Source organism: Panicum virgatum, chromosome 5K (genome assembly GCF_016808335.1).
Source record: "Panicum virgatum strain AP13 chromosome 5K, P.virgatum_v5, whole genome shotgun sequence".
In the NCBI taxonomy this organism is placed as follows: Eukaryota; Viridiplantae; Streptophyta; class Magnoliopsida; order Poales; family Poaceae; genus Panicum; species Panicum virgatum.
In genome coordinates this window covers 47,512,569-47,573,516 of record NC_053140.1, presented here as the reverse complement: position 1 = coordinate 47,573,516, position 60,948 = coordinate 47,512,569, and the positions used below count along the sequence as shown (strand labels likewise).

The following is a 60,948-nucleotide window of genomic DNA, read 5'->3' as shown; positions in this document are numbered from 1 at the left end:
CGGTTAAACCGACGTCTAGAAAAATCTATATGCCGGTCAAACGATCAAAAACTGCATGCTGGAAACATGCACCGGTTAAACCAATGCTTATGTAGAGCTATAACACCGGTACAAAAAGTGAACAACAGAAAACCCTAACGCAGGAAAAATCCACTCACCGGTTGAACCGACGCCAATGAGCACAAGCGTCGGTTTAACCGGTGCTCTGAAGAACTCTGTTCAGAAATATTTTTCAGCCCCCGTTCTTCCAAGAACTCGATGATCGTGTGGCCAAATCAAGTCCAAATCTCACCAAAATTTGCAGGCATGATCACAAGGGACTTGTGAACACATCCACGGAAGGAATCGATGAATTACTCCATGGTTTAGGAGAAATCGACGAAATCCTAAGCAAGATTGGGGTTTTCTCTAGAAACGCGAAAAGCACAAGAACTCCGATCCTAAAGAGCTCGTGATTCCTAGAAGTTTTGCACTAGGCAAGAGGGATTAGAATCACGTCAAAGAGCTCAAAGAACCACACCAATCTCGTGCTTCATGATCAAACAAACAAAATCAAAAATCATCACAAACAAAGGCACAAAATCAAAAATCATCACAAACAAAGGCATGAAACGTATGAGATTGAACACAAATTCAAAGCCCGGAGGGCACAAAGAGGGAAGGGCCTCCTTTCCCACGCAATCTCAATACAAGAGTCTCACAAATCCATCCCTCTAATCTACCCCTAGAGAAGAGAAGGGAGGAGGAAGAGAGGAGAGGGAGGAGGCGCCTGGCAGGGAGGGTGGCGTGCTGTCCAGGCAAAAGGAGAGAAAATAAAGGAGAAGGGGTGAGGGGGTTTTTAACCCCAACAACTCTCAACCCAAAAGACTAAACTACCCCTAGACTCAATTACACACTAGAAAGCCCGTAGGGGCAAAACCGGAAAAAGATACAATGACTCATCCGACGGTCGAGGTTCTTTCTTCGAGTCGAAGTCTTCTCCGCGATGCCGCCGTGTGGATGAAGATCCGGTTCGCGGTTTTGGGGGGGTCCACGAAACTCGGGTAGATGGTCGGTTTTGAGAAAACCGCCAAAACTCCACGCGTGGGAAGATTCCCGCCTCCACGCCGTGGCCCTAGACGCCGTTCCCGCCTCGGCCTTCTGACGGCCCTAGACGCCGCCCGACGCCCGTCACCTCCTCGCCCGCAGCGAGGCCCTAAACGTCGTCGACGCCCGTCGCCTCCGTCAGTCCCGAGACCGACGCCCGTGCCTCCACGACTTGGCGTCTTCTACCGCCGTCCGCCTGCTTGGTTTTGTGGCGCAAACCAAGAAACCTGCCTTCCGTCGTCGCTTGCGCCCTCGATCCAGGAGTGGACGCCACAGCTACCACCCGGCATGAGCTCCGGTCCCGGCTGCCCTTCACCGCCGTCCACCGCACGGTCCATCGGCCACAGCACCTCCACGGCAGCTCTCCGTCGACACTTTACGCTCGTGTACCTGCAATCCGAAGACCAAGCGCACGATCACACCGCACGGTTGACAATTCACTCATCACAAGGAGGATATAGTACTCAACATTCCTCAATATAATTTTCCTGGACCGGACAGTTAAAAATCCACCATCCAAATAGGTCAATAAAAGCCTGGTATTTTATCTTTCACTAGTTTTTTAAAAAACTTTTGTTTGTTTTCTATAATCCCTAATATTACTTTGTGTTCTTATATCGTGTCTTGTACAAAAGCCAAAACACTTTGAAAACACATCCTTCCAGTGAAATCCATCAACATGCAGGCAACCGTTACTCACCAGAACGTCGCTCCTGCCCAATAAAAAAGAAGCCTGTGTTTAGGAGCCTGGTCAAAGGTAGAGAAACAGTAAATTTGATTAACTTAGTCAGACAAATCATAACATCTCTCTTATCCTTCGGAACCGTTTTCTTTCCTTGTGTATGTGCTTCCGTATTGGAGTCCGTACGAAGCAGGGATCGCACATACGGTTCCCAAGGAACCGCGAACCGCGATTCCTCGCCGGATTATACTTGTCTAATTTATTTCCTTTGATTAAGTGGAACGATTTGGGTGGACCACGCTAATTTGCGGTCGCCTGTAAGCAACGCTTCTTACAGTCGATCTCGGACACCCCGCTCCCCACACAATAAATCTAAAAAAATTATGCACCAAATAAGAAAACTTTTAGAAGCAAATTTTTTGGAAAAAGAAATTGAAATAAAGATTGGAAAAAAAAATGTTCCTGGACAAAAAGTTTACAAGAAAAAGTTATGAACGGAAATTTTAAAACAAAACGTTGTAGGCAAAAAGTTTGCAGAAAAAAGTGAGAATAAAGTAAGAAAAAAATTTGAAGATCAGAAACAAAGTTTTTAAAAGAAAAATGATGAACAAAAAGTTGGCACAAATTTTTTTCTGAAAGAACAATATTGGGAGCAAAAGTTATCCTCGTATAACGAAAAATTCAAAAAAAAATATTGGCGCAGCGCGCTGCCACCCACCGTCGCTCCTGCGAGGGGCTGCTAATAGTTTGTAATTCAGACTAAATTCAAAACGTACCATTTTCTTTAATCACATCAACTCAAACCGCCTTGGACCAACCCATCGCATGCCAAAACCAAACTGAACCGAGCTGCCTGCCAACTGTGGCGAGCTTTCTATCGTGGAAGCTCAAAACATCATTAAATGAATCAGCAACCACCAGCACACGCACTAAACCATGGTCTGCAATCGTATGCACCAAACCCAACCAAATCATATAGCTACTACCCCAAACTAGACCAGCCCATTAGACCTTCCAATCTGTTCTCACCTAAACCATGTAGGCCCAAATAACAAAATCGAACTACAAAACCCGGTTTTAGAGCAGGGCAATGATACAGCTCGCTGGTCGGCGGATAAACTCTAGCGTGGCTTTCAATAAATACAGCACCAGCTTTGCAACAGCTTTACAATAACGCAAACAACTACAAATAATATGAAGGGAGCGCAATAGCAGAGCAGCGAATGGGAGCGCAGCACGCGCGTATTCACCCGCTTCAAGCCTCGCGAGACGCTCGCTCCACACTTTGTCTCTTTTTCTTCCTTCACCGGTAATGATTTAGCCGGCTTACAGCCAGCCGTAATACTTGCTCTTACACCAAACCATTACCAAATTGACGGTGGCGCTCCAGGTGGCGCCCTCCCACGGGCTCCATCTTCCACCACTCCGCCGAGATCCGTTTTCCTGCCTGCGAACTCACCTTCTCGCCATACTCTCGCGTGGTAGAAAAAAAAAAGGAGGGAGGAAAGAGGAAGGGAAAGGAAAAGGGAGGAAAGGTGAAGGAGGCGCCGCCTAAATGCTGGGCCAGTGGGACCGGCCCACTTGTGCTCCACCCCAACAACAGTCGACGTGAGTTGAGTTCCATCTGGACAAGTGTAGAATTAGCATTGGGGATTTGGGTGGATTTCTAACTGAACGGATGCTAAGGCCAGTCTCAGTCCTAGGATTATAAGAGTATCATGACATTAAATTTACTAACATGTACTAATAGTATGAGGAGAGAAAAAAGATAAATGTTATAAAATATGAGAGGAGTGTCATGGTGATGACCCTTCACTGGCACAATTTTTAAAATTTTAATTTAGATAACTATATCGATGATATTTTCACTGGAACTGGTGTAAACGGTTTGCTCTTCAGTCGGTCTGAGTGCAGTGGGTGGGAACTAACTACTCCCTTTCACTCCCATGCCGCCAAACAAATCCACCATCGCACGACTCAAGACACGAGACAAATACGCAAACCGTCACCAAACGTTCCAGCGTCTTCCAACGACCACCTCTCTCACACACGCACGCGCAACTCGAGAAGCTAGGCCGTTCGGCGATGGACAAGACCGTCGTTCTGTACCCGGGTCTCGGCGGCGTCGGCCACCTCACGCCGATGATCCAGCTGGCCCAGCTGTTCGTCCAGCACGGAAGCCGCAGCGCTTCTCCGCCGCGGTCGCCCGCGCCGCCGCCGCCAACCCGTCCGTCACCTTCCACGTGCTGCCGCCGCCGCCGCCCTGCCCGGGCGAAGAGGAAGCCCCGCCGCGCGACATGTTCGACCGCCACCGCCTCATGGACGCGCCGCTCCGCGACTTCCTCCGCTCGCTCCCGGCGGTCCGCGAGCTCGTGCTCGACATGTTCTGCGCCGCGTCGCTGGACGTCGCCGCCGAGCTCGGCATACCTGCCTACTTCTTCTTCGCCTCCAGCGCCAGTATCCTTGCAATCTACCTCAACCTCCCCAGCGTGGTCGCCAACATGGGCAGGAGCTTCGCGGAGCTCGGAGACTCGCCGTTCAGCCTCCCCGGCGCCCCTCCATTTAGAGCTGCGGATCTCCCAAAAATTGTGCTCGACGACGACGACGCCACCCGGGCCTTTCTTCGCCTGCTCGAGAGGATGCCAGAGTCCAATGGGATTCTTGTTAACACGTACGAGTCGCTGGAAGCGCGCGCAGTGCACGCCCTCAGGGACGGGGCGTGCGTCCCCGGCCGCCCGACACCACCGGTCTACTGTGTCGGGCCGTTGGTCACGGGGGGCGGGGACGACAAGCACGAGTGCCTCGAGTGGCTGGACGCGCAGCCGGACAGCAGCGTCGTGTTCCTCTCCTTCGGGAGCAGGGGCACGCTCCCCAAGAAGCAGCTCCAGGAGATCGCCGTCGGCCTGGAGAAGTCGGGGCAGAGGTTCCTCTGGGTCGTGCGGAGCCCGCGCAGCGACGAGCGGAAATTTGGCGACCCGCTCCCTGACGCCGAGCCCGACCTCGACGCGCTCCTCCCCGAAGGATTCCTGGAAAGGACGAAGCGCCAGGGGCTCGTCGTCAGGTCATGGGCGCCGCAGGTGGAGGTGCTCCGCCACAGGGCGACAGGTGCGTTCGTGACCCACTGCGGGTGGAACTCGACGCTGGAAGGGATCACGGCGGGGCTGCCGCTGCTGTGCTGGCCGTTGTACGCGGAGCAGAGGTTGAACAGGGTGCTCATCGTGGAAGAGATGGAGCTCGGAGTGGCGCTGAGGGGCTACGACGAGGAGGTGGTGAAGGCAGAGGAGGTGGAGGCCAAGGTCAGGTGGGTGATGGAGTCCGAGGGAGGAAGGGCCCTCCGGGAGCGCGCCACGGCAGAGAAGTGCAGAGCGGTCGAAGCTTTGAACGAAGGAGGCTCATCTCATGCTGCTTTTGTTGAATTCCTGAATAGTTTGTAGAACTTGATACACGTTATGGTAGTAACGCATATGATTTTGTTTGCTTGGCCTATCCTTAGGCAAAAAATGAAACTAGTACAAATTCACCCCGTTCGGCAGGCTGGAGCTGGAGGCTGGAGCTGGAGTTGTGTGAGAGAAAAACACTGTTGCCTGGCTGGTGGCTGGAGGCTGGAGGCTGGAGCTGGAGTTGTGTGAGAGGAAAATACTGTAGAGGCTGGAGGCTGTCCACCAGCCGAACGGGGTGATTGTGTGAATGTTAATTATCGATATTTGAATTCTGCACATGTTTATCTGTTCGAACTTTAGGAACGGTTCGAATAGTATTGTTATGTAGAGAGTCCAATTGTGATAGAAAGCTATCAGCTCAACAGTGATAAGGTGCGGACATCATGTACGCCGCGGCACTATTTATTGGTTAGATACTCATCGTGGGACCCAGCCGTCATTGGCAGAACTACACCTACGAGATTCTCTGTGGCTGTAACTTCGAGCTATTCGGAGAAGCAGACCGTTTGGTCAGGGTCGACCTACACACGTGCACAAATTAGCCTCCATAGAGGATCAGATGGACCCCCTGGGTTGACATAACCAGCGACGTTGCAGGGCTTAGGCGGCCCAAGAGCTGACTGGCCCAGAAGGAGAGTGGATTTGGTGCCGCTCCGTGAATCTGGAAGGCCATGATTCAGGAAGCAGCCGAGATTGGTGAACACCTATATCTTTTTTATACCCCTAAAAAAACCTATATCTTTTTTATTAACAAAACGTGCGCAAATCCTACTGTGTAATCTTAAAAAATATGTATCTTTTTTACTAGAAAACATTTCAACATCGTATATTTACTTGTGGATAGATAAAATAAAAGTAACGAGAACAGATGGTACGAGATTTTTTTGAGAAAAGCTACAAGCCCAGGGAGTCGTGTTGCTCTTCCAATCCCCAATGGTGGCAATGGACCTTGTGGATGCACATACACATTAATATCCTTTTGGCGTCAATTCTCTTTTGTGAATTATGAAATTATTCTAGATGATGCAACGTATTAGTGCACATAAGACTTTAACATTTTTCGGTGCATGATGGCACACACATTTTTATGCCTAAGAAACATTCCAACTATTAATGTTAGGCTAACATTTATATTTCCAACCTTTTGTTTCATGTGTGGTTTACATTCCAACAATTAATTTTACAGACATCCAAAACTACATGAATTAGCGAACTTTAAAGAAGAAAATCTAATCAAAAAAAGAACATGTACTCAGAAGGCTTTGTTTCCCAAGCTACAATGCAAAAATTTACTATAAATAATCATGCTCTCAGTCAAGTGCTCAACCTAGTTTTCAATCAGCATTGTTGATTGTACACTCATGGATCAGCATTCGGCTACTTATTTATGAGTTGAGGTGGTTGGATTTATTCCAAGAGTCCAGAATACCGTTTTAAAGATAATTTGGTTTATTGATCCGTTCAAAAATAGTTAAACTCTTTTACTGTTTGGGCTAACTTTTAGTAACTCCTTTTATTTTTTACATATCATATTAGATTTGCTCTGATTCATATTTATCCACCTTTGATCAAGTTTATAGAAAAATAGCAATATTTATTCTACCAACTATATGCACTATCAAAATATATTTATAATAAATTCAATAAAACAAATTTGATATTATATATTATTATATTATTATATAAATTAAAGTTGGATAAATTTGAGTTGGGGTGGCGGAATGCAGGAAGGGGGGAGGGAGGGGTTGGCAGGGGCCATGACCCCCCTCAACAAAAAGAAAACTATTGCATAATATATATAATTTCTTAATAAAATTGGATCAAATTTCTATTAAAAATTAATGTAAAACTAAAAGAAAATCTGATTTTTCTTTGGCAGAATAGTTTATTTTGTCTCTAAACTTTTTAGTCGAGGGTTAAGTTCATCCCTAAACATACAAAATAACTATGTTTTAGTCCTCAATCTTTTTTCATGCAGTCCAATTTAGTCCTTCATTCTATGTGTCTCGCCACATTAGCATGCCATGCCAGCATAGTGTCCATATTTTTTAGCAACAATATATATTGGTTTGCACATACTTAAAGATATACACAACAAAACTTTAACTTGTGTGTACATGAATTTTTTTCACAAAAGGAACCTTTTGTGTGTGTATAATAAATATATTCGGATCAACTCACTTCTTTAAAAGCTATACATTATTTTAATTTCATCAAGATGAAACTTTTATAATGATCAAATTTATATAAATGTTACTTTTTTCTATGAACCATAGCTGACTAGATGTGACAAGGTGTGCCAACATGGCATGTCACGTAGGATGAAGGATTAAATTGAGCCGGATGGAGAAGTTTGAAGACTAAAATGGTTGTTTTGAAAGTTTAGGGATGAAGTTGAGTTTCAGCTAAAAATTTGAGGATGAAATTGAATATTCCATATCTTTGTCTGGTCCCCTTTAGTTTTTTTTTCCTCCAGTTCCGCCACTAGGACAAACCTTTTACAACACGTAAAAAAGGAACATAGGCCCTGTTTGGATACTCTAACTTGGTTAGAAGTTAGAATTAATTTCTAGCTTTAGACTAACCCTGAACTAACTCTAACCAAAGTAGTATTTGGATGCAAGGGTTAGAGTTAGATTAAAGGCACTTTTTCAATTATTTGCCTCCTTTAAACCTTCTTTGCAGTCGGATCTGTTGTGGCTAGTTTTTGTGGTGGCTGACTCGGGGGCCGCGACGCTTGTAGGCCAGTTCTCGGAGGAGCGCGCCGCTTGGACAGCTTTGCTCGGAGGAGTAGCACTTGGACGGGCGGACGACCAACACGGGACGAACGCTTGGAGCCGGCGCGACGTGGGGGGCTCGCCGTCGCCCGCCGTGGCGAGGAGGCGCCCGATGACCGCCTGGCGGCCGCGCGGAGGGGCGGCGAGGGGGGAGGGTAGGGCGGCGCTCAGAAGGAGGGGCAGAGAGGGGGGCGGAGGCCGCCACGCCCCTAGATTGGGATCAGGCTCGGAGGGGGCGTCGCTGTAGGCCTCCGCCGGCGGCTCGGCGACAGCGAGCACCACCACCTGCCGCCCGCGGCGCCCCGGCTACAAGGGCTGCCTCATCCGGGGAGGAGGGACTGCGAGGGTGGCGCGGCGAGGGGCGAACGGACTGGAGGGGACGCTAGGAGGGGCGTCGAGGGGGGGGGGGGGGCGCTGGCGGCGCGAACAGAGGAGGGCTGCCGCAGAATGATCTGAAGAGAGGAGAGAAAGAGGGGAAAATGTGGGGCCCACTCCAATCTAACTCAAATAAGCACCCCTTGGATGGGATAGTTTTTTAGGGTGGGTTAGATGCATCTAACCCAATCCAAACGACCATGTTTGGATACTTTTGGGTTAGATGACCCAATCTAACCCAATCTAACTCTAACCCATGGATCCAAACAGGGCCATAGATTACCGAGCAACAATTAATGGCAGCTTTGGCTTCTTGCATTGGATTATTCTGTTTTGGCGGTTGGCTGGAAGAGAACTGCCGTATTGTGTAGCTCCATCAGCTTCAGTCCACCCGCTAGTAGAGACGTCCGCTGCTCACACTTGCAGCACAGCCACAGGTGGTGCACGCTGCCCAGATCTCGTATCGATCCGATCCATCTCCGACTCTCCTTCCCATCCTCTCCACCACCACACAAGCAGCACAGCCACGCACGGCGCCACCAGCAGGTACCAGCCATTTCCACGTCTCTGTGTGTGACTGATGTTCACGGGGCGCTGCCGCCGAGCAACGCCGCGGCCTCGGCAACCATACACGGCTCTCTCGTCCATGACTTCACCCTAGAGCTAGAGGCCACTAGTTCATCACTACCCAGCCAATGAGCCAAGCATCGCCACCCAGACTTGACTCCCAATGGATGCACAGCTTGGATCGGTTTTATAGGCCATGGTCTGCGTCGTCGTGTCGATTCTAGAACCAAATAGCTAGACGCCATAACATTTTCGATCCAGAGCTAGCTCTCGACTTGTCGAGCTCGTACGCCCGAGTACCGGCACCAAGGGGGCTCTGAATTCTGACCGAGCCGTACGTCGAGAGATGGTGAAGAGGAGCGTGGTTCTGTACCCGGGCCTCGGCGTCGGCCACCTGACGCCGATGGTCGAGCTGGCCAAGGCGTTCCTCCACCACGGCGCCGCCGTCACCGTCGCGCTCGTCGAGCCGCCCACCAAGTCCCCCGACTTCTCCGCGGCGGTCGCCCGCGCCGCGGCCTCCAACCCGTCCGTCACCTTCCACGTCCTGCCGCCGCCGCCGCCTGCCCCGGCTGGCCCTTCCGGCTCCGGCGGCGGCACGTCACCAGCGCACCACGTCGTCGTCATGCTCTACCACCTCAAGGCCATGGTCGCGCCGCTCCGCGACTTCCTCCGCTCGCTGCCCGCCGTCGACGCGCTCGTCCTCGACATGTTCTGCGGCGACGCCCTCGACGTCGCCGCCGAGCTCAAGCTGCCCGTCTTCTACTTCTACGCCTCGGGCGCCGGCGACCTGGCCGTCTTCCTCAACGTGGGTCGCACGTCCACGAGCACGGCTTTCGCGGAGCTCGGCGACTCCCTCGTCTCGTTCCCCGGCGCGCCTCCGTTCAAAGCTTCGGATTTGCCCAAAGAGTTCTCGGAGGGCAGCCCTGGAGCGAAGCCCATCCTCGGCGCGCTCCACCGGCTGCCGGAGGCCGACGGGATCCTCGTCAACACCTTCGAGTCGCTGGAGGCGCGGGCGGTGCGCGCTCTGAGGGAGGGTCTGTGTGTTCCCGACCGTTCCACGCCGCCGGTCTACTGCATTGGGCCGTTGGTGTCGGGAAGCGGAGAGAAGGAGCACGAGTGCCTCCGGTGGCTGGACAAGCAGCCAGAGAGCAGCGTCGTGTTCCTCTCCTTCGGGAGCTTGGGCACGTTCCCCAAGAAGCAGCTCGAGGAGATCGCCATTGGATTGGAGAAGTCAGGGCAGAGGTTTCTATGGGTGGTGCGGAGCCCGCGAGACCTCGAGGACATGTCAAGCCAGCCACTCCCGGAGCCGGACCTCGACGCCCTTCTTCCGGAGGGATTCTTGGGGAGGACCAAGGACACTGGGCTCGTGCTCAAGTCTTGGGCGCCACAGGGGGATGTGCTACGTCACAGAGCCACCGGTGCGTTCGTTACACACTGCGGATGGAACTCGACACTGGAAGGCATCACAGCGGGGCTGCCCTTGCTGTGCTGGCCGTTGTATGCAGAGCAAAGAATGAACAAGGTGTTCATCGTGGAGGTGATGAAGCTTGGGGTGGAGATGAAGGGCTACGACGAGGAGTTGGTGAAGGCGGAGGAGGTGGAGACGAAGGTCAGGTGGGTGATGGAGTCTCAAGGTGGGCAAGCGCTCAGAGATAGGGTGGCAGAGGTGAAAGGTAGAGCGATCGAAGCAATCGAAGAAGAGGGCTCATCTCATGCTGCTTTTGTTGAATTCTTGAAGGATCTCGATACCATGAACTTGCCTTAGCATTAGCACACAACGCACTTAATTATTCAAAGGTTTCGAGTCCCACGTACGTAGGCATCGTTAATAATTCTTGCTTTTGAGTACTCAAGTGGTCAACATGACTGTGCATTTTCTACTCATGTTGATATTAAATATATTTTGAGCTTCTTTATGTGCTTCGCCGTTGTTCCAAGAACATCAATTCTTCGTATTCTTCTGCTTAGTTATGATAATATAAGGAATGGTAATGGTGTGCCACAAGAAAATGGAATTGCCTCAGCGGGAAGGAAAACCGCCAAGATAATTGTACTTAGCAACAAACTGCCAAGGAAAATCTGCTAAGAGTAGAGATCTAATGAAACTCAACTTGCTTGGTAGTCGACTACCAAGAATTATTTCCTTGACTGTTTGACCGCCAAGGTATTAAAAATGTGCTAAGAAAATATATATAGATTTCTTTGATGGTTCTATATATCCCACAAACTTAAATTGTTTTCTTGGCATCCAGTAACAGCCAAGGCAATATATATTCTTGGTAGCCAGTAACTGCCAAGGCAATAGATATTTTTGGCAGCCAGTAACAGATAAGGCAATAGATATTCTTGGCAACCACGAATAGCCAAGGAAACAGATTTAAACTTGGCGATTGCACCGCCATTGTAATTCTAACTTCCTTGGCAGCATCTGCCGCCAACTAAATTTTAATTCCCTAGCCCAATTGCACCGTCAAGTTAATTATAATTTTGTTGGCAGCAGTGTACTGCCAAGTTAATTATAATTTCTTTGGCAATGTGTACGGCCAATGTAATTCACTTTCAAGAAGAAGGGTTATTAGCCAAGAAAATGTAGATCAAAATATTGATTGGGCAGCCACCATACAAAAGCAGTATATAGACCATATATCCAACATTCATGTGTTCAATACAATAAGTCCATCTTGCATATGTAAGGCAAACATGTCATCATCACATGCATCATGCTTAAATTTAATCAACTTAGATGGCAATATTGTCTCATGCCATATACCGATACGCCTACATGCATGTCATGTCCCAAAAGTACCACTCAGATTAGCAAAAGCTCAGCTACACATCATATACTCCATCCGTTCCAAATTATAAGACATTCCAACAATCTTGGAGAGTCAAAAATTTTATATTTGACCAAATTTATATAATAGAATAATAACATTTATTATATAAACTAAGTACCATTAGATTTTTTATTAGTTATATTTTCATAGTACATCAATTTGATATCATAAATCTTTATATTTCTCTCTATAATTTTGGTCAAACTTAAGATTGCTTTGACTCTCCAAGATTCTTGGGATGTCTTATAATTTGGAACGGAGGGAGTATATGTTAGCCTCTGCCAAAAATATACCGAAAGAAGTCAGCATACATCTAGGACATCCAACCCGTCGTTGTCAGTTCCGCGATGTACCGGATGAGAGAGAGAGGCCCAAAACATTGGATCGGAGGTGCTAGACTAGCACCACCTGGTACCTGTGGCAATTTTGGACACCAAGAGCATAGATTATTTTATTCATTTTAGCTGAAGCAGTTGGGTCACGGGATGGGGAAAAGTACAGAAGAAGAAGAAGAGATATTTCTATCTGAGTAAAATTCATGGCGGGTCCCTAAACTTGCGCATTTGTGACATCGCGGTTCCCGTACTTCCAAAACTACATTTCTGAGTCCCCAATCTTGGGTCGGCTATCATCCACATCCAAACGGCCACAAACCCGACCCGTTCGCTGACGTGGCGCCTCCACGCTGGCGGCGACGTGGCAGTGGGCACGGCTAAAAAATGCGGGGCCCCCTTTCCGCTCGCCCTCTCCCCATTCGTCGCCGACCCAACTCCGGCGGCCAGTGAAGGGCGGCGGGGATTCGGCGCCCGCCTGCAGCAAAGAGGAGAGCCGGCGCCTTGACCCCCCCCCCCCCCGCGCTGCTGCAGGAGGCGCCGACCCAGGACGGCGGATAGGTACGTTAGGTTGCGGGAGAAGACGGACCCAGTTTGCAGCCCATTCATCATATCGATTCGTTGGTTAGGGTGGGGGAGGAGTCTGAAAGGTTGGACTTTTGTGCTAGGGTTGTTTGATTTGGAGACTAAACCTAGGTTGAATTTTGCCTTGTAATGTAGGTGTCAGTGACAATCTTTTCACAATCCAGTTGCATCATGGTGGGTTTTTTGTTGGGGCTGGTCAGTTGAGGACATATGTTGATGAGAATTAGTTGGTTTGATTATTGCGAGGGTAATTTTCTGTATCCGCAATGGTGGGAGGATTTACTGGAAGTTGTAGGATACAGTAATATGAGTGACAGTTTGAGGAGTACTTTGAAAGTATATTGGTTATTACCAGGGAAGGATTTGTCAGATGGATTGAGATTAATCAAAGATCGTGCAGACAATGATGCTATGATATCAGTAGTGGGTAGAGTAAAAACTCTAGTAGTGTACATTGATCATGGAGACATACTTTGTGGTGGAATTTGGGATGATGTGGTTGTGAACCCCTCAGCTGATCTTCCCAAGGTTTTTAGCCCAGCTAAGATAGTACATGTTAAAAAGAAGGAATGTGAAGTACTGCCAGATTTTTATAAGAACTTGAGAAGCAGTTTTGATGAAGAACAGAAGAGTGAACAAGGAAAAAATGACAGTGGCAGTGATGACAGTGATGATTCAGACTTTGTGGACAGTGACAATGAGGTTGAGCATGGAGATGATGATTTGTTTGTGGATTATATTGATCAGGATGTGGTTGATGAGGGAGTAGCTAAAGGGAAGACAATTGGGAGAAAGTCTACTACAGTAAAGTATGAGGAAGAAAATAATGAATCCAGTGATGATGAAGATCTGCAAGTACCAGATGATGATGTGGAGGGTCACATTAATCTCAAATTCAAGAATTTCACTAGAGAGGATTTGAGTAACCCTACATTAAAGGTTGGCATGGTGTTTGAGTCAGTAGAGATCTTGAGGAAGGCAATAACTGAGTATAGCCTGAAGAATAAGGTTGATATTAAGATGCCAAGAAATGATCAGAGGAGAATTAGAGCACATTGTGCTGTTGGCTGTCCTTGGACATTGTATGCTTCCAAAAATAGTAGAGTGAAGGCTTTATGATCAAGACATATTTTGGAGAACACAATTGCCAAAGGGAGTGGGAGTTGAAGAAGTGCACCTCTAATTGGCTGACTGAGAAGTACCTAGACAGTTTCAGAGCTGATGACAAGATGAATCTCACCAACTTTGCTAGAACTGTGCAGAAGGAATATAATCTTACTCCTTCTAGAAGCAAGTTGGCCAGAGCAAGGAGGCTGGCTCTCAAGAAGATATATGGAGATGAGAGTGAGCAATACAACCAACTATGGGATTATGAGCAGGAATTAAGGAGGAGTAATCCAGGCAGCACATTTTTTCTTAACATTGTTAACAGTCACTTCTCCAATTGTTACATGTCTTTGGATGCCTGCAAAAGAGGTTTTCTAGCTGGGTGTAGACATGTCATATGTTTGGATGGCTGCCACATCAAGACCAAATTTGGTGGCCAGATACTCGCAGCAGTTGGCATTGATCCCAATGATTGCATTTACCCAATAGCAATGGGTGTGGTTGAAGTGGAGTCATTGGCAACATGGGTTTTTGTAAAGTCTTAAAGATGATTTGGGCATTGATAATATCTATCCCTGGACTATCATTACTGATAAACAAAAGGAACAAAAGGTACGCTTGTGCATATAATTGTTGACTCTAATTGTTAACTTACATATTTGTTGTTAACTTCCTAAAATCTTAAACATAATTGTTAACTTACATATTTGTTGTTATATTATTTGCAGGATCTGATTCTAGCAGTGGAGCAAATATTTCCAGACTCAGAGCACCGTTTTTGTATGAGGCATCTTTGGGCCAATTTTGGAGATGTAGGTTTCAAAAGAGACATTTTGAAGAACCAACTGTGGACTTGTGCAAGATCAAGTACAGTGCTCAGGTGGAATCATAATATGGATTTAATGAAAGGACTTGATCAGAAAGCCTTTGAGTGGTTAGAGAAGATGCCACCTAATACTTGGGTGAGGGCCTTTTTTGCTGAATTTCCTAAGTGTGATCTTTTGTTGAACAACAATTGTGAGGTCTTCAACAAATACATTCTTGAGGCCAGAGAGATGCCTATCCTTAGTATGCTGCAGAGAGTGAAACAATAATTGATGACTAGGTACTTCAGCAAGCAGAAAGAATATGAAGGTTTTGTAGGCACCATTTGTCCTAAGATAAGGAAAAAGGTTGCAAAAAATGCAGAGTTTGCTAATGTGTGTTATGCACTACCAGCTGGACAAGGAATCTTTCAAGTTCATGAGAGAGATAAGCAGTACATCGTGGATATCAGATCCAAGGAGTGTGAGTGCAGGAGGTGGCAACTAACAGGGATCCCCTGTCAACATGCCATCTCATGTCTTAGACATGAAAGGATCCCCCAAGAGAGTGTTGTTCATGAATGTTACTCAGTCCAGGCTTTTCAGAGAGCATATGAAAATATTATCCTACCATGTAAAGATATGGAAACTTGGGAGAGAGTGAATGGCCCTCAGGTGCTGCCACCTATATATGAGAAGAAAGTGGGAAGGCCACCTAAATCTAGGAGGAAGCAACCACATGAAGTTCAGGGAGGTCATGGTCCAAAAATGTCCAAGCACGGCGTTATCATTAAATGTGGCTATTGTAAGGGAGAAAACCACAATGCAAAAGGTTGTAAATCGAAGAAAATGAAAATAAGGCCTGAAAACTACATGAGAGATGTCCCTCTAGTTCAAGATGAGATCCAAACTAACCAGTTCCATGAAGAAATCAGCATGAATGTCTTTGCAAGTCAGCCTGCTGTATTGACACAAGATGACATGCAAGGTTCAAGCCAAACTGCTATGTATACAGAAAGTACACAAGGTTCAAGTCAGCCAACTATGCTACTTTCACAGATGAGTTCCACCATGCTGATGAGGATGATGGAAGAGGTAAAGATGGTAACTTCTATATGTTGCATGTCTTTTTCATGCCCATCAGTCACTAACATTCTTTTTTTTGCAGGGTGCTCAATCAGCCTACTCCAATCAGGCTATTGGGCCTCTGCCAGACTCACACTTCATTAGTTCAAACCAACTACTACCAAGGCCACAAGCGATAACTACTGCCACCAAGGAAGGGAAGGCAGCAACAACCAAGAGAAAGGCTACCAAGGACGGCAAGGCTACTGCAACTGCAAAAAAAAAACCAAGAAGCGTGTTTGATGTCAAGGGATCTATTAAATGTTAGGGACAAACATAGTTATATCCTTGTACATATCATTATTTTTGAGTACTCCATATCTTTTGTCCACCTGGAGATGATATCATACAGATGGTGTTTAGTTATGTCCTTTTAACAATATTTGGAGATGATATTTATGGTCTGAAAAAATCCTCTCAGAACAATCCTTTCTTCTGGGACATTGATATTCATGCAAAATGAATGACACAGTTTGAGTTCAAAAGGAATTTGCCATTGATTCTGACTTCAACCATTACATATTGTCAAGCAATCCTACATAAGCCACAAATGATGGCAATCACAACAAACACACTTGCCAAAAGTACAAGTTTTAGCAACAGAACAATTTCCCTGCCTATTTTTTTCCAACTTGTTCATCTTCTGAAGGATTTGATCCTGCACAGCTTGCACTGCCTTGGGGCTTCTTGGACCTTCATTTGCCTCATGCTCTGGGATGACTTGGCTCTGCACCAGCTTCATATTGCTAGCGAAAATGGGCTGGTAACTAGCATCCACATGTCCATGGGTAATCAAATACTCCTGGTACTCATCCTCCCAGCACCAAAATTGACATCCACTTCCATCCCTCTGCACGGCAATAAAGCAGCAAAGTCCACTCAGACCAAAGACAGAACACACAACGGCAAACAAGAATAGCCGACTAACCTGATGAGTAGGGCAAACAAAGAAGAAGTGGCCAAAGTTCTTCTTTGTCCGTGCCTTCAGGCCTTTCAGCTTCTGACATTGGCAATTCGGGCAATCAATCAGAGGTAGGTCCAGCATGCCGTCATGGAGTCTTCCCCCCGTGGCACTAGAGCTCGAATCCATGTCAGATAGGTGGAGCGACGGGTGGAGAAACCAGCCCAAATCGCTCGAGGTGGGGGGGGGGTAGAAGGGCGCGTACCTCACACCAGAGCTCAGGCCGGCGAAGGGCGGAACGCCGGAGGCTCTAGGGTTCGGAGGAAGGGGAACGGGAGGGAGTTGGGTCGGCGCCTCCTGCAGCAGTGCGGGGGGGGGGGGGGGTTCAAGGCGCCGACTCTCCTCCTCTTTGCCGCGGGTGGGCGCCGAATCCCCGCTGCCCTTCGTCGGCCGCCGGAGTAGCCGGGGACGGCGGCGGCAACGCCGACGAAATCAGGAGGGGAAGGGGAACAGGAGGGAGTCGGGTCGGCGGCGAATGGGGGGGGGCGAGCGGAAAGGGGGGTCCGCGTTTTTTATCCGCGCCCACTGCCATGTCGCCGCCAGCGTGGAGGCGCCATGTCGGCGAACGGGTCGGGTTTGTGACCGTTTGGATGTGGATGATACCCGACCCAAGATTGGGGACTCAAAAATGCAGTTTTGGAAGTACAGGGGCCGCGGTGACACAGATGCACAAGTTTAGGGACCCGCCATGAATTTTACTCTTTCTATCTAGTGTGAGCCACCTTAGTATTGCTATGGGTGGACAGTGTTGGAGCAGAGACACCTTAGTATTGCTATGGGTGGGAGCAATACGGACTATAACTTTACCGGCTAGTAATTTGTAGCAATGTCTACACTAAAGCTGCTCTATAAAAAAGTCATGCATAGTTGCCAATAGTCGACCTGCCGGGGGATCGTGGGATGTCTCCAAAGTCATGCATGACATGATCAGGTCTCCATCCAACAATGATGCGTGGCCAGGGCCAAGGGCGACAACAATGTTTGAGGTTGATCCACCACAAATAATGTATACAATCATGTTAAGTCTATATTTCAAACCAACAAACAATGAAACTCAAATATTTTTCAACACTGTAAGGGTACAAATCGAAGAATCACGAATGCGGGACCATACAAGGTTCAAATTCTACAGATTATTTAGAAACTCAACGAAAGCAGCACGGGATGAGCCTCCTTCACTCAGTGCTTGCACGGCCTTGCTCTTCTCAGCCGTGGCGCGCTCCCGGAGGGCCCTTCCTCCCTCGGATTCCATCACCCACCTGACCTTGGCCTCCACCTCCTCTGCCTTCACCACCTCCTCGTCATAGCCCCTCAGCGCCACTCCGAGCTTCATCTCTTCCACGATGAACACCTTGTTCAACCTCTGCTCCGCGTACAACGGCCAACACAGCAGCGGCAGCCCCGCCATGATCCCTTCCAGCGTCGAGTTCCACCCGCAGTGGGTCATGAACGCACCCGTCGCCCTGTGGCCGAGCACCTCCACCTGCGGCGCCCAGAACCTGACGACCAGCCCCTGATGCTTCGTTCTCTCCAAGAATCCTTCGGGGAGGAGCGCGTCGAGGTCTGGCTCAGGGTCGGGGAGCGGGTGGCCAAGGCCAATACTCTGCTCGTTGCCGAGCGGGCTCCGCAGGACCCAGAGGAACCTCTGCCCCGATTTCTCCAGGCCGACGGCGATCTCCTGGATCTGCTTCTTGGAGAAGGTGCCCAGGCTGCCGAAGGAGAGGAACGTGACGCTCTTGTCCGGCTGCGCGTCCAGCCACTCGAGGCACGCGTGCTTGTTGCCGCCGCCTTCCGCGACCAACGGCCCAATGCAGTAGACCGGCGGTGTGGGACGGCCAGGGATGCACCGCCCGTCTCTGAGATCACGCACCGCCCGAGCTTCCAGCGGCTCAAACGTGTTGATAAGAATCCCGCTGGACCCCGCGATTCTCTCGGACATGCGAAGAGTGGCCTTGCTGGCCTCGTCGCTGTCCAGGATAACTTGGGGAAGATCCGTAGCCTTGAACGGAGGAGCGACGGGGAGACGGAAAGGCGCGTCTCCGAGCTCCGCGAAACTCCGCCTGTCCATGCCGGCCACCGCGCTGGGCAGGTTGAGGAAGACGGCGAGGAAGCTGGCGCCGGAGGCGAAGAAGAAGTAGGCCGGTATGCCGAGCTCGGCGGCGACGTCCAGCGACCCGGCGCAGAACATGTCGAGCACGAGCGCGCGGACCGCCGGGAGCGAGCGGAGCAAGTCCCGCAGCGGCGCGTCCATGAGGCGGAGGTAGTCGGACATGTCGCGCGGGGCTTCGTCCGCCGGAGCCGGCGGCGGCAGCACGTGGAAGGTGACGGACGGGTTGGTGGCCGCGGCGAGGGCGACCGCGGCGGAGAAGCTGGGCGACACGACCTGCGGCTCGACGAGGGCGACGGTGACGGCGACGCCGTGCCGGACGAACAGCTTGGCCAGCTGAAGCATCGGCGTGAGGTGGCCGACGCCGAGGCTCGGGTACAGAACCACGGCCTTGTCCATGACTCTTGATTAACTGTCGTTTCAGACCGGGTGCGCTCGAGAGGTAGGGGCAACGGTGGAGGTGGAGCTGTGCGATCGTGCGATGTCATCAGGGGTGCCGGGAACGGGGTATATATGCCATGCGTGGCTTTGCTCTGGCTCGCCGCTCGTGTCTCGTTCTCTCATTCTCTCTCTTTTTTTTTTTAATAAAACTCTTTCTCTCATTCTCTGGCTCAGGAGAACACAAGTCTTCCAAAGCCATCGATTAGTCGTGGGTGCACCTGGGAATGGGATTCTGGAGCCATCTCAAGGGGCGATCGTGACGTTGGCCATGACGTTGCTGGCGAAGGGCGGGTTTCCCTTGCCCACAGCCCATGCATGCCTGCTGGCTGCTCGGGTGAGCTGTGAGCAAGTTCCCCGCCGGAGGGGAGCTTCCAAGTACGCTCCCTTTCGGACCGGATGACGCGCGCACGGACGTGATCAGCCGATCTGCCTATAACGCCGGAAAGGTTGAGTTCAAGCCCAACAACCGTCGGCCTACTGCAGCAAGGCGCGCGTATAAGAAAAAAAATTATATTTACCTTTCCTAAACTGAGCTAAGTTTATGTTTCCATCCCGCAATAAGGGTGTGTTTAGTTTCTCCGTTTTGGAATTTTCAAAAGGATTTTTTTTCACATTTAAAGTATTAAATATAGACTAATCACAAAACTAATTACAAACTCATCTATAAATTACGAGACGAATCTAATTAGCCTAACTAATCCGTCAGTAGCATAGTTTACTGTAGCTTCACTGTAGCAATTTAGTGTCTAATTATGGCCTAATTAGGTTCATTAGATTCGTCTCGCGATCTACAGTTCATTTGTGTAATGCAATTTTTTTTCAACTACATTTAGTACACCATGCAGGCGATTTACAAATCTTTCGAAATTTTGAACTTTAGATCTAAACAAGGCCTAAAATCGGATATTTTGGCTCCTCGGACTCGGGTTACCGGATATATGACCTCCCTAGCTGCTTTCTCTTAGTGGTTTATCCTCTTTTTTATATTTATTTTGGATGAATATTTGAAAAATTATAGTAAATCATAAAATATAAAATTTAATTTTGTTGGACTCGACATGGCTAGATCTATCCAGTGAACATATGATATGATATAATTTAGTGAAAATTGTTTTTTTTATTTTAGATATATACTTTTCTGTAATTAATTCATATATACATTTTTCGTGGTTCAATTATGATGAAATTTTTATGGTGGGCTAACTATTACATGCTTGCGGTGTGGTAATCATTAGATCATGTATGCTTGAGCAACTGAAGAGTCTAATATAGCTTGGAATTAAACTCCAGAATCTATAACTCAATCACACATGATCCAATGAGCATGAAATTTATACTACAGTTCAATCATATAATTATTAGACCACCATAAAAATTATACGACTATGAAAAATGTAGATATATCTAAATGTACAATAATTTTTTTATTAAATTATATCATACTATATGTTCACCGCATAGATCTACTCATGTGGAATCCAATAAAATTGGACTTCCCATTTTATGATTTTTTATAATTTACTATAATTTCTCAACAATTTATCCAAAATAAATATAAAATAAAAAGAGGAAAATCACTAAGAAAAATTAGTCAAGAAGGCCATTTGTCTGGTATCATAAGTCTGAGCTAAAATACCCATTTTTTGAGTTCCGGATGGAAACATAAACTCGGCCCACAATCTAGAGACATAAATAGAACTTTTCCTCGTAGATAACCATGCTCTCACGTCCTCTTCCTGTGTCGTCCCAAACACCGGTGCCGCCTCCCAGCCCTGCCCGGCAGCCTCTCTCTCTGGAGAGGGAGGGCGCGGAAGCTGCACCAGCCGTTCTGGAAGAAGGGTGGATTTCGATTCTGCCGCGACATCGTCGCCCGCTCACCAGAAGTCGTCCACGACTCCGCGAAGAGGCGTCTCCCTGAGCCACGCATTGCTGGGGAGGCCGATCCCTTCCCCATCCCCAATTCGTCCACCAAAAATGCTGGTACGTTCTACCGCGCATTCCTTCAAGAGTCAATTGATTCTGACTCGATCCCTTTCCCAATCATCTTCAGCCCGGTGTGCTTCTGGTGCAGGTAGGATCCGGCATCATCACCTCGCCGCCCTCGCCTCATGGTGGCGTTCTCACTCGGCAGCTGCAACCCCAACGCTGCTCCACCTCAACCCACTACTCCTCACGGTGCTCCCCCAGGCATCCCCAGTGCTGCTCCACCTCAACCTACTACTCCTACTCATAGTGCTCCGCCGCCGTCGCCGACACTGTCGCTGTTGCCGCAGAGGTCAAGTGGTTCAGGTTCATCCCAACAAGGCGCACAACCTGCTACTGGAAGCTCTCCACCATTGTCGCCCCACGGTCCTGTTCCCGCAGCCGCTGCTCATCTTCCGGTACCGAATGATGTAAGTTTCCACACCACTATTTCTGGTCTAACATCCTGCTCTTAAGGCGTAATTCACTTTCTCCAACTAATCCTCTTTCTCAGCGGTATTTCAATTGGGAGTTGAATCACATAAACCTTGCTGTTCAAATAATTTCAAGCATTTTTCAAGTTATGGGATCGGGGGATACCATCAAACAGTGAAGGAAGGACACTAAAGGTTTGTTCAGTATTCATGATGTTGGGATCGGGGGATACCATCAAACAGTGCAGGAGGAGTAGGTGTTGGGATGATGGCTTCCACCACTGCCGTGGGAATCAACTGGGTGAGAAGTCTTTCTGCTAACCTTGCTCGAGCAACATCAACAGCAGCAATTGTTCTGCTCACAATTGCTATCTCAAAGTCAATTGGCTACACATGGGGAGTCGCCTTCAGTTCTGGCACTGCAGTGTTGATGGTCTTGATTTGGGTGTGGGGTGACCCTGTAGTCTTTGATACACTAAGGGGTTGGCTTAGCAGAGTGAAGACGTGGCTTGACAGAGTAAAGATGTGGTGCATGGCTGCTTTGGACAGGGTGAAGGTGAAGCATTCAGATATCAGCACAAGATGGGAAACAATGAAGCAGAGTCTGAAGCAAGGATGGGATGGCATGATACAGAGAGTGACTTCTGGATGGGATGTTATCAAGCAGAGAGTGGGTGCAGCTCAATCTATCTCATCATTTAACAATAGGACCTCTAAGACCTCTAGTGATATCTTTTCTCATAAAGTTGTCATCATTCAACAATCAAACTATTTGTTATCTACGCAAAAATTGAAATTATAGGTTATTGAGCTAGCATTTAGTAAGTTATATTTGTTGAATGACTTGATATCATATTACCGAGGAGCCTCAGCCTTTTTGCTTGTAAAATTTTCTATTCTACTATGGTATGAGAAGAGTTTGTTGAATGACTTGATATCATTCTATTTTATGTAAAGTAGCCTTAGCTTTTTTGCTTGTAAAATTTTCTATTCTACTAAGGTATGAGAAGAGGGATGGAGGAGATTGTCGTGGTGCTGCAAACCACAGCCGGGTGGCGGAAGGCACCCGCCTAAGCCCAGAGGGTGTGTACTCAGGGGTTAGCTAGTCCTAGTTCGATCTCGCTCAAGAACACGATGAACACAGCGGGATTAGAGTGGTTCGGGCCGCCGGAGCGTAATACCTACGTCCACTGTTTGTTGTATTGCCTTGCCTCGAGAGAGTTCGCAAGAGCTTGTGTGTGTCTGGAGAGCTCCCCTCTGTACAGCGAGCGCCCCCCTTTTATATCTCAAAGGGGGCGCATACATGGCCGTTGGGACCCCGACAGGTGGGCCCAACGATGCAGTACAAGTTAACGTACTGTTCATAATCATGGCGTCGCAGGCGAAGGAGATCCCTCTTCTGGATTCCATTGCCTGCTCCCGGAATCCTCCGTCCGGCGTGTCCAGGCGCTTGTCTTGTCGGAGCGGCGCCAGGCATAGCTAGCGGCGTTGCCTGCCACGTAGCTGAACGGGCCGCGTAGCTTGCGGCGTAGGAGGCATGATGGAAAAGTGCCGTGCCGTCGTATCCAATTAATGCGGCAGACGGGCTCTTCGCGGGTGCGGCACAGGCGGCTACACTGTGTACCTTGGTAATACGCGGTGCACAGTGAGGCCTGATAAAGGCTGTCCCGCGTGCTGTGGCGACAGAGCACACCTCAACCATCTGCATTAAATGCTGTGGGTGCGCGAGTCTTCCAGCAGAAGACTTGCGCACGAGTCCGCGCCCGTGCCTCCGGGCCACGTGGCGGCTCCGGACCTCCACGCGGTAAGGGAGGTCCGGATGGAGGCAGGAGGTCCCGGACCCCTATGGGGGGTCCGAGGCCCCGGCTGTCAGCTCGGAGTTTCCCTTTCTTAGGGACATGTGGCGTCTCCGGACCCATACCCCGGCGGAGGACGGGTCCGGGGCCATTGGCTTGGTGAGGAAAGAGCCTGACCCGTGGGGCCTGGCTACTCCGTCCTTTGCGTGCAGTCACGGATAACTACACGGGTCCTGCTTTCCCGCAGTAAGAGTGGGTATCCCTGTTACAGGGTACCGACAGAGATAGTCAGCCCGTTCGGTTTGCTGGACAGCCAGCCCTGGCTGGTATGAGAGCTATAGTATTAATGTGGCTACAGTACCGACACATTATGTGAGACTACGTGTACTCGAGTCTCTACAGAAAGTATCTGCTATAGTAATCAGTTGCTACAGTATCAGCCGCTACGGTACACAGCCTCTCACAAAATCAACCGTTATAGTGAATCAGCCACTCCCAACCAGCCAACCGAACAAGCTGAGTTATAGATGCTCATGAGAGTTGTGGTGTTGCCATGTGGCAATTTTCACTCTTTGCAAAATATCTAACCCTAGGATTTTCTTCATCTTTATCCAACTATGCAAATTTTTCAACTTGTCAACTTGTCTCTATTGATATTTTCAATTTTTTTCTAGAATCTTATGCATTGTTATTGTTAGCATGGACGGGATGATTTCCTTGTGAGAAACTTAGTTAGGTATCATATTATATACTATTTGTTATCTACACGAAAATTGAAATTATAGGTTATTGAGCTAGCATTTAGTAAGTTATATTTGTTGAATGACTTGATATTATTCTATTTTATGTAAATTGTTACCGAGGAGCCTCAGCCTTTTTGCTTATAAAATTTTCTATTCTACTATGATATGAGAAGAGGTTGTTGAATGACTTAATATAATTCTATTTTATGTAAAGGAGCCTCAGCCTTTTTTGCTTGTAAATTTTTCTATACTATGGTATGAGAAGAGGGATGGAGAAGATAGTCAGGCTGTTCGGTTTGCTGGACAGCCAGCCCTGGCTGGTACTATAGCTACAGTAGTATTGTGCTACAGTACAGACACATTATGTGTGACTATGTGTACTCGAGTCTCTACAGAAAGTATCTGCTATAGTAATCAGTTGCTACAGTATCAGACGCTACAGTACATAGCCTCTCATAAAATCAACCACCATAGTGAATCAGCCACTCCCAACCAGGCAACCGAACAAGCTGAGTTATAGATGCTCATGAGAGTTGTGGTGTTGCCATGTGGCAACTTCCACACTCTTCTTTCCAAAATATCTAACCCTAGAATTTTCTTCATCCTTATCCAACTATGCAAATTTTTTGACTTGTCAACTTGTCTCTATTGATATTTTTCAATTTTTTCTAGAATCTTATGCATTGTTATTGTCAGCACCAAGAGGGTAGTGTTAGCACTTAGCACCAAGAGGGTAGTGTTGGCTCGCTGTTTACTTTGCCAAAAGATACTACCAAAGCAAAATAATATTTGAGCAATTGTTATGGAACACATTGGTGGTACGCGTTGCAAATACCTAACTCCATATACCATTAGTCTGCATTAAGCTCAATGGCTCCATCCCCAGGTCGCTGGGGAGGCTGTCGTACTTGACCTTGTTTGATGCCGCGCACAACGACCTCGAGGGCCCAACCCGCCGCTGCTGGTGCGCGGTGGCACGCCCGATCGGCTACTAGGTCTCATGCTGGCACTAATAGAAATAGTAATTCTCATGACGTTTTGCGTCTTGAAACTTCATCATTGAACAGAACACGAAATTACAACACATATGAGTTTCTGCGACGTTTCGTCTATGTCACTGAAAATGGTATTTTTGACAGTACAAACTTCCTCTTTGAAATCATGACTTATTTATAAACAATAAGAGCTTAATTCTTGATAGGACCTAGATATTTCTAGCATCAAGAATTTGCGAAGTGGAGCCAAATCTGATACAATGAGATCCAAGGACATTTGAATTGTTTTGGCGAAACAAATCGGAGACAAATCTGGTGAGAACTGTTACGTACACACGGCTACGGTGACGCCAGAGCCCGGCTGCCGTGGCCGTCGTCAAACGCAGCGAGCGAACGGCGGAGGAAAATGGAGCTAAAAATCATCGGCACCCATCCACTGGCGTCGCGGTCCGGCGCCAGGGGCCGCCGGATAAAAAGTGGTGAAACGACGCGAGTCCGCGAGGTGAAAGAGAGAGGCGCGCGCGCGTCCACCGATCCACATGCGCGTGTCCTCCCGCGCTCGCGTCGCGTCCACTGCCATCGAACTCCTCCTCCCAGGCTAACACGCACCGGCGTCTGATTTGATCCTTCCCAATACCGGTTGATGTCACTGTTGCATTATTGCCTTGGCCTGCATAAATTTAGCTTTCGGCTGATGGCTGCGAGGAGCCTACAGTTTCGTTCATCGATTAGGCAATGGGCCTGCAGCACGGCACGAGATCGAGCGCTGCCCACCGGTAAATGATACTCCTACAAATGCGCTCTCTCTCTCTCTCTCTCTCTCTCTCTCTCTCTCTCTCTCTCTCTCTCTCTCTCTCTCTCTACCATCCGTTCGTTCGTTCTCCAAGCCCTGCATTTGGCAGTATTACAAATTACAATGACGCATGGCAGGTAAGCTCAGCGACAGTTTAACATTCACCAGCAGGCCAGCAGCTTAAAATGTTGCAGGAAAATTTTGCTCAAGTTAACCTTCAGTACAGCATCTGTGTATCCCTAAGATTGCAGTAACGGGCAAACAGGCAAAACAGGGCACTCAGACGACACTCTGTTTTCCTTGTTCCTGGTCAGAACATCTGAATGGAGGTCATGTTCAGTTGCTGCCAGCCTGTAATTGAGAAAGGAAATAAATGACACTGTACACTAAGCAGCACTCAAATCGAGTATACTATTTTCCCTTTCACCTCTTTTTTGTTTTGCTTTTTTTTCTGTATGCAAGTACAAATGTAAAAAAAATTCGTGCTTCTGGCCTTAGCCAGACACTCAGCTGCATGAAAAATATACAATTAAATAGCCTTGTGACTAGTGTTATCCCTCCTATGTCCTATACCACGCTACCGGCAATCCCAACAATTAAAAGGACCCCAACCTCTTCATGTGTGCTCTGTACACTGGAGACCAACTGGAAGGGAACTCCTCACAGTTCCACTGGGCATTGGGGGTCCAATTAGCAGATGGACGATTCACGATTGGACGTCACATGTACCATCCGTGACTGTACACATGTATTTATTTAGGCGTGTTTAGATAGAGCATAAAATTTTTTTGGAACAGAATCTTATTAATTTGAAGTATTAAATGAAGTCTATTTACAAAACTTTTTGCACAGATAGTTTGTAAATCGCGAGACGAATCTAATGATGCTAATTAATCCATAATTAACAAATAGTTACTGTAGCATCACTGTTGCAAATCATGGATTGAGTAGGCTCATTAGATTCGTCTCGCGATTTACAGGCCATCCATGCAAAAAAAATTTATAAATAGACTTCATTTAGTATTCCATATATGTGTTAAAATATTCGATGTGATTTACAGGCCATCCATGTAAAAAAAATTTATAAATAGACTTCATTTAGTATTCCATATATGTGTTAAAATATTCGATGTGATTTTTTTTGTGTTTACAGGGTTTACGGCCTTAGGAGCAGCCACCGGAAACAAGCACAGCCCATCAGCTGTAAAGCACTTTATGGTGGCTTCTCCACTTTGCTCTCTCCTCTCCTGTCCTTCGTCCAGATGAATATACCAAGACAAAAATGCTGTACACATGCATAATCTATCCTTGTTCGCCACCAAGTATTTACTTGAATTTAGAAATGCTCCTTGTGGAACTCGAATTTTGTTGTGCTTTTCCCATTGAATTCATGGCACAGTTTGTTTAGTTCTTGTGCAAGAACTGGAGCTCCACAGTAGAATACACCTGCGTGCAAACAAATTCTTTCTTTACAAATGCATACACAGTATCAAATGTGTTTTCTTTTCTAGAATAAACACGATATCTGCGTGCCATTATATTAGTCTATAAATTTTGATAATGGAAAATATATACTAAATCAGTTTGAGATGTCTATTCTCACTGCTTCGCTCAATCATGTGGGCCAAAACCTTAATAAATTTTGATTTTAGTCTATAAATTGTTGATGCATTTGCATATTTATGCAGTAATTTCTTTTTATGAAACAACAAAATAGAAGTTTTGATAAAGGACACAACTCATTCACAAGGATGTGCATGACTATATGAAAGAAGAGAGAAATTTAACTAGACAATGTAGTATGTAGACTAACCTATCTTGGCATATGGATGCTTGGAGGCAATTTTAGATAGGACCTTTTTCCAATTTGGTCTTGCAAAGTGTGTCCGGACCTGCAAAATCAGCATATCGATGATGAGATGGGACTATTAGCTTGATATCTTAAAAGGTCATTGTACACTATTTTAGTCATTTATGCAAATAGATGTCAGGGGCAAAACTCCAACATATTTGACTTAAGTGGAGTTAGTTGTCCTATCAATACTTACTTTAGTTCCAGAGACAATGTCAACACCATTCTTGGCATGGTTCAGAGCTTGAAGCATGGTGATGAGCACTGACCGAGCATCCCCTTCCTCATAAACACTCGTGAGGTAGTTGTGCATCTCAATGATATTCTACAATGGAGCAAAGGTAAACAGTAAGTAAAACTCACGAAAGGGAACATTAGATTTCTCACGAGAACAAAAAAAACTTCAAAAACAAGTGGTCAATTGGTGCTATGTACCCTTTGGTCCAATTCAGCAATCTCATTCATGACTCCTTTGAACCAATCGAAAGAACCTTGCTCACGCGTAACCCAATAAAAGTAAGCATTTGTGGTCCTGAGAACCCTCTTTGGTTTTGAGGTAACTGTCATAAGTGTGCCCAGATCAATGTGCGGCTTATTTGGACCAACTGGTGGATAAAGATCAGTGGAAGCATCCTGCCAACACACATGGACACACAAAGAATTATTGTCAGAAAAATGCAAAAATACTACAGAAAAAAGACTGCTCGGATGTAATCTGTTATTTCACTAATGAGATCAGGAGGGTGATAAGTGAAGATATGGAAAATAGTAATTTTACCTCATCTTCCTCCATTTTGATGATATTGTTAAGCAGATCTTTCAATATGCTGATAAAAGGAGTTGCACCAATTCCTAATCCAACAAGTAGAAGAACATCATACTTGCTGTAATCCTGAGCAGGAGAGCCATAAGGTCCATCAATCAGAAGCTTTGGTAAGCTGCATTGTCAAAAAAGACAAATATTATAACCTGTAGTTTGTTAAGGATCTATAGTGCACAAAATCAATCCTATCAATGATGCTGCTAGAGGGGTGGGGATGGGGATTGGGGGCTCATACGTTTTCTTGGTTGTCTCGTCTGCTCTAAGAAGGCCACTTTTACCACCCACTGGGGGTTCGCAAGCTGCTGCAAATACCCTCTTGAGCTCTCGTGTCCAGTCACCAAGTTGTCTAACGTGAATGCTGAGATAATCATCTCCGGGCGCTGAAGTAATTGAGAAAGGATGCCTGTGAAGAGAAAGGAAATGCTCAGCATGCAATGGGTTGCATCAAGACTACATTTTAAGGATATGTGAAGCATTCATGAAATTTGGTACAGTACTAGCAATGGTGTGTTTCAATCAAAATTTAGTGCTGCAAGTACCAATTACCATTCAAAGGGTGACACTGCTGGACATTGAACAAACATATATTGCCCACTCTTGTACCGGAAAGCAGGAGGCTTGGACATTTGCAGTGTCAAGACATTACCAGGATATATGGCCACCTGAAAGGGTTAAAAATTACTGGATTAGTAGCTGCACACATAATGAATGCTCAAGTTTCTTGTGTCTTTTTTATTGACCTTCAATAACCTGACAGAATAACTGCCAGACCTGAAGAACCTCAGCACCCTCTCCCCTACATACAAGCAAACAGGCACCGCCAGATACATCCATGTCTGCATCAAAATAAAAATACAAGAACCTCAGGACAAAAAATTTAATTTTTCATGTGTCCAGAGAATAGCCTACCCCAACTTGCTTGGGAAAAAAGGCTTGTTGTTGTTGTTGTTGTTGTTGTTGTTGATGTGTCCAGAGAATGAAAACAAATAATAAAATCTCACCGTTTTTCTGTACCAGACATGAATGAGGTACAGGCACTGGCCATGAACAATGAGCGCCAGATACACAATAATGAACAAGTGATGAGAGTACCAGAAGGCATTAAAGCCAGTCAGTTTGTCAAATGGTTTTGGAAGCTTCACCAAGCTTCGGCGGAACCACCGTGTTGCTAAAGTGAAAGCTATAACCATGCAGATAACCATAATTACACCGGTGATGCCCTCCACTCCTTTGACCAATGCAAAATATGATGGCTTTGTTTCCCCAAAATACTGGCCCAGAGGAGCATACTTCTCATTTGACGACTTTATAAGCCGTGGAAAATCACATACAAGATGGTTCCCTGCGTGGAGGATTATACCAACAACAATTGCCGCTGCAATAGTCTGCCCATTAGAACATAAAAAGGAAAAACTTATTGTTAGTTTTCTCAGCTGGTCAACTTAGTAACAATATTCATATGTTGCATCTAGTGAGTAACTCTCCATGCAACTGTTAAGTATAGGCTCCCTTCTACCACAGCTAAAATAATAAAGTTATTCTTGGTCGATGCAAAAAAGAGGAAATCCTATACGGTGTCTGTTTGAAGTTTGTTTCTGTACAGATAGGATGCACCACAGAATGCCGACCTATTCCAGCAGGTGGACAATGTGTTTTATGCTTTTTGGGTACTTGCTATGCCCTGCTTATAATTCAATCATCAAAATACTTTAATAGAGTTTAGTAAACTGAATATGTTTTCTTTCCATTTTTCTCAATCAACTGGATAATTAATTTGGCACACAATGCATTGGTACAATAAGTACACATAATGAACAGAAGGGTAAAAACAATTCTACATTCAACTTCGCTGAGGCATAGTTCGTTTTTTGGAGAAATAAGGATAAGCACATGAAAATAATGTTGAAGAGCCTACATCTACATGCACAGATCATGCAAATGTGCACCACATCCTTTTGGGCCTAAATTAATTCATTCAGGTACAAAGATCACACTACTGTGAAACTCTACAACTATATGGATAAGAAGAGGCGATGATAAACTAATGCTAACCTTGTGGAAATTTATATTATCATCAAATGGTAATGCCCGTGCAGCCCTTGTATTTCTCAACCAAGTAATGGTGTTGCGGCAGACTGGTAGGAGGATAATTGCCATGTTCAGCTTCAGGGTTTCAGCAGCACCTTTTGCAGTTGTCACGCAGTAGCCCATCACATTAAACACATACCTGTTGCGATACTGCATGAACTTCCAAGTGAACAGTCCGGCCATTATCCCAATCCACAATGCAAGCACCCACAGGCGTTTCCAATTATCCTCCAAGTAGTAACTCAATGTGGTTCTTAATTTGCGAATTGGACTCTTTGTCCTTAAGCCTGCTAGGTTCTGGCTTAGCGCTTGGCTTGTGTAACTTAGCGCCTGACTGTAGTTCATGTAGGTATCCTTCTGCAAAAGAAGTGTCTCCAATTGCCACAGCTGCAAAACCAACAACAAGCAGCATATTCTTTAGAACTAGTTATTAATTCCAAAAGTTACTTTGCCAATAACAGGTTAGAATGTTAGATCAATAAAAATACTATTTGTCCTATGAATGAATAATAGGTCATTGTTTCATACAAGTTAAAAAGAAGGAATGCACGTTTGTAAATAGAAACTGATAGGCACACTAGCTAAGCGCACATCTGGAGATGACCAAGGCTGGCATAAGTACAAGTTAAAATGCAGTGTTTTATTATAATACAATTATACAAAATAAGCTCCTCTCATCAGCTGAGCAATTTGCGCTCAAGAGAAAGAAGATTTGTGTGCACAAAGCGCATCCATAATGCAGCCCAAAAGATCACGCACACATATAGTTTGAATAATTCTGCAAATTGAAGCAAACGCACAAGTATGAAAAAGTATCTATGCAGATTATTAAGGGTAATTCCTTGATAAACACCAAAAAATAAAAATTTTCTCAGCAAAAATTTAAAATTTGCTTACTGTAGGAATATATTAGTATGCCACATCAACGAAAATTGTTATTATGACATTCACAGAAAGAAACTTTATAACTAGCATAAAGTAAGATGTCCTAGTATGCAATAGGAACCAATGCAGCATACGTCGAGGAAAGGGGTTTGTTCCACAACTATTAGAACAAAATTTTAACTAATCTACACAGCATTATTGTAACATTATTGGATTTGAGGAACTTCAAAATTAGATTTGCTAGCAGTGACATGTCTTGTGTCAATATTGGAAACAACTAAATATCAAAGATATATTCTCTGTAGCTAGGAATTCATCACCCTACAAAGGAATATGATTTGATCCTATCTCAAATTGAAGTGACTACTCTCTTCATATAGCTACCAAATGGCCGCTCACTCAGTGATAGAATATGAGAGCAACTTTATCCTGTGTATTTTGTGCTCTCTCACATTATGACAGATTTGCGACATCAAGGTAGCAAATTTCTGACTTCTGTGCTACTTGGAAAAAAAAATGCAAGACGAGTTAAAGTTACACGTCAATAATGAACAAGTTGCACAGAAACATATCACCCTGCTGAAACTGCAGAGTAGTCGTCACTGGTTTGAACTTCTAATAGCATCTGGTGCTACAAATGGCTCGTGTGACCGTGCTATTATCCAAAGTTTTTGCGATGCCCGTGTAATAATTATGTCCAGAAAAGTGGGAGTTGGACTTGAATCTCCTGGTACAAAGCATGGCATGAGCTGGTCTACCCCTGCCCCCTACGAATAGGGTCTGATATGACACGCAACATGACCGCTACAAGGCCAGCGGAGCATCATGGCGCAGCAAAACACCCCATACTATACACCCTGTTCTTCGGCTGGTGGATTGAGCCTCCAGTGCTACAGTAACTCTCTCTCACATTACTCCAGCTCCAGCCTCCAGCCACCAGCCAGGTAACAGTGTTTTTCTCTCACACTACTCCACCTTCAGCCTCCAGCTCCAGCCTGCCGAACACGGTGTTAACTAGCCAGTCTGCGGTTGCTAATCTTCTGAAATCAGCGTGCCTAACCTTGTGCATTGGCAGTGTGTGAAAGAATCATGGAGCCCTGACTAATTATTTTGACGTTTCCTTTGGATTGTAGTATCATCATTTCATGTATGCTCAGGCAGTGACAACGCCCTTCCAAAGGAAAAAAAAGGAGGGTCAATAGCTATGAGGACGTGGTGGGACAGATGTGAACTGTGAGCGGCAAGGATGACATTAAACTCGGCAGATCAATGACGCATAAGAAATGCATGCGAGCTGGTCCACAGCTTCTCACCAACTTCATTTAAATGATGATGGGAAAGAGGTTTTTATAGCCAGTCTTCAGTATTTTTTATTATGAATAGTGCATTCCTTGCATGTTACTCGAGTCTCAACGCAGCCCGGGGCAAAATTTTATTGCTACCACAGTAATGGGTAGGCTCTTCGTCTGGTTGAAGGGCACCCATCACCAAGCAACCTGACAGAAAACTTAAATATATATGAATACCAACATTTTATAATCCTATACTGGTACTGATCCACTACCTTTGTCATAAGAAACAACCCCGGTCAACCACTATGAAGTCTAGTGTGTATCCAAATTGCAGTCTTCTCCATGACCCTAACCAAAGTACTAAGTTACTAACACTTCCTTTCAGCTAAGATGTGCTATTTTGTCATCACTGTTGTTGACATTAAACATGTGGTCATGGGGTCAAATTGTTACATTGCACATACGCGAAAATAGTAAGCTTACCTCAATGTAGCCAAGTCCTTCGGGATCAAGCTCTTCCATGATCAGGGCAGCGTACTCTTCAGCTTGTTCCTTAAGCCTGGACAACTTGTTGGCAGATGCGCTTAACATGATAATCTGGAATGGTAGAAAGGAAAACACAAGTTTTTTTTTTCCAGTAGGGAAACATAAGTTAGTACAACGACCATGATCTCACATTTTACCAAACCACTAGAAAGTAACCCACAACGACCAAGATGGCTGACTCAATTCCTTACACAGTGACGACTGTGAAAGGAACGTACACAAGCTTCCAATCCAAAAGCAACTTACCTCACCAAGTCACCTTTCAACGCATTGTTTCAGCGGCTCAGAGAAAAACGATTAGTTGGCGTGGCGAAAATGCCCCTCACCTACTGCCGCTCTGGACTGCAGACTCCCATCTGCTGAAAATTACCGGAATGCCCACACACGTTCTAGAAAGAAAGGTGCCCCTTTCCTGAAGGCGGACGGGGGAAAGGAGTGTCCCAAAACTGGCAGGTAGGAGTGGGTAATGGCGTGATGCTTTCCATGCCGGTTTCGCTCACCGGCTACGATTAGATGACAATACTTTCGGCGTACTCCCTTCCTTCCCCTATGAACATTTCCTCCAGAACCCCATCTTGTCGGATTTTCACTGGTTACTAAGGTTTCTCCTCAACAAAACCATAATTAAGAAACAATACTGATCCGTGAGGTCTGCGACATGGATGTGCTACCTATTAGAAGAACAGGAGCAGATATGATCGTGGCAGGGGCTTGGAATTAGACAGCTCAATGGGCCAAATATAAAAAGTCTTGCCGTCAAAGGGCGCCAAATAAGTAATCCGATTTTGACGTCCCCAAATAGCAAACTCGAAAAGGGAGAAAGAAAACGGAAAGAAACTGCTCGTACTGCACGACCACCAACTCCAAGCACAGACAGTATGTTTGTTGCTTAGGGCGCGTTTAGTTTCCCAAACCAAAAAATTTTGATTATCAAATCAACAGTTTGATCAGATATCGGAAGGATTTTTTGGACACTAATTAAAAAACTAATTTCAGAACTCACCTGAAAACCACGAGACGAATCTTTTGAGACCTTTGACCGCATCATTAGCACAAGTGGGTTACTATAGCACTTATGACTAATCATGCACTAATTAGGCTCAAAAAATTCATCTCGCCGTATACATCCAAACTGTGCAATTAGTTTTGTTGTTTAACTACATTTAGTATTCCATACACGTGTTCAAAAGGAGATGCACAAATTTCGAGGTGAAAATTTTTGGGAACTAAACGGGCCCTTACCTCTTTCACCTCCTCCTCTCCGATCCGACCGTCCGCGTTCTTATCCACCCTGATTGAAGCAACCAAAAAAAAGTGAGAAAATCGATACTATTATTGGTGGCGCTGTTCTTCTAATAACATTAACCAGAAAAATTAAAAAAATAGAAGCTAGGTAAGCTAGGAGTGGAGTAATGGTGAGCATGGCTGCGAGGTGGTTTACATGTCAAAAAAGATCTGGAGGCGGGAGTCGAAGCTGTTATCCGTGATCTGCTGCCAGATCTCGCGCAGCTCTTCCTTGTTGATTTTGTCGACCTGCATCTGCCGCCGCCGGCTCAATGTGTCGAACAGCTCGAGCGCGAACTCCCTCGATTCCGTCATCCCTGCACGCGCACCTCGCCAATATTTCAACGGCTGGGGAAGAGAAATGGAGGGCGAGCCGAGGGAAGGCCTCGCGGCGTGTCGGTACCTATGCATTCCGCGAAGTCGGCGCGGGAGAGGAAGCCGTCGCAGGCGAGGCGGTCGAAGTTGGCCTGCACCTCCATCCATGCGTTGTTGGCCTTGTTGCTGCTGATGAAGCGGAGGCCGCGGAGCGCCTTGTGCGCGCCGGAGCGCGTGCGGTCGAGCTGCGCGCGCTGCCGCCTCGCGGCCCGTGCGGCGAGGGCAGACTCGATGCCGGACGTCGGCTGCTGCCCCTGGCTTTCGGCGCGGCTGTGGGTGCGGCCGAAGCGCTTGGTGAGGTCCTGCGAGAACTGGCGCGCGATGGACATGGCCTCCGCCTTGAGCTCCTGCGAGAACTGTAGCAGCCGGTGCGACGAGGTCCGCCTGATCGACGGCGACCGCGAGCGCGAGGACGACGACGCGCCGCCGCCGCCCGCATGGTCCCCGCGCGCGCCCAGCGGCAGCCTGGACGCCCCGGCCGCCGCCGCGGCCGGCTCGACGCTCCGCAGGATAATGGTGTCGTCCTCCTGCAGGTCGAGCGTGACCTCGACCAGCTCCTCCCCGTCGTCGGAGCTGCGGTCGGAGCCCCGCGGCGAGGAGCCCGTGCTGAGCGACCGCGGCGTCGTCCCCGCCGAGGCGCTCCATCGCTGGTGGTGGCCCGCGCCCGCCGCGGCGGGGGCGGCGCCGCCCCTCATCGCCGGGCCGAATCAGGAGCCGCTTTCCAGCGCGGCTCCCGGAACAGGTCCACTGCTCGCTTCGCGGACGAGACGCGCTCGGCGACGGCTGGACGGGTGGATTTGGGCAGGGGTGGCTTTGGAATCTCGCGACGCGTCCGAGCGGGAGCCGAGCCGACGAAAGAGGAAGCGCAACGGGAGGGGCATATATGAGGAGGCGAGCACCGGCGGGGCGGGCCGGCCCACGCACAAGCTTTGTACTCCACCCACTGAACTACTACCGGTAGTACGGCCATCTGGCGATTAGCCTTGCGCAGACTCGTAGGGAAAGAGCAGCCCGTTCCCGTGCTTCACAAAATGACTTGGTCCATTTTACACTTTAGGCCAATTTCAGTTCAAAATTTCAATACACGATATCAAGAGTGACACATTATCAAAAGACTTTTAAAACTATGGATAAAATGATGCCTCCCAACGCATAGTTTCATTTCACAATTTCATAGACGAGTTATTGCATTTAATTACAATGAACATGTTTGGGTGAAATCAGAGAAGATGAAACTCTCTAGCCCAATGTTAGTTTCATCATGTTTCATAGTCTTGAAAATAGTGTAATCCAAGTTTCATCTAGATAAAACTTATTCCTTCTTTCTTAATAAATTTTTTGTCATGTCATCATTTTTTCCTATGTGGCATCTCATTTAATGTGCATGAAACATCTTTGAAACTTGCACTGAAATTAGCCTTGGCACACCTCGTTCTTTTTATATAATCTTTGGTTCACCTCGTTGGCCCGTTCATATAAAATCTTGAGATCTTACGCAACACAAGGCAGCAATATGACAGTGATTTATTTCCACAATGTGTTTAAACCACTTCCATTATATTGTAGTATCATGCATGCTAAATAAGTACTAGTTCAACATGTTGCAAGTCGAATCCCATGACCGAGCCCATAAATTTATAGTCCTAAGTAATAAGTCTACATAAACCCTTGGGTATTGGGTTTTCTCTAGCCAACTCCTTGAGCTACGAAATCGTGTACTGAGCACCCCGAATCGTGTAAAATTATCTAAATAACCTATTAGGTGGTGAAGTATTTTTCTACGTAATTAATAATAGCTTGATCAATACTGTAGCTCGACATGAACCTGGATGTAAAGTTTATCACAACGTTTCCGTGAAGACGCCTCGGTCCATATATGGACGTCCACACTACTAAAAAAATGATTTGTAGCAACGTCTCGTTTTTTTAGGGGCGGACCAAAAAATCACACGTTCCTATAAATAGAACGAGGGTACTGTAGAAATAGTCTGCCCATAGAGATGGCATCTGTAGGGACAGCTGACCCCCTCTGCTGCCCCTGAAAATGAGTGCTATTTTTAGAGGCGGGTGGAGGGTCAGCCGCCCCTACAAACAATCATTTTTAGGGGGGCGGCTCACCCCATCCGCCCCTGAAAATGCTCTCATTTTCAGGGGCGGCGGAGGGGGTGAGCCACCCCTAAAAATGATTTCTCAATTTATTTGAAAAATTCATTTATTTCAAATGGGGATGTAAAATACTTCAAAACAACGTGTAATTTTTACCATAAGCATGTATTGTCATGTAGAATTGCACAAAAATATGAAAACTACAATTCAACACGTTTAGCGTTAAAGTATATTGAAAACACAAAGTTAGCTTTAAGTTGTATGACATAGTAGTGTGACATAGGTAGACATTGTTGTTTGAAAACATTTATTCATTATATGCAATGGAATATGATTTTGATATTTTTCTTATGTTACACATATCTTATTTTTTCCTATGGTAAAAATTTTATAATTTTATAATGTGTTTTACTATTTTTTGTATTAATCCAATTTTCTGAATAATTTGAAAAAATATTTGTTGGGGCAGGCCGGGCTGCCACCCGCCCCTACAAACCGGCCCTATATATGTGCAGCCGCACCTCCTTCTCCTCGTCGCAGCCCTCCTCCTCGCCGCCGCCGCAGCCCCTCCGCGCCACCTTCCCCTCCGCTCCCTCCTCCTCGCAGCCGCCGCCACCTCCCCCTCCGCTCTCTCCTGCTCCTCGCAGCCGCTGCCACCTCCCCCTCCGCTCCCTCCTCCTCGCTGCCGCCGCTGCCGCCGCCTCCTCGCCGGCACCTCCTCTTCCTCCTCCTCGCCGGGATCCGCTGCCGCAGCGTCCTCCACTGACGCCGGGATCCGCCTCCGCCGGCACCTCCTCTTCCTCCTCCTTTCCTCCTCCTCGTCGGGATCCGCCGCCGCAGCGTCCTCCACCGACGTCGGGATCCGCCGCCGCCTTCTCCTCCACCAACACCGGGATCCGCCGCTGCCACCTCCTCCATCGCCGCCGCAACGACTGGAGCTCGCCGAGGAGGACCCGCGCCGTCGACACCGCCACCAGCTCTCCTCGGCCACGACTCGTCACAGCGCCACCCTCGTTCCTCTCCAAGCCACATGGTAGGTGCCATTGCCTTCTCCTAGGGTTAGGCTTAGGTTTAGGCTTAGGGTTAGAACGGTTACGGTTAGGGTTAGGGTTAGGGTTAGGGTTTGGGTTTGGGTTAGAACCTGTAGGGTTAGGGTTAGGCTTAGGGTAAGAGAATATGACTAGAACTTTTTCCATTTGAATGAGAATGCGAGTACATGAATTAGTGAACTTTTGTTACACTATGAATTTCGTTATTCATATTTACTCAATGTGAGTACTGTTAGATGTTCCATGGTGGCGATCATGGTAGGGTCGTGGCGGTGGTCGTGCACTTATGGACGATGTTGATGCTCAGCAGCCAGGCATACACTTCCATCAAGAGGTTGGCTTTGCCACTGGGTGATCAAACGCGCGGATCAATTCCTAACGTTGTAAGTTTCACTTGTTAGTTTCATATTCATATATTTTTGCTCACATACAATGCAGCTTCAAATAATTCTAAATTTCCTCACATCAATGCAGCTTATCAACCTTGTTATATGGCTTCAAGATTGTCGGTGCCCTGACCCGGTGGTCCGGACCCAACCAGTGATGATGCTGCGTGTTCCCCGTCCCAGATGTTGATGCAAGAGGCAATACAGTAACACACGGGTTTGTCCTGGTTCCGGACGCGGGGCCGTACGTCCAGCAAAGGGGTATGCGAGGGCACTGTATTATCTTTCACCGGGGGGTGCCTGTAGTAGGGGGTACAGGCGAGGCGAGAGAGGGAGGGAAGCTCCCAAGTCTCTGCTAGAGGAGGAGTTGATTGAGGTGAGTGCCAATATCGGGGTTCAAATGAGCGTGTGTGCTCTACTAGTAGTGCGAAGCATTGTGTCCTACCGAATGGGCCGACCCCCCTAAGGGAACGCCCGCCTCCTCCTTTTATAAACACAAGGAGGGACGATGTACATGCACAGGGGGTCATGAAAGTCGTCATCTTTTCCCCGAATCGCGGGGGTGCAGTGGTCGAGCACTGTGGGAAGTACACGGTGGGGTATGGCGCCGGGCGTGGCTGTCATCCTGGGCATCGTCCTTGGTCTTGCGGAGATCACGCCGGCATCCTGGCGGCTCCAGCGGGCGGCGAGGCGTCATTCCGAGGGTCCTGTAGGCCAGGGTCTTGTCCTGGTCAAGGCCGGAGTCGCTTTCGAGAGTCGTGCCCATGCCGTTCTGGGGTTCCGCGGAAGGGAAAGCATGAAGGAGGCATGGGGAGTTGGCAGCATAGTGGTTGGAGCAATGCCGAGCACGTCTTGCACTGCATCGCAGGTTCCCACAGTGTCGTCACAGCGCCGAGGAGCAGTGACAGGAGTTGGCGGATGGGACTCCAGTCACAGCCACTGTGGGGAATGGCGGCCTGATGTCGTCTGACCCGGGCGCTGTGGAGGAGTGGTTGGCATTTAATGCCTTCGTACGGCGGGCGGGTGAGCGGAAGGGCCGTTTGTCCTTTCTGCCGAGGGGTGGCCTTGCCCAGTGGCAGAAGAGCACACCTCAACCACTCACACTTAATACGGGTGGGTGAGGGAGCTTCCAGCGGTAGGCTTGTGCCCGCGCCTGCGTCTGCGTGACACATGGCGGTTTCGAACCCCTTCCGAGCAGCTAGCTGAGCCGAGAGCTCACGGGAGTCCGGGTGGCATGTGGAGGTCCCGGACCCATCTGCTGGGGTCCGAGTCCATGGCCATAGGTGCTGAGCATTTCCACCTCTCGGACTCGTGGTGACACCGGACCCGTCCCCGAGCGGGAAGCGGGTCCGGGACCGTTGGTCCGGTGAGATGGGGTCGGACCCCAGGGGTCCGGCTGCTCAGCTCCTTAGGGCGTAGACGATCCGCTTTCTCGAGGGCAGGCTCGCTACCCTCGAGCGAGGCGGAGGCGCGGGGCGCGGTCGAGGGCTTCGGCGGGGAGCCCTCGAGCGAGGCGGAGATCATCCTGCGGGTTTGAGGGGGGTGCGGACGGGCCGCACTGAGTACGTGGACTGCGTGTTGGGCTTCTTTGAGTCCTTTTCTTTCTTCCAGCTTGGAAGGAAGCTGTAGGGCTTCGTGGGCCCGGTTGCCCAGCATGTGTTTGTGTTTTTAGGGCGATTTTAGTCCCCTGATTAGGGTGCCCCTAATCATGGTACCCGACAGTAGCCCCCGAGCCTTTGGTCGAGTCAGGGGATTCGGCCAAAGGGTACTTCGGCGATTTTACCCCATGATGTGATCGATCGGTGTTGCGCTTCTGCCAGATGCATCCGGATGCTGGCCTAGTGGATGCGACAACTCGTCGGTCGAGGTAGTGTGCCTGGAAGAAGTGCTCCGAGGCGCGCGCGCCTTCTTGTCTTATTCGAGTGGCGAGTCGCGTCAGCGCTGAGCAGGCCAGGGCCATGATGGCGCCTACTGCCCTGCAGCTGGTGCTATTGCCGTGCTATCCCGCGTTCAAGGCCTTAGCCCTGCTTTCCCTGGTCGCCTTACGACACACCGTTCGAGGGTGGTCGGCCAGCGCCGATGTTGGGCTGCTCAGCGTCCAGGGGCTCGGCTTTGTGTTGTTTGGTCACGTCTCGGCATGGTAATCGAGGGCATCTTTTGCTCGTGGGGTGTCGCACCATCATGGGCGGTCCGAGCCTTCCCCTTGCGATAGGTTTAAAGCTTGGCGCCCGATGCGGCTATAAATAGGGATCGTGGGACTCCCTTTCCTTTCCAACTTCCCTGCTCTTACTTCTAGCATCGCCTAAGTCTAGTAATGTCTCCTTCTGCCTTTCACGGTCATCCCCCGGACGGGGTGGCCTGGCTTCTTTAGGCTTTGGTGCTAGAAGAATGCTGGAGAGGGCGTGCTCACCATCCCTCGGCTTCAGTGGGATTAGCAGATGAACACTGGGCCCGAGGGGTCCTGCTTCTGCGATGTCCCTCAGCCTGAAGGGGCGTTGAGATGCCTGACCACAGCGTCGGCGCCAGGTTTGGTGGCCGTTCTTCGCATCGTCCCGCTTGGCGACAATGTCGATCCCGGGGAGATGGGGCAGAGGGTGCTGTCCGCCAGCTTGACCCCCCGCAAGGTCTTCGGTGGAGGCGACGCTAGAAGAAAGCTTGCGAGGAGGGCATCCCGCCGGACCTGTGTGGTCTAGGAGCTGCTCCTCGCAAGCCCGAGCAGCCTAGTCATGATGTCGGCCAAGGACTTAGTGCTCTTCATCGGCGCTCACTCCTCCCCAAGACAGGGAAAATTGCCACGCAGGTGGCAATGTGTTTGTACTTTTCGACGGCTTCGAGCCGGTAGCCCTTTGTAATCTTTGTTTCTAAAGAGCAATGAAGTCTCCTTCGCGAAGAGGACGACCGAAAGTGTATGGTGGGCACCACCCCTGCAGGGGATTTTGGTCCTCGAATGTGTGAAGTTTCCTCCGTAGGGGCGCGTCAGCGCACCCACGGGTGTAGCCCCCGAGTCCTTGGAGGAGTGTTTGCACTCGTCCAAGGGCTATAAACGTCGTCCTGCTTGGTTGCTTCACTGAGGTGGCCGTCCAGCATCTTTTTCAGCCGGCATCGGCACTCCTTTCAGCCGGCCTCGGCGTTTTTCGTGCTGGCACAGCGACCCAGTGTCTAGCTGAACCATCTGGCAGGCGCACGTCAAGAGTGGGTGTTTTGGTTAAACACATGGAACTTCATAATCGATGGTCATCGATCCATTCGAGGGTGCGGCCTGAGCCGCGGTGTGCGAGGAGCCCCCGAGCCCCGCCCTGCGTAAAGGCGTTCGAGGAACCCTCGACTTTTATTACGGCCCTCGTCGCCCTTCCGCAGGGAGGAGGGGTGAAGCGCACCATGCTACCCATGCCCGGGCCACGAGCTATGGCTACTTCAGTGAGCTGTTATCGGGTAGTTCAAGTGGACGTCCGTGCCCCGTTCGACAAGGGTCGGCTAGTGGTCCGTGGACATGTCACATAAAGCGCTCGCAAAGGTTCGCTATGCGGGGCTCGGACCCATTCGATAGGGTCCGAGGGCTCGATGCTCTCCCTCGATGGGATCCCCCAGCTAGGCACTCTCGACTGGCCTTGAACACTGCGTAGGATTTCTCGAACTCCGCGTTCGAGGGTAGCTTATACGGCACATCCATGCAGTCCCTGACTCTGGTGATCTGGGGCGCCTGTCAAACCCTCGACGGGCCAGGCTTCGAACCCCTGATCAGTAAGGCCTCGGAATGAGGTTCCTTCGAGGGTGAAGAACCCCCTAAAGGAACATTCCGTCATGGTTCGAAAACGGCGCGGAGTCGCAGGTCGTGCACACAGGTCTTTCGCTGGTCGTGGGCGACGTGGCCCAGTACGTGCGGTGCAGTGCGGGCGCACCTTTTCAGGCGTCTGCCTTAGGTTGGCGAAGAGGCGTGGGCGGCGGCTGACGGATAGTACAGTGCTACAGTTGCGCCGCGCCTATCGGTTGCCGCGCCGTAATTATTGCCAAGTGTGTGCGTGGGAGACTCCATGGTCGTTGGGCCCAGCCGTCAGTGATGGCAAAATCTACCGCATTGAATGCGGCGGATTCAGGCCACGGCGGCGAATCCTCCCGTTTTGATGAATAAAAACGAGGAAGGGGGGATTGTCTGGGCTCACCTGGCCATTTTGCCTTCGTCTCCCCTGCCCTTTCCGCCTCCCCTGCATCCTGAGCCCAGAGCCGAGAGCGAGGGAGGAAGAAGTAGAGAGCAAAAGTGCACCTTAGCCGCCGTAAAGCTTGCCTTCCCGCACCCCCATCGGTTCGAAGCGATGTCGGATGTCCAGGAACCGTTGTCGTGGGGGAAGTCCACCGCCACCGAGGCTGCTGCCGGTGAACGTCAACTCGGAGCGGTCGGCGTGGATCCCCCCGCGGCCAGAGGAGACCGAACCGAATCCCCCCGAGGGCTACGTCGTGAGTCTCGTGCGACTCCACGAGCGGGGATTTAGCGTCCCCGTCGGCAGATTCATAAGGGCGCTGTGCGAGTACTACGGGGTGGAGCTGCACAACTTCGGCCCCAACTCCATCTCGCAGGCGGCGGTCTTCGACGCTGTCTGCAAGGGGTATCTGGGGATCAAAGCGCACTGGGATCTGTGGATCCATTTGTTCCGCGGAGAGCTCTTCATCGAGAACGTGCGGGGCCAGCCGAAGAGGTTCGCCCGCGCCGGCGGTCTGATGCTCCACTTGCGCCCAACCCGGAGGAGTTTGTACATCCCCAACAGGATGACGACGAACAACACCGGGTGGACTCGAGGGTGGTTTTACCTGGCAACTTCGGCAACCGGCTCCCAGGGTTCATCAATAAGGTGCTCCGAGAGAGGTCGGAGAAGTCGGACTAGGGGGTATCGCCCCCAGCGCATCAGCCAGGCTCGAAGTGCTCACCGAGTAGTTGCGGCACCTGGCGAGGAAGGGGTTGACGGCGGCAGCCGTCATCGCGAACTTTCACCGGCAGAGGGTGATTCCTCTCACGGAGAGGAGCCTGCCAATTTTCGATCTTATCCCCGAGGCCCGAGCCCAGGGCTCGAGGATGTCGCTCGTGCTGCTCCCCCGTGACGTCGCTGCCCAGAGGGCGAGGAACGCCGTGGCAGAGTTCCCTGACAGCCCCGAGGATCTTTGGAAGATCAAGATGCGCCCCGAGGCCGGGTACCTTTCTGTGGTGAGTTCCAGTTTCAATTCGTTGCCGATTTGTGCTCCTCCTCTCCCCACTCCCTGATTCTGACTTGGTTGCGTTTCGCAGGGGTTGAGCCGCAAGGGCTACACCTCGAGGCCTCCGATCCCGGAGGAACGCGAAGTCAACCGCCTGCACGCAGAGGCGGTGAAGAAGCAGAAGGATGCGGCGGAGGCGGCCGCCGCCAGGAAGAGGAAGAGGAAGGAAAAGCACGATAAGGCGTTCAAAATTGCGCACACGGAGGGGAAGCCACGGCCCACTATGCCCGAGTCCACCGAGGAGGAGGAGGGATCCTCGGATGCCGAGATCAACTTCTCAAATGACGACGAAGCGGCGACAGGTGCGAGTTCCCCGCTGGTCTATCGAGGGGCTGGCGACGTGGATGTGCCCGTGATGCTGGGTGAGGCGAGCCTCACACCAGGGTTGTTGGTGAATCCGCCCCTCGTAGGGGCGGAGCGGAGATCGCCCACGCCAGCGGCGGGATGAAGGTCGCCCACGCCGGCAGCAGGCGGGAGGTCGTCTGCGCCCGCGACAGGACATAGGTCGTCTCTACCGGCGATAGGTAGGGGGACTCCAACACCCGCGGTGTTGACGGGTGGCGGCGGGTCCGCGGCAAGTGCGGAGATGCCCGCGTAGATGGCTTCGAGGCTCCAAGCTGATCCGAGGACGACGCCCTCGGGTAAGTCGTCGAGAGGTGTCAGTGTGCTGCGGGCCCGATGGAGCGGCTCGGGCAAGCGCAGCATGAGCGCCCGATCAGGGTGAGTGATTTTGATTTTATCCTTCGCATTCGTTTAATTGGCCCCCCAAATCCTACTGACTTCAGCGCTTCTTCCCCGATTACCAGCTCCGGGACCATCGCCAGGGATGCAGCCCCGCTTGCGCCAACCAAGGCCCTCAAGACCGGGGCGCGTGCCACACCGCACACGACACCATAGCCCCTGCCCGTCGTGGACATTGTGGCGGTGGCCGCGAAGTTCCAGGAGGCGATGGCTCGAGGGGTGCATAAGGCCCAACAGGCTCGAGCGCCGAAGAGCAAGGGCGATGCTGGCTAGGGCTGCGCTGTAACAGACGCTCAGGCTGACGCCGAGGGGGAGGTCGACCGGGGTGGCGCAAATGGCGCCACCCGGCCGGACGTCGAAGTCGGGGCCGGTCGGGACGACGCGGATAGCGCTGCCCGGCCGGTCGCAGGAGAAGGGGAAACTGGTGGGGGTGCGCAGGAACGCCCCGTCGGCCAAATAGGGGTGGACACCCTCGTCCTCGAGCCCCCGAGGGCTGGGGTCGAGGGTATCGCGGAGGAGTCGGCGCCAGGGGCACCGGCAAAGGAGGAAACCTGCGGCCCGGAGCCTGCGGGGGCCCGGGACGACAGGGTTGTTGCGGCGGTGACGGCGCAAGCGGCTTTGGAGAATGTGGCACCGGTGGTGCAACTGCCGGAGAGCAGCGAGGAGTACGGGGACTCGAGGGACATCGACCCTGCTGCTGCTGCCAGCGCCGCCGACTGGATTGCCGAGTTTACATCGGCCTCCGAGGAGGTACTTAATGCGGAGACGTCCGAGGGGCCCCGTCCTGGGGCGATCGTCCTGTCCGAGGTCCCTCTGGAGTTTCTCCGCAGCGAGCAGGAGGAGGAAGCCGTCTGGAAGGCGCAGATGGAGGCCGGCTCCCAGATTCTGGGCCACCTCGACCGCGCCTTGGAGCTCCATAGAACGACAGATTTCCAGATCAGCCAGGTAGGTGGCTCTCTCTCTCCGGAATCGTTAGTATTTGGCCTTGATTTTGTTAGTTCCATTCACGCTCTTTCACTTGCAGCAGCTGAGGGACATCTCGCGTAAAAAGAGCAACGAGGTGAACCGATTGTACTCCCAAATGCGTTGGCTTGGGCAGCACAATGCCGACTTGGTGCTGAAGAACATCGACGCCAACACCAAGATGACAGATCTGGGGGCACGTCAGCAGGCGCTAGAGGAAGAGTTGGTGCGAACCGCCGGCGAGCGTGACGTCCAGAGGGCTGCGGCGGAGCAGAAAGCTCAGGAGGCCAAGGCGCGGATTGCCGAGTTGCAGCATTTGAGGACGGCGCTCGAGCAGAAGGAGGTCGAGCTCCAGCACAAGGAGGCCGAGCTCCAAGGCAAGGAGGCCGAGCTCCAACGCGAGAAGGTGACCGTCGCCACGCTCTCCGGGACCCTTGAGGAAAAGGGCAAAGCCCTCGAGGAAAAGGAGGTGGCCATCCGGAACACGGAGGCCGCCCTCAAGGAGAAGGAGAACTCCTTGTACTCGCTCGAAGAGGCCGCCCAAGTCCAGCAGGAGGAAGCGCAAAAGAATATCACGGGTGAGTGCTCGAGATTTTGCTGTTGTCGAATCCTAATTCATCGCAGCTTATCTTGGTTCTTTTGACCAGAGCTGAGGCAGAGAGTGGCGGACGAGACTGCGGCAAAGGAGGCAGTCAACACTGCGCTCATGGTGGCGCAGGCTGAATATACGGACCTGGAGCGGACCGCTGTGAGCGTGTGCCAGGAGCTCGAGGGGGAGGGCGCCGTGTCTGGTAGCTCGGTGATCAGCCGCCTGCGAGCGCTGAGTGGTCGGATCGCCGAGCACGCCAAAAGCACATTCCGCCTTAGTGTCGTGCGAGCCCTCACCGTGGCCTCGACGCACTACATCATGGACCTCCAAAGGGTGTCGTCGGGGTACGTCGTCCCAACCGATGCCGATGCAGATGCTATGTCGACCATCATGGATGACGACGACGTCGCCGCCGAGGAGTTCGCCACCGTCCTGGCCGCGAAGTTGGAAGCCGACATCCCCCCCATAGCCGAATTCGATGCCGCTGAAGACCCGCAAAGGGGGATGATAACCTATAGGTAGTCTGGGCCTCGGAGCCCATGTAATGAGTTAGTACTTTATCGTAATAGTACTTCTAGATTAAGTAATTCATACTTATGAATTGACAGTGTGGCCCATCGAGGCCCAGTGCGTTCGAACCCTCATTTTCTCTACTCTATTTCCGTGTACTTGCATGTGACTTCGGTGAGGGAGGTGCCGTATCCCGGAGGCGTAGGCGGCCCCACGACTCGGCCGGCCTCGTACCGTAGTTGCTTATGCCTTGCATCCGTTTTTTCCAAGTATGCGAGAAACTTAGATATGGACATTTTTCGAAAAAAAACGTTGGCGATTTTTTGGGGACGTTCGGGGGTTCCCCCCGTAGTAGCCCCCGAGGGAGGCTTGGCTTTGCCGAGGGTAAAGCCAGGCGTACCTCAGTGTTCGTGCGCTTCCAAGCCCTCGAGGGTTCGGAAAGTTCCCAAAAAATAAACAAGTAAAACATACTCCTTTATTGTTTCGGGAAATCGTAAATGCGAGTACAAACGATATACAAATAGCTCGGAACTCTAGGGATAGAAGCGACGTAGCTGCTGTGTGTTCCAAGCATTGGTGAGGACTTCGTCGTTTTTGTTCGCCAGCTTGTAGCCCCCGAGGGTGGCCTTCGACGGTGTAGCCCCCGAGGGTGGCCCTCGAGGGTACACGCGACGGAGAGGGGGACCTGTAGAAAGTCGGTGGCTCGTAGAGCCCATGCAGTCGGATTAGCAATTCACCTTGAACATGTTTTTATGCGAGAAGACAGATTAATGTAAACCGACAGTGTTGGCCGCTCGAGGCCTTGTGCGTTCGAGCCCTCATTTTCTCTACTCTATTTCCGTGTTCTTGCATGCGACTTTGGTAAACTTCTGCGAGAAATTTCGCGTTCATAAGCGACTTAGGCGTGAGGTGGTGAGGGGGGTGCCATATCCCGGAGGCGTAGGCGGCCCCACGACTCGGCCGGCCTCGTACCGTAGTTGCTTATGTCTCGCGTCCGTTTTTCCCAAGTATGCGAGAAACATAGATACGGATTTTTTTCAAAAAAATGTTGGCGATTTTTTGGGGACGTTCGGGGGTTCCCCCCATAGGTTCCCCCCGTAGTAGCCCCCGAGGGAGGCTTGGCTTTGCCGAGGGTAAATCCAGGCGTACCTCAGTGTTCGTGCGCATCCGAGCCCCCGAGGGTTCGGAAGGTTCCCAGAAAAATAAATAAGTAAATTGTACTCCTTTATTATTCCGGGAAATACGAGTACAAACGGTGTACAAAAGGGTTTGGAATTTCAAGGATAGAAGCGACGTAGCTTAGCCTGAATGTTCCAAATGTTAGTTTTGGGCGTGGTTCGTCGGAGTAGCTGCTCTAGGCGCAGCGGAGTTCGTCGGTGGCTCAACTGGTCGGTTCGTCGGTGAGTCCGCCATGTCGTTTGCTGCGTCGTTGCCCCGCTCCGCCAGCTCGACCATGGAGAACTTCCAGGTGAGATCGTAGTCCTCCTCGCTGGAGTCGTCGGAGGAGGCGAAGCAGTAGTCTGCCGTAGCCTGGAACGCTAGGAGTGCTTCGCGATCACGAACTCCGGAGAAGTCCGGGGCGACGCGTTCACGCACGAAGACGTACCCCTCATTCGAGGAGTCGTGGTACGAGCTTCCATGTGGTGGTGTCACGAGGTCGTGGATCGAGATGAGGCAATAACCCGGCAGATCCTCGTGCGCACTCACGTTGGTGCTGACGGATGAAGTGAGGGTCGCAGCGGGGGTGTGCGTCCCGGAGGGAAGGGGCGACGTCGCGATCGCGCCCTCCTCGGAAGGCACCGTCACTGCAGTTGGGGGCGGTGAAGCGGTGTCGTCCTCCGCCACGGCGCCGGTCTGCGACCCGCCAGCCTCGACCCATGTGGGGGAGGCAGGGCGAGCCGTTCCCGCAGTCGGTGATGGTGAGGTGACGGCGTCCTCCGTCGCGGCGCCGGACTGCGACCCACTTGCCTCGACCATGTGGGGGTGGCAAGGCGAGCCGATCCATGCCGCGCCATGCGCACTCGCCGCGCGTGTCGGCGCGGGCGCCTCCCGCGCCGGGACGGTGGTGTCGGCGTGTCGGGGTTGGCTCCGGACGGGAGGATGTACGTGTCGTGGCTGTCGCCGGTCGCGACGAAGTCGAGACTCCCGAACCAAATCACGTATCCCGCTGGGAGCGGATCTGAGGCGCCCATGGGGAATGGGTTGGATCTGCTCGCCATCCCTGGAGATCAAATGGAAACAAAAAGAGAAATGTCACGCAGCGCGTCCCCTACCTGGCGCGCCAACTGTCGGTGCCCTGACCCGGTGGTCCGGACCCAACCAGTGATGATGCTACGTGTTCCTCGTCCCAGATGTTGATGCAAGAGGCAAAACAATAACACACGGGTTTATCCTGGTTTCGGCCGCGGGGTCGTACGTCCAGCAAAGGGGTGTGTGAGGGCACTGTATTATCTTGCACCGGGGGTGCCTGTAGTAGGGGGTACAGGCGAGGCGAGAGAGGGAGGGAAGCTCCCAAGTCTCTGCTAGAGGAGGTGTTGATTGAGGTGAGTGCCAATATCGGGGTTCAGAGGAGCATGTGTGCTCTGCTAGTAGTGCGAAGCATTGTGTCCTACCGAATGGGCCGACCCCCCTAAGGGAACGCCCGCCTCCTCCTTTTATAAACATAAGGAGGGACGATGTACATGCACAGGGGGTCATGAAAGTCGTCATCTTTTCCCCGAATCGCGGGGGTGCAGTGGTTGAGCACTGTGGGAAGTACACGATGGGGTATGGCGCCGGGCATGGCTGTCATCCTGGGCATCGTCCTTGGTCTTGCGGAGATCACGCCGGTGTCCTGGCGGCCCCAGCGGGCGGCGTGGCGGCGTTCCGAGGGTCCTACAGGCCAGGGTCTTATCCTGGTCAAGGCCGGAGTCACTTCCGAGAGTCGTGCCCATGCCGTTCGGGGGTTCCGCGGAAGGGAAAGCATGAAGGAGGCATGGGGAGTTGGCAGCATAGTGGCTGGAGCAGTGCCGATCACGTCTTGCACTGCATCGCAGGTTCCCATAGTGTCGTCACAGGGTCGGGGAGCAGTGACAGGAGTTGGCGGATGGGATTCCGGTCACAGCCACTGTGGGGAATGGTGGCCTAACGTCGTCTGACCCGGGCGCTGTGGAGGAGTAGTTGGCATTTAATGCCTTCGTACGGCGGGCGGGTGAGCGGAAGGGCTGTTTGTCCTTTCTACCGAGGGGTGGCCTTGCCCAGCGACAGAAGAGCACGTCTCAACCACTCGCACCTAATACGAGTGGGTGAGGGAGCTTCCAGCGGTAGGCTTGTGCCCGTGCCTATGTCTGTGTGACACGTGGCGGTTCCGGACCCCTTCCGAGCAGCTAGCTGAGCCGAGAGCTCACCGGGGTCCGGGTGGCATGTGGAGGTCCCGGACCCATCTGCGGGGGTCCGGGTCCATGGCCATAGGTGCTGAGCCTTTCCACCTCTGGGACTCGTGGTGACACCGGACCCGTTCCCGAGCGGGAAGAGGGTCCGGGACCGTTGGTCTGGTGAGATAGGGTCGGACCCCAGGGGACCGGCTGCTCAGCTCCTTAGGGCATAGACGATCCGCTTTCTCGAGGGCAGGCTCGCTACCCTTGAGCGAGACGGAGGTGCGGGGCGCGGTCGAGGGCTTCGGCGGGGAGCCCTCGAGTGAGGCGGAGATCATCCTGCGGGTTTGAGGGGGGTGCGGACGGGCCGCACTGAGTACGTGGGCCACGTGTTGGGCTTCTTTGAGTCCTTTTCTTTCTTCCAGCTTGGAAGGAAGCTGTAGGGCTTTGTGGGCCCGGTTGCCCAGCATGTGTTTGCATTTTTAGGGCGATTTTGGTCACCTGATTAGGGTGCCCCTAATCATGGTACCCGACAAAGATGTTGTTGAAGGTTTGGGTGGTACTACTTTTGTGGCTCGACAAGAGCTTGTTCGGGAATCGGATATCAAAAGGGTACATATTTCTTTTCAAATACCTCTTCGACATATAGAGTGGTCCTCGATGGTACCAGGACAGGATCCATGCTCGACGATACCCATGGTTTCAATCGCCGCAGTGTGTGGAGAGGCACCCATTTGGACAACTTATGAGAGGCTAGCGGTGGAGGCATGCCTGGAGCAGCTTAAGAATCATGGGTACTTTGTGCCCGACTTTTCATATTTTCGAGTTAAGCAGCTACAGGCTTGAGAATCCAATGTTATTCTGACTACAGAGAGGCTTTGTTGTCTTAATCGACAAGACACAGTATGAGATTTTCTTTTTAGTCATTGTTAACTTTAGTAATGTTGCATTGTTCTTTCAACTTTCATAACGTTATTATCACCTTTTTGCAGGATCTCATTGATCATCAATATGCCATTGCATCAGTTACCTTTCGGGCTATTTTGAATCAAGTCGTGGACACCTTAGGTTTGACTTGGATGGGTGGAGACCCACATTTTACAAGAAGTTGCAGGTTTCAAGCAAAACTCTCCTTCTGCAGGGCAAGTCAGCCGAACACTCCATTGTTCGACATTTGTAGTTCTATCTGTGGCAACGAATGGGAAGCGGAGGAGAGTGCACTTGTTCGTACACTAGCATATTTTGATGAAGTTCTAGGGTGGACGATTGGAGACCACCACTATTTGTTGACAGTCAAAATTGGCACCAACCGGTCTGACCGGTCTGATCGAGCGGTCTGACCGGTCGAGGCACTGTGGCCTGTCCGGCAGGGACCGACCGGTCTGACCGATAGGTCCGACCGGTCTGACCGGTCCAGGTAGAGTCCGAGTACAACTAGGGTTTTTCATAGATTTAGATCCGTAAACAGGATTTCTTGTGGGATAAGTCCACCCCACCCTATAAATATAAAGGGTCACGGCCGATTAGGGAATCCAATCGAACAAAATCAATACAAACTCTACTTTTTATCCTCTTCTCCAAACCCTAGTTTTTCCAACCCCCTCTGCTGTTCTTCCTTCGTCTCCGTGACGTTTGAAGGCATTCTAGGTGGCCTGCCGATCCTAGAATCGCCGATCCTACCCTGACGGGGTCCCTTCCGGGTTTGCGTTCGTCGGCCGTCGCCGATTCTTACCGGCGACCGGTCTGACCGCTCCACGCAGGAAGAGCTGCATCGAGCTCTTTTTTTACGCCGCACGATCTAGTGCGTTCGTGTGTTGACCGAGATTTGCGTCAACATACTTTTTAGTGACTCCGCTGGGGAAGAAAGATCTTCGTTAATAAAACCGATCTAATCTACTCAAAAAAAGATGGGCTCCAACACAGAAATCGACAAGGAGAACATCATCCCTTCGACATATGAGCATCTTCTGGAGGACGTTCGTCTGCTACTGGAGGAGCGTAAGAAGAAGCGCGATGAAGAAGATCTACAAACAGCGCTTGCGAGCATCAAGGTCGATCGACACGGCAAAGTCACCAAGATCAAGGAGATCGACTTCGCTTCTACCTCCTCGGATGCATCTACTGAGGTAATACCTGCTGCAACTGCTCCACCTTCTGGTGTTACTATGGAACAAATTCAAAAATTGCTAGCTGAGCGTGATATTTATTGGGTTAATTGGCTTAGATCTAAGGAAAGGGAATCGGCTGGTAAGAAACTAGAATCAGCCGATGAACCTCCATCTGTTTCTACTTCAGAATTTTATGTTCCTCAACCATCGGCAGCATATCCTATGAGTCAACCTCAATATGGGATGCCGATGAATTATTTCAGTGGTCAAACTGTTACACCCACGTACACTGATCCTATTATGAGTATTGTGGTTCGGCCAACATTAGCCAAACAAACGAGATTGTTCAGTACACACCACCAGAAATCTACAGGAATTCAGTGCCACACACTGGTCCTATCTCCGACGAGATGTTCGACCGATGTGTGCAGCGTTGGCAAAACCGGCAGAGACCGGTCAGACCGGTATATCAGTCTGGTCAAACCGGTTCCCCCCAACCGATCCGACCGGTCGTACCGACCGGTCCGACCGGTCCATCCGGTCCGTTTGTTCCAAACCAGCGTGAGGTATCTACATCCACACAGCCAAATTCTTCGAGTAATTTCGATAAAATGCTTACTGATTATAAGAATGATTTGGCTAATCTGCTTAGAGAAAGTTTTGGAGTGGATGTTAGAAGTAAAACCCGCACATACCAAAAGTCGTATCCTACTTCGTTTGATTCGGTTGCATACCCTGCTGGTTTTAGGTTGTCTGAGTTTGTTAAATTCAGTGGGGAAGATACTAGGAGTACTTTTGAGCATATTAGTCAGTATCTTGCCCAATTAGGAGAAGCTGGTTCAATAAACGAGTTGAAAGTGCGTTTATTTTCTTTATCTCTAACTGGAACCGTTTTCTCATGGTTTTCATCTTTGGCACCTAATTCTATTGGCTCATGGGAACAATTAGAGCAGAAGTTTTATGAGTACTTTTTCTGTGGGCATGATGAGCTTAAATTGTCTCACTTGACATCGGTTAGACAATCGCGTGATGAATCTGTCAATGATTATATAAGACGATTCCGCGATAAAAAAACTGATGCTTTAGTGTGAATATTGCAGAAAAGGATTTAGATGATTTGGCTTTTAATGGCTTGCGCTCTCATATTAAAGAAAGATTAGAGGGCTATGATTTCTTTACTGTTACTCAGGTGCATCAAAGAGTTTTGGCTGTAGAAAGCCGAAGCAAAGAGTCTCAAGAATCTCATAGGCATCATCGTTCTAGTGTGCATGCTTTAGAATGCAATTCAAATTGTTCGGACGATGAGTCTAATGATGTGTATGCTGCTGAGTTTGCTTGGCCATCTCAAGCTAAACCATTTACTTGTTCTGCTCTTAAGCCGATTCAGAAAAATCAGCAAGATGAACGATTTACTTTTGATGTATCCAAGTGCGAGAGGATATTTGATGAGTTATATAGGATTGGATATGTCAAGATGTCACATACTCTACCGCCGCTTGAAGAGTTGAAGCGGCGAGCATATTGCAAATTTCATAATACTTTTTCACATGCCACTAATGATTGCAATGTGTTACGTAGACAAATTCAATCGGCCATTAATGAAGAACGATTGGTTATTCCTAATATGCAAATTGATCAGAAATATTTCCCGGTGCATATGTTGGAATTGAATAATCCCAAAGTGTTAGTTCAGCCAAGTCAAACCGAATCGACAAAAGGGAAAAATATAGTTATTGGTGATGAAAGACCTGAAAAGAAGCTGACATTACAGACCTCTCAAGGCGCAAAAATACTCGGAGGGCAAGACAAGAAGAAGAAGGCCGACAACAAGTCGACCTGTCTGACCGGTCATGGGACCGGTCTGACCGGTGTGCCCAGTAAATCTGGGAACTCCTCCAAAATCAAGACAAGGCTAAGTTTTAAGGAACTCTTGGCCAAATATGAGAAGAAAAGGAGTGCTCAGAGACATAAGGGGCCACCAAGCGAAGTCAAGGATACGGGATCATCGTCAAGACATCAAGAGCAATCGAGTCAAGGTAATTATACTTCATCTAGTGGACCGATTGCTCCATGATATTGCTGGTATCCTTACTTTTATACACCTATGGATTATAGGAGGATGCATATGCAATCATATTATATTCAATATCCTCCTATGTATCCAAATCATGCATTACTACAAAGACCGATTGTTGCTAGCAATAATCCGGTCAAGCAAGATGTTGATTGCAGCAAAGAGAATGAGAAGAGCAAGGAGCAAGATTCAAAGTATTTACAGCCGAGGTGGTGTCCCTCATGCTTGTCTCATACTCAGAAGCGAAGGCTGCAACGTATGCGCAAAAAGGAGGCAATGGAACAACAAGTGGAGGCCGTGCCAAAGACGTCAGCGACAATGAAGAAGGTGTGGCGGCCCAAACAAGTTGTTTCAACATCGACTTGAGCAAAACATGGCCGATAATTGTTTATCGTCTTTAGTAAAAAAATGGCCGATGTAGTGTTAATCATCGCCCTTAGACAATTTTGGCTCAGAAGAATGTGTTTTTTGGCAAGCAAGTTTTACCAAAAAATAGGGGGGCATATGTTGACAGCCAAAATTGGCACCAACCGGTCTGACCGGTCGAGGCACTATGGCCTGTCCGGCAGGGACCGACCGGTCTGACCGGTCCAGGTAGAGTCCGAGTACAACTAGGGGTTTTCATAGATTTAGACCTGTAAACAGGATTTCTTGCGGGATAAGTCCACCCCACCCTATAAATATAAAGGGTCACAGACCGGTCCAGGTAGAGTCCGAGTACAACTAGGGGTTTTCATAGATTTAGACCTGTAAACAGGATTTCTCGCGGGATAAGTCCACCCCACCCTATAAATATAAAGGGTCACAGCCGATTAGGGAATCCAATCGAACAAAATCAATACAAACTCTACCTTTTATCCTCTTCTCCAAACCCTAGTTTTTCCAACCCCCTCTGTTGTTCTTCCTTCGTCTCCGCGACGTTTGAAGGCTTTCTAGGTGGCCTGCCGATCCTAGAACAACCCTACATGCGCCTACCCTGATGGGGTCCCTCCCGGGTTTGCGTTCGTCAGCCGTCGCCGATTCTTACCGGCGACCGGTCTGACCGGTCCCTTAGACCGGTCTGACCACTCCACGCAGGAAGAGCTGCATCGAGCTCTTTTTCGCGCCGCACGATCTAGTGCGTTCGTGTGCTGACCGAGATTTGCGTCAACACTATCTTATCTATCTACGGATGCGAGCAATGCAGTAGCTATAAATTTATAATATGCATGGATGTATGGCTACTATTGTCATTGAACAGCTTGTATTGCTACTTCTTTATCTTCTGAAATTTTATTTAATTGCATTGTTATTTGAGTGTTGGATCAGAATGGGTCAATATAGACTTAACTTGGTAGATTTATAAAGTGGGAATTCAAATTTTAAAATACTGCGAAACAAATTAAAAAAGAATTACAAATTTTTTTTGGGCCTGAAAATCATTTTCAGGGGCGGGTCACCCCCGCCCCTGAAAATCCATTTGCAGGGGTGGGTGGGCTTGTGGACCGCCCCTACAAATGCATTTCTAGGGGCGGTTTCGTTGTCTGTCCCTGAAAAGAGGTATTTTTAGCAGCGAGAACTAGCAACGGATTTTCTATCTGCTCCTAAAAATACGTTTTTACCCGCCCCTACAAATGCTTTACGTAGTAGTGTTATTCGCCTTCTGTCGAACTTCTAGCTAGTCTCTAGCTATACACGCTTTAACAAGTAGAGAAGCAAGGGGTAGGGGAACCGGAACCTCCTCGTCATCCGGTGTATAGTCCTTTCTAGTAGCTTCTAGTAGGTTCTAGATAGGGTAGGTCTCCCACGCCGATTAGTCGGTGATGAGCAGTAGTTGTTCCCCTCCTCTTTTTCGGTGACCGCGTCATTCTTGATGCTGGATCCGGCGAGGGGTAGTGGTGATTTTGTTTCTCCGGCGGACCCCGACGAGCATATCTTCGCTGATGTGCTTCTCGGTGGTAAGCTCGTGAGGATAGTGCTCGTTTGGAGGGCTGCCGCTGCCAGGGTTCACCAAACCGGTTTCTTTTCCGGTGGCGGCATCTTCATGGCGGTTTCTCCTTGTGCTGCGGTGGATTTGGGGGTGGAGGCGTCGGTGATGAGTCCAGGCTTCGATTTGGAGTGATGGATTTCTCCAGCTTCTTCCCCAGATTCGTCGATGGCAGAATAAGTTCAGTGTTTCCCGACGGCGTTTGGTTTGGGGGAGACGGCGTCGTCTTCGTGGAATAAGATACTCCAGACTTCTCTCTCCTTCATCGGCGTGTGCTCCGGTGCCGGCGTCGGGTCTGAGGTCCTGTACAGAAGTTGTGGTGGCTTGCTGGTCATTTTGCTGTTGTTGCCTCTCGCGCGTGGAGCCACAAAGGTATTACGACGTGCCCGTCGTCTACGAAGTCTTCCGGTGATTTCAAGAAGGATGTGGTTCTGGTCTGAATGTAGATGTAGGTTTGTTTGTATGTGTGGTGTGAGTGTGTATATGCATGTACGGACAGATACTACAGCTGCATGAATCGAGATGAGATGCTTCCAAAAAAAAAGCACGCTAGTACCGTCGCTGTGCTCGTTAGTACCGGCCGGGCAGAGAGAGATCGACTCGATCGAGATGCTAAAAAAACTGAGGATGTTTTGTTATTCATACGCGTCTTTTTACTATTTACGTTGGGCTGCTAGAGGAGGAACCTATAGAGGACTACGAGTTCAGTATTTGTACATTGCAAACAAAAAAAATCTTTTGTACTCCATCCGTTTCAAATTGTAGACCAGTCCAATTTTATTGGAGAGTTATACTTTCATATATAGTATATCTATTTGGTGATATAAATTTTTATAATCTTTTCTATAATTTTGCCCAAATCTAAAAATAATTTGACTCTCCAAAACAATTGGAATGACTTGTTTTAAAATGGAAGGAGCACGTGAGAGTAGCGTATTTGACATGCCACTTTACCTACCAGCTAGGATGAGAGTAGGTGGCCGTATGCATCTTGGCCTACACGGGAAAGGCGATCGAGATGCATGCATGGTTAACATGGATTCCTTGGTGTTCATGCCTTGGATTGTTAATGTCTGTAAGCATTGCCGCCGGGACGAAGCCATCGTATCTCAGGAGTTTATTGGCTCCAAAGGCAAGAAACAGGGTGCATGTTTTGGTTCGCATATTTGCAGCGTCGTCACCCTTCTTCTAGAGAGAGGAAACACGATCAGCGCAGCTAATGGCTACTGTAGATAAACTAACGGTCCTCCTGTGCTTATCCGGCCTGAACTTGCTAGTTGCTCAGTTGATAAGCTAGCTAGCAGCCACAACCCGGAGAGAACTGCATGCGTGATCTTAATTTTTTTTTTCGCGAAATCTCCATTTGACTTTTGCACGATGCGTACGTATTCACAGAGTATTGACCGCATGCATGTGCCAAAAAAAATGGTACTCCTAGGACAAGCTGCGCGATTCAAGGCGTATATATATACACACACACAGGGTAAAGTTGCTTTTTTTTAAGAAAGGTAAAGTTGCTTTCACGTTGAGTAGAGAAATCTACTTTCTACCCGTAAAGTCCATTTTGATTTGTAAATGAACATTGTTTAAATTTAACCACTTGTTAAAAATTTATGTAAGTTGACAATATAAAGGTAAATATTACTAGTTAACCTCCTCAACTAACACATCAAGGGGAAGAATTTGAGAAGTATTACTATTAAATAACCGAATGACTTCGTCACAAAAGGTTACTCTGATTCGCTATTGGCCACCAAGATGCCGAACGTGCACTCAAGAATTCACTGGCACCATATAACTAATCGAAAGCTCGCTCAAATCAGCGGGCAGGAGCACGCAAAACCGTTGGCGCCCCGGATTCAATTCCATGCACTGGCGGAGCTACATTGTGGCCAAAGGAGACCATGGCCCCTCCGGGCTATGCAAATTGTCCACTATGTGAACAGTAATTTCAGCACTGTTCATCAAATTAATTAACAGCTTAATTACCACATCTAGCCCCTCTGATTCAGTGTTCCAACTCCGCCACTGATTCCATGGCGATCTGCTTGGCTTGAAATCCAGAGGAATATTACCTGCCCTGATCCGGGCACAATCCTAACCGGTTCCCGGGACAGGAGGAGAGAGGGAATCGAGACCTAATCCAAACTTTAAAACCGGTTCCAAACGAGAAAATTCCGGGTGCAAACGACGGCCTTAATTACACGAGGAGAAGCTGAAGAGTGACGGCACTAGCAGGTGAGGGAACAAGCTCGATCGTGGCGGAGGGTGAGGGTGACAGAACCGTGCGTACGAAACGACACGGGAACCGGGACCAGGGTTTACGTTTTCGGTTTTGAAAAAAATTTCGGTGGCCACCGAAAACGGTATACCGGCCGAAATTTCGCGGTTTTTCGGTAATTTCGACCGGAAAGAGCTCTCAAATTCAAAATTCCGAAATTTCGGTTTTCCGGCCGGAATTTCGTTGCATTTTACCGGTATTCCGTTGCTTTTCACCGAAAAATGATGGAAACCGTCGGAAAATGATGGGAAGTGATCTCAAATTCAAAATTTCGAAATTTCGGTATACCGGCCGGTTTTTCGGTGCATATCACCGGTTTTTTCGGTGCTTTTCACCGAAAAATGATGGAAACAGTTGGAAAATAATGGGGAAATTATGTATTTATGAAAAGAAATTGAAAATTTTGGGGAGTTTGTCTATATTGATAGATTATAATGCACAATATATAAGAAACTCCAGCACACAATGAGAAATACGAAAACGAAACACATAATTCGTGTCCAAAGTGCACACGTACTTAGTCCAAAGTACAAAGTCTATTAAAATTATTACAATTAAGTCCATAGTCCAATTAATACAACACATTGCAATTTGGTTTTTAGCCCATTTAAACCGGTTTTCAGTTAATTGAATTTGAAAATCAGAGTTGGAACAACTCGTCATTTCATGTGTAAAATTTTATTTTCTCTCTCTGACTTTGTTGGGATTTTGGTTTGTTATGATTTGTGTGACATGCCCATGAAGTTTCACCTTCGTTCATTTTGTGGTTTGCAAGTTATGCGATTTTCCTGACTTAGGTTTATAACGCTAAAACATAGACTGTTACATGCGCGAGCAGAGGGAGAGCGTGGGTGAGCGCGCGGGAGAGGGAGGAAGGAGTGGGTGAGGCCGTTGGTCACAGGGAGTGAAAGGGGAGTGGATATTTTCTTAATGGGTTAACGGGTCTGTAACGGATATGAACCCAAATCATCAATTTAACCTACCAAATTAATTTAGATTTGAATGATTTCAAATGCTATTAGCTAATAAAAACCTCTAGTTTTTTATCATAATTTTTTCTGATTTTTTTAATGGTTATTTATAAATTTTTTAAAATTTTTTAAATTCGGAACGAAAAATTCCGAAAAACACCGAAAAACCAAAAACCGGTGAAGACCGAAAACGAAAAATACACCGAAATTTCGGCGGTATGCCGCCGAAATTTTAAACCCTGACCGGGACGAGACGTCTCCCAAATCCCAATCCCACTGCACGAACACGAACGGCCGACGCCCACTCGCCATTTCCATGAAAACGGACGGAAACATGCGTGAAAATTCTTCAACTATTTCCGTTTTCGTATTTTATTACGGTAATGGGTAGCTGACAATGGGAGTAGAAACGTGATATACGGATTATGAAAATAGATGGAAACCGAAAAATTCATCGGAATGTATTATTATTTAATCACTATTTACCTCACATAAATATAACACTACATACTTTTTTATGCAAATTATTTTTCTAAAAATATAATTAAGGTTTCATATTTCTTATAATTAAACCATGCGCACCAATTGATGTTGATGAACAAGAGAGGATATATGACATGCCTATAATTTTTTTTGAATTTAATAAATACAGAACTAAAACAAAACCGTCGGATAAAAACGGAATCCTGCAAATATGAACGGGGTATATCTCTTTCCACTTCCCGTCTTATTTTTGTATTTTTATAAATATGAAAATAGACAAGATAAATATAGAAATACCTGCCGAACGGGACCGGATTTTTCTGTCTGTCTTCATCAGTCGCCATGCATCGCCACCAGGAAACTGGCCTGGGCGGTGGTGATCTGGACCGCCTGGAAGTGTGTGTTCGTCGGGCTAAACAATCAGCAGACCGCAGACTAGATACTTTTATTTATCAGACCTGGTATGGTCGATGCAGCTTCGTTCGGGGCTTTGACAAGTTGCGATCTCCATAATTTAATTCTGGTACGGTGCATGGTACTATTATCAAAACGCAAAGTGATTGACATGATACGTGCTGGCAATTTGACATGATACGTGCTGGCAATTTGGTATCCTAATCGCGCATTGATCCTGCGTTCCTGCGAAAGAAATAGTAGAATTCACGGGGAGAAATTAAATAAAAATAAATAGAGCCGCTGGTTTCAGATCTGTCGTGGGGTTTCTAGGGGTACCCACAGCCGGGTGGCGGAGCGCACCCGCCTATTCCCTTGTGAGGGAGTACTCGGGGAAGTTCTAGGCGATGGGGCTGAATCTACGCTGAGACAAGGACTCAGGAACACACGATTTAGAGTGGTTCGGGCCGCCGGAGCGTAATACCCTACGTCCACTGGGAGATGTATTGTTCTTGGTGGTGTGTATGAACCTTATCCTCTGCTGGCCTTGGCTCTTTCCCAGCCTGAGGTCTTCTAGCGGCGCCCCCTCCTTTTATAGATCAAGGGGGAGCGAATACATTGGACGTTGGGCCCCGACA

At 49.1% G+C, this 60,948-nt stretch overlaps 3 protein-coding genes and 1 pseudogene across 3 annotated transcripts; 2 read left to right on the top strand and 2 right to left on the bottom strand.

The window, feature by feature from the left end:
• Positions 1 to 3,753: 3,753 nt before the first annotated feature.
• LOC120707952 lies at positions 3,754 to 5,479 on the top strand (annotated as a pseudogene).
• Positions 5,480 to 8,900: 3,421 nt separating this feature from the next.
• On the top strand, positions 8,901 to 10,847 carry LOC120707948 (anthocyanidin 5,3-O-glucosyltransferase-like). Its single transcript, XM_039993010.1, has one exon. It carries the CDS (start codon positions 9,274 to 9,276, stop codon positions 10,690 to 10,692), a length of 1,419 nt encoding a protein of 472 aa, XP_039848944.1. The 5' UTR covers positions 8,901 to 9,273; the 3' UTR covers positions 10,693 to 10,847.
• A 6,810-nt stretch (positions 10,848 to 17,657) lies between these two features.
• Positions 17,658 to 19,323, bottom strand: LOC120707947 (anthocyanidin 5,3-O-glucosyltransferase-like). Its single transcript, XM_039993009.1, has one exon. It carries the CDS (start codon positions 19,181 to 19,183, stop codon positions 17,804 to 17,806), a length of 1,380 nt encoding a protein of 459 aa, XP_039848943.1. The 5' UTR covers positions 19,184 to 19,323; the 3' UTR covers positions 17,658 to 17,803.
• Positions 19,324 to 27,028: 7,705 nt separating this feature from the next.
• LOC120707946 (respiratory burst oxidase homolog protein A-like) lies at positions 27,029 to 35,987 on the bottom strand. The gene is made up of 14 exons (XM_039993008.1): positions 35,122 to 35,987; positions 34,876 to 35,035; positions 34,677 to 34,725; positions 33,372 to 33,485; positions 30,676 to 31,098; positions 29,625 to 30,008; positions 29,364 to 29,459; positions 29,170 to 29,285; positions 28,859 to 29,026; positions 28,579 to 28,738; positions 28,236 to 28,433; positions 27,997 to 28,125; positions 27,762 to 27,840; positions 27,029 to 27,394 (listed from the first exon to the last, which is right to left on the bottom strand). Exons 1-14 carry the CDS (start codon positions 35,786 to 35,788, stop codon positions 27,285 to 27,287), a joined length of 2,853 nt encoding a protein of 950 aa, XP_039848942.1. The 5' UTR covers positions 35,789 to 35,987; the 3' UTR covers positions 27,029 to 27,284.
• Between the last annotated feature and the right edge of the window lie 24,961 nt (positions 35,988 to 60,948).

Coding starts and splice junctions, on each gene's coding strand:
- LOC120707948 (XM_039993010.1), top strand. CDS start 9,274: ATGGTGAAGAGGAGCGTGGTTCTGTACCCGGGCCTCGGCGTCGGCCAC.
- LOC120707947 (XM_039993009.1), bottom strand. CDS start 19,183: ATGGACAAGGCCGTGGTTCTGTACCCGAGCCTCGGCGTCGGCCACCTC.
- LOC120707946 (XM_039993008.1), bottom strand. CDS start 35,788: ATGAGGGGCGGCGCCGCCCCCGCCGCGGCGGGCGCGGGCCACCACCAG. Junction 35,036..35,121: donor CGACTTCGCGGAATGCATAG/GTACCGACACGC, acceptor GTGCGCGTGCAG/GGATGACGGAATCGAGGGAG. Junction 29,286..29,363: donor ATTCTGTCAGGTTATTGAAG/GTCAATAAAAAA, acceptor TAACCCTTTCAG/GTGGCCATATATCCTGGTAA.